At 65.8% G+C, this 55,420-nt stretch overlaps 2 protein-coding genes across 2 annotated transcripts; one reads left to right on the top strand and one right to left on the bottom strand.

Moving 5' to 3' along the window:
- Positions 1 to 7,093: 7,093 nt before the first annotated feature.
- On the top strand, positions 7,094 to 43,390 carry MUC5B (mucin 5B, oligomeric mucus/gel-forming). The gene is made up of 50 exons (XM_036295548.1): positions 7,094 to 7,163; positions 12,397 to 12,447; positions 12,764 to 13,025; positions 13,147 to 13,261; positions 13,384 to 13,474; positions 13,632 to 13,738; positions 14,418 to 14,619; positions 14,979 to 15,104; positions 15,218 to 15,335; positions 15,425 to 15,563; positions 16,839 to 16,949; positions 17,140 to 17,209; positions 17,551 to 17,688; positions 17,921 to 18,085; positions 18,404 to 18,498; positions 19,282 to 19,408; positions 19,559 to 19,814; positions 20,209 to 20,264; positions 20,378 to 20,478; positions 20,612 to 20,763; positions 21,116 to 21,254; positions 21,345 to 21,455; positions 22,306 to 22,485; positions 23,215 to 23,454; positions 24,313 to 24,469; positions 24,770 to 24,898; positions 25,105 to 25,249; positions 25,358 to 25,401; positions 25,490 to 25,687; positions 25,861 to 26,738; positions 27,102 to 34,161; positions 34,305 to 34,492; positions 34,684 to 34,855; positions 35,371 to 35,624; positions 35,738 to 35,924; positions 36,146 to 36,371; positions 36,483 to 36,661; positions 36,730 to 36,799; positions 37,005 to 37,105; positions 37,426 to 37,457; positions 37,662 to 37,842; positions 38,204 to 38,308; positions 38,430 to 38,467; positions 39,264 to 39,380; positions 39,771 to 39,857; positions 39,955 to 40,077; positions 40,255 to 40,300; positions 40,435 to 40,537; positions 41,147 to 41,284; positions 43,252 to 43,390. The coding sequence occupies exons 1-50, from the start codon at positions 7,094 to 7,096 to the stop codon at positions 43,388 to 43,390; spliced, it is 14,319 nt and encodes a 4,772-aa protein (XP_036151441.1).
- On the bottom strand, positions 42,624 to 54,135 carry LOC118649070 (toll interacting protein). The gene is made up of 6 exons (XM_036295845.1): positions 53,968 to 54,135; positions 49,518 to 49,667; positions 48,332 to 48,514; positions 47,568 to 47,720; positions 46,069 to 46,159; positions 42,624 to 44,845 (listed from the first exon to the last, which is right to left on the bottom strand). Exons 1-6 carry the CDS (start codon positions 53,998 to 54,000, stop codon positions 44,631 to 44,633), a joined length of 825 nt encoding a protein of 274 aa, XP_036151738.1. The 5' UTR covers positions 54,001 to 54,135; the 3' UTR covers positions 42,624 to 44,630.
- Positions 54,136 to 55,420: the final 1,285 nt, after the last annotated feature.

The following is a 55,420-nucleotide window of genomic DNA, read 5'->3' as shown; positions in this document are numbered from 1 at the left end:
AGACAGTCCATGGTGTGTGGCAACCAAGAGAAAACGCCGTCTCCAACATGATAGGACAGTTTGTGGCATTTTTCACTTCTGCTCATCCTTGCACTGCCCCCCCACCCCCCGCCCGGAAGTGGCAGTTTTGGTCTTGAATTGGCAGCCCAGTCCCCATCCCCCCCCCCCCCCCGCCCCACCGCACAGCCCTGAGGCGCAGAGAACACCGCACTTGCAAGCTTTGTGCGCGCCCGTTCTCATCCGTGTGCGGGTGTCTGAAGGGCTGGCGCCAGGGCCTCTGTTTTGCTGAACTAGGAACTCAGGTGCCAAAGCAGCAGGCCCTGCTCACAAAAGCTGCAGGTGACCACGGACCCACAGGCTCCTGGGGAAGCCATCACAGGTGGGGGCGTACAGGTGGCCATCTGACGCCTGGAGAAACTGAGGTCAGACTCTGAGGGCCATTAGGACATTCTAGAGCCGCCATGAAGGTGAGGGCATTTAGAGAGCCATCCCCATTGCCAGCCACCTGGGGCAGGCCCTCGGCTCGGGGCTGCCTCCGCACAGAGCCAGGCTGAAAGGACGGGGGAGCCTCTGATATTCATGTTCACTGTCAAAACCTTAGCGAAGCACGAACCAACGGGACAGAGACCTCAGTGATCACACACAGCAAGGAATAGTCTTCGTAAAAATTGTTGGGGAAAGTCTCAAAACAAAGGGAGCACTACGGCCTTCAGCAATAGCAACAACAACAGAAAAGAAGAGAAGAGAAGGGAAGGGAAGGGAAGGGAAGGGAAGGGAAGGGAAGGGAAGGGAAGGGAAGGGAAGGGAAGGGAAGGGAAGGGAAGGGAAGAAAAGAAAAAAAGAAAAGAAAAGAAAAGAAAAGAAAAGAAAAGAAAAGAAGAAAAGAGAAAGAAAAGAGAAAGAAAAAGGACAGTAGACACTGGAGGAGGGGAAGAATCTGATTTCCAGAGTGACCTTATTATAGTATTGAACTCCCCAGTTTTCAACAACAACAAAATCACAAGGCATATATATATATATATATATATATATATACCCCATTCAAAGGAGCAAAATAAATTTACAAAAATCATCCCTGCCGAACCAGTTTGGCTCAGTGGATAGAGCGGACTCAAGGGTCCCGGGTTCAATTCCAGTCAGGGGCATGTACCTTGGTTGCAGGCATGTCCCCACTGGGGGGCGTGCAGGAGGCAGCTGATCGATCTCTCTCATCAATGTTTCTGACTTTCTATCCCTCTCCCTTCTTCTCAGTAAAAAAATCAATAAATATATTTTTTAAAAAAATCATCCCTGAGGAAGTCCAGCTATCAGCCTTACTAGACAAAGACTTTAAAACAACTGTCTTAACTATGCTCAAAGAGGTAGGAGAAACATGGGCAAAGAACCAAGGGAAATCAGGAAAACTGTGCATGCACCAAATGAGATATTAACAAAGAGGTGGAAATTATTTTTGAAAAGACAAACAGGAGTTGAAAAATACAACTGAAATGGAAAATTCACTCACGGGGTTCAACGTAGACTTGAGCAGGCAGAAGAAAGATTTAATGAACTTGAAGACAGGACAATCAAAATTATCAAGTTTGAGGAGCAGGAAAAATGAGAGAGAGAGAGAGAGAGAGAGAGAGAGAGAGAGAGAGAGAGAGAGAAGTGAATAGAGCCTATGGAACTGGTGGGACATCATCAAGAAGGTCAACATACGTATAATGACAGTCCCAGCAGAAAAGAAAAAGGGACAGAAATATGATTTGAAGAAATAATGCTGAAAACTTCCAAAAAGCTCAACAAACTCCAACAGGACAAACTCAAAGAGACCCCTTCTTTTTTTTTTTTTCTTTTTTTTTTAAATATATTTTATTGATTTTCCACAGAGAGGAAGGGAGAGGGATAGAGAGCTAGAAACATCAATGAGAGAGAAACATCGATCAGCTGCCTCCTGCACATCCCCCACTGGGGACATGCCCGCAACCCAGGTACATGCCCTTGACCGGAATCGAACCCGGGACCCTTCAGTCCGCAGGCCGACGCTCCATCCACTGAGCCAAACCGGTTTCAGCAAGAGACCCCTTCTGACATACATTGTAACCAAACTGCTGAGAGCCAATGTGGAAATCGTAAAAACACCAAGAGAGAAGCTATGCGTCGCTGACAGGACATCCTCGGTATGATTATTAGCCAATTTATGGTTAGAATCCTTGGAATGCAGAAAGGCTGGGGACGGCCTTCACTATGTGAAGTATTGAAAGGAAAAAAAAACACCCAGTTAACAAAGAATTCTGTATCTGGCAAAACTTTCCTTCAAAAATGAGAGAGAAATGAAGGCATTTCCAGATAAACAAAATTTGAGGGAGTTTATTCTTGCTGGACCTACTCTAGGAGACATGCCTTAAAAAGTCCTTCAGGTTGAAATAAATGATCACTAGGCAGTAAATTAAGGCTACACGAAGAAACAAATTTCCGATAAAGCTGAATATGTGGGCAAATATAAAAGCCACTGTCATTGTAATTTCTGGTTGTAACTCCACTTTTTATTTGCTACCTGATTTAAAAACGAACGCATGCAAATAATTGTAAGTCTATGTCATTGGGAACACGGGTGTGAATCTGTCATTTTTTACAGCAACACGAGGGGATTGGAGTTTTTGTATGCCACCGAAGTTAAGTGGGTGTCCATCCAAACTAGACTGTTCTAACTTTAGGGCGTTATATGTCAGCTCATGATCACCACAGAGAAAACGTCTGTACGACACACACAAGGGAATGTGAAGAACATCAAGATCTGTTGCTACACGACGTCAACTAAACACAAAAGAAGGCAGTGACCGGGTAAACGAGGAACAGGGCCAGGCGACACACAGGAGCCGGTAGGGCGACGGCAGGGGCAGGCCCGTCCTCACCAGCAGCGACTTTAAACCTAAGTAAGAAACCTCCGTCCAAGGGCAGCGATGGGCAGGCTCGGTGAAGAAGAACGTAACCCGGCCCTGAGCTGTCTGCACAAGAGAACGAGAGACCTACAGGTTCAAAGTAGCAGGTCGGGAAAGGACGTTCCTAGAAATAGGAACCCAGCGACCGGCCGAAAGAAACTCTAAGTTTAAACAGGTAACAAGGGACGAAGAAGGATGTTATTTACTGATCGAGAGTCAATGCAACAGGAAAATACGACCATTTTAAACCTTATATGCGTCAAACAAGATAGCCCCCACATACATTAAGAAGACAGCGGCAGAATTACAGTGAAAGATGACTGTTCTGAAGCCATCGCTGGAGATTTGGACACCACACTTCTAGTAACGAATGGAACCACCAGACAGAAGACTAACAGAAATGGAGGATGTGAACAACATTATAAACCAGTTATACCTGGTACCTAACCTGTATCTACAGAGCACGCCACCTAACAGCACAGAACACACATGCTTCTCAGGGGCACAAGAGACATTCTTCATGAGAAACTGCAGCTTACGCTCCAAAAAAAAACAGTTTAATAAATTTAACCCCGGCTGGTACGGCTCTGGGGCTGAGCATCCACCTATGATCCAGGAGGTCAGGGTTCGAGTCCCGGTCAGGGCACATGCCCGGGTTGCGGGCTTGATTTCCAGTGTGGGGCGTGCAGGAGGCAGCCGATCCATGACTCTCTCTCATCACTGATGTTTCTCTCTCTCTCCCTCTCCCCTCCTCTCTGACATCAATAAAAATACTTTTTAAAAAAAAAAAAAAAAAGGACAGGGAATGCTGACACCCGCTACAACATGGCTGAATCTTGAGGACACTGTGCTGAGGGAAGAAGTTCAAACACGGTGTGACCCCCTCCCAGGAGGTCCCAGGGGCGGCAGCTCCATAGCCCAGGGGTCCTCAGACTTTTTAAACAGGGGGCCCGTTCACTGTCCCTCAGACCGGTGGAGGGCCGGACTATAGTTTAAAAAAAACTACGAACAAATTCCTATGCACACTGCACAGATCTTATTTTGAAGTAAAAAAACAAAACGGGAACAAACACAATATTTGTATTTGCACGTGGCCCGCGGGCCGGAGTTTGAGGACCCCTGCCATAGACGGTGGTGAGGACGGCGGGGGGCGGGGGGGGGCGGGGGGAGCTTGTGTGTCATGGATTCTCGGTTTGGAGGATAACAGCGTCCTACAGGTGGACGGGGGCGGAAGCCGTAAACACCACGAACGTATTGGCGCCGCTAACGTACACTTAAACGTGGGTGAAATGGCGAATTTTGTCACGTTCATTTTACTACAAAAAAATCATTTCCTATGGTTTCCCTGCTCTACTAGTAAGAGCTCCCATGCCCCCCAAATTCAGAGTAAGCCCAAGCCCCCCCACACCTGACCGAGCCCGCCCCATCTCGGCTCCGCCTCCTCCCCATGCGCCAGTCCCAGCCGCACCAGGGCCTTCAGACCCTCCAATGGGCCTGGTCGTCCCTGCCCAGCGCCCTGTGCCTGCTGTCCCCTCCCTGGGGGAGCTGCCCCCTAACTTGCAGGCGCTGCCTCCCCCCCCCCCCCGTGCCCTCCCCTCGGCGCAGCTGTCACCCCGCCCCCAGCCGCCATCCTCTCCGGGTCCCTCCCAGGTGCCTCCTGCCGCCCTCACGGTGGTGGCTGCGCATCGTGAGCTCCGTGGAGCAGGACCTGGCTCTCCTGTCCCGCGGACCCCAGTGCCCAGGGCAGCCCCCGCCCCCCCGCCTCTGGGCTCAGCACAATTTGCTGGAAGGAAGAAGGAAGAAGGGAGGGAGAGACGGAGGGGGAGGCAAGGGCCACCGGCCAGGGGAGGGATCTTTGTGGAAACCAGGAAGACTCGGAAGACGCTGGGGCTGGGTCACCCCCCCCCCCCCGCCCTGCTGGGACCCCCCAGCCCTGGCTCACGGCCCACGGGTCACACCACCGGGCCCCTCAGCTCACTGGGAATGTGGGCCCCTTGGGAGACAGACCAGGGCTGCCAGACCCCCATGGCCACCCGGTGTCCATGCAGCCCTCTGGGGAGCAGGAGGCAGCACCCCCAGAGCAGCGCAGGGGGGCTCCGAGCGGACCTGCAGCCAGGCCTGTGGCTCCCAGAGCTGTGCCCATCCTCCCGGCGCCTGCCTGGTGCCCAAGGACAGCCGGGCACCCAGCCAGCGCTCAGCAAATGCCCCAGACCCCCGCATCCAGGGACCGCGTCTGCAGTCTGCTCCCTGGTGGGGGGCAGCGGGCAGTTGGGGGGCTGAGGCCTGGGCTGGGGGGTCTTTATTCACGGCCTGGGGTCACTTCACCTCCGGGCTCTGCTGGCCAGTGAGACCGCGTCCCGCCGCCCCCGGACTCAGGAGCAGGGCGTGCCGGGCGGGCGGTTCCTGGCACGTCCGCGGAGCCTCGCGAGCCGCAGAGCCGCTGGCCCGGCCTCGTTCCCAGCGGCCGCGGTTCCTCTCGCCTCTGTTCTCGGCTCCCTCAACTGTGAAGGGGTAAACTCGCTGAGCAAACAGGCTGGGCCGGGCATCCGGGATGTCTCAATCGCTGGACCCTGAGCCCGCACTCTCCGGACGGTGCTCAGGGGGGACCCGCTGGGTCCCCGTGCCCCTGGGTGCCAGCGCCCGCCTGCTGGGCGGGGGTGGGGGCAGGGAGGGACGGAGATGGACACGAAACCTAACGAACACTCGGGCCTCAGACCCAGGTGCCGGGGCTGCTCATAGGAGGGCCCTGTGCTCCCCGAATCCCTTCCCAGGGACCAGGGATGTTGTCAAGTTTGGGGCGAGGACACTGGATGAGCCAGAGTGAGAGCTGGGGTGTTGGTGACCAGGTGGCCCCGAAGCCCGGCCCGCCAGTCGGTCCCACTTGGACAGGACAGGGGGTGCGCTGTCCCCCCCAGGCCCACCTCTCAGCCTCCCCCAGGCTCCCAGGGCTCGACGTGGAGCTGAACCCCCAACCCTATGGAGGGAGGCGGGGGCTGCAGCCAGGGGGGACCCCGAGGTGCCCTTCTGCGGGGGCTGCGCCATCTGAAGGGGCCGCCAGCACCCCTCTCCCTGCTGAGGTCACCCCGGTCCCTGCTGAGGTGACCCATCGGCCCCGAGGGCCCCCAATAGTCATGCCCCCCACGGAGGGATTCATGAGAAACTGCAGCTTATGCTCCAAAAAAACAGTTTAATAAATTTTAGCCCAGCTGGTACAGCTCTGGGGCTGAGCATCCACCTATGAACCAGGTGGAGTGCACCCCACCCTCCACCCACTTCCTTCTTCTCAGGGGCGAATCCCTCCGTGGGAGGCATGACTATTGGGGGCCTCCGGGCCTCCTGGGGCACATTGGTCCTGCATGGCCTGCCGTGGGCCGGCCCAGGCGGGTCCAGGACCCCCTGTTAACAAGCAGCCTCAGGAGGGAGGTGGGGTCCCCGGGCCCCCCCACTGGGAGCCTCTGCCGGGCCGTGACCAGGGGCGCCGGGCAGGGGCCACTGAGTCAGTGTCCATCCCCGAGGCCCCGTCTCCCCTGGACGTGGAACTTGATGACAAAGAGGAGCCCAGGGACTTGCAAGGGGCACAGAGCCGCCTCCTAGCACCCCCACGCCACAGGCCAGGTGCCGGCCTCCACCGCCGGCCAACCCACCTGCAGCTGCACAGGGACCCGGGCCGCCTGCCGGCCAGCAGCACTGCCCTCTGCCTCACAGCCCCTCCCCACTCCTCGGACAGGACGGGGGGTGCGCTGTCCCCCCAGGCCCACCTCTCGGCCTCCCCCAGGCTCCCAGGGCTCAACGTGGAGCTGAACCCCCAACCCTATGGAGGGAGGCGGGGGCTGCAGCCAGGGAGGACCCCGAGGTGCCCTCCTGCGGGGGCTGCGCCGTCTGGAGGGGCCGCCAGCACCCCTCTCCCTGCGGATTCCCAGAGGCGCTGGGGCGGGGGTCCTGCCTCTCGGGCCCCAGGGCCAAGGCTCCTTCCTCCTCGCACCACCTTCCTGCTCCGGCCCCTCCCCGAGAGCAAACACCGAGGCTGACGCGGGGGCGGGCGGGGGGGGGGGGGAGAGGGCAGTGCCCCCAGGCACAGCGCCAAGGCCTCCGGCTACATAAGGCCCGCGGCCCCCAGGGGAGCGAGCGCCTTGCCCACTCCCTCCTCGCCACCGCCTGCCCGCAGTCCCCAGATGGGTGACCCCAGCGGGTGTCGGGCGCTGGCCTGGGCCCTCCTGGCCCTGCTCTGGGTGCCGAAGGCAGGTGAGTGGATCCTCACCCACCCTCACGGCGGGGCCTCCACGCCCCTCGCCTGGGGCTTCCTGCGGAGAACGGACAGGTGGGACCCCACCGGGCGTGTCCAGGGGACACTGGGTCCCCGGGGAAACCCGTCCCTGCCCAGACAGACGGGTGCATCTCCTTCCCCCGCGAGGCCAGCCGGTGACAGCTCGGGCAGCCCAGCGGCTGTGAAATGCCCCCTCGAAGCAGGGCTGCAGGGGGCGGCGGGCCCAGCAGCAGGGGCCACGTCTGAACCCCACCCCGCCCGGCGGCTCGGCCTCTCTCAGCCTCCTCGCCCTGGGGCCTCCTCCGCCCGGGGCCCCGCCGTCCCTGGCAGCTCGGTAGCAGGGGCCTTAATACTTACTGTCAACAAAAAAGATGCAGCCGCAGGGCTGCCAGGTGACACCAGACGCCGGCCTCCTGCGCTCAGCACTGAGCCGTCCCCACCTGCCTCGCCCGGACCTCGGGGCAGGGGCAGGGTTTGGGTTCGGGTTCGGGTGGCGGCCTCTCCCTGAGCCCCTGGCCCAGCCCCTTCCTTGGGGAGGCCTGGGGCACACGCCTGGCCCCGGCTCCTTTCGGTTGCGGTTTGCACAGCCAGGTCCCCACTCAGCAGGTTCCTCGGGGCTCCCCGGGCCCTGCACCTGAGGGGGGCCTGCGGTGAGTGCACCCCACCCTCCACCCACTTCCTTCTTCTTAGGGCCGAATCCTTCTGTGGGCGGCATGACTATCGGGGGCCTCTGGGCTGAAGGCCCGTTAGGGGTGGGGGAGGGCGGGCCCCGAGTGAGGGGCATGTGCACCCAGATTGCTGGGAGGAGGGGTTGGCGGCGGGCATTTCCCTGGTGAGTGACGGAGACCCAGGCGCACCAGCCGGTTCCCCCGCCCAAGGAGGGCCCTGTCTGGAGCCCGTTCTCTGGAAGCCGGGCCGGGCCCCAGAGGAGGTGCCCTGTGACCTGCGTTCTCTCCACGGGGCCTGGGGCCTGGGGCCTGGGGCCTGGGGCCAGGGACAGGGAGGTGGGGCTGCAGGTCTGGGGTCAGGGGTGGACAGACGGACAGGCAGAGGGAGCAGCCACCTCCCGGGAAGCAGGCCCTGGAGAGGGAAGGTGACCACAGGGCCCGTCCCTCGTCCCAAGTGTCGGTGGTCTGGCCGGGCAGGTCCAGCAGGAAGCAGCCCAGGCGTGACGGCTGCCCCGGTGCCCCTCGCCGGGCTCAGGCCCCACGGGGGACATCAGGGGCCCCACACTGCACCCCCCACAAAGCACAGTCTGGGTCCCAGAGTGGGACCCCTGGCAGACGCGGGGAAGGAGTCCTGGGCCACGTGCAGGGCGCCCCACCTGAGCCCAGCAGAGAGGCCCTGGTCAGGCAGGCGGGGGGCTGCCCGGAGGAGGCGGACTCGGGCGACCTCGGCCACCCAGTGCCGGGGCTCCTGGTGCCCACCTGCCATGCCTGCCGCTTGGGTTCTGGTCTTGGGTTTTGGGTTTCTGCTAAGTCATGCCTGGGAACCTCCCGGGCTCTGGTGTCCTCCCCCAACAAAGCCCGTCTTTGTCCTTCTCTGAGGGACCTGGGGTGGCGAGCCCTCTCCTGGGGTGGCCGGGGCCAGCGGGGCCGCCGCCTTTTCCTGATTCCATTCTCCTGCCTTGTCACAGCTCCTAGGCCCGTAGCCGGAGGGCGGGGGCAGCACAGGCGCCAGAGGTGCAGCCCCTGCCGGGACCCCCCAGCGGAGGCTCCGCTTTCTGTCCCCGAGTGACCGGAGGCCAGAGCCTGCTCCTGTGGCCGCCACCCTGCACCCCTCGACACCCAAACAGGCCGCCAAGGGGGGGGTGGCGTGTCCGGTCCCCACTGACTCCATCCTGTCCCCACAGAGCCCCAGGGCAGCGCAGGGGCGAGCTGGGCAGACACAGAGGCAGCCAAGGGCAGTCGGAGGATGGACACTGGTACGCGGCCCAGCGGGCGGAAGGGCCGGGTGGGGGCCGGACCCCTGTCTCCATCCGCATGTGACGCACAGACCTTCCCGGAGTCCATCTGCCAGGGAGCAGGGTGTGCAGGGGCTGAGTTAGAAGCCAGGACACGAAGGCGCAAGCAAAGGAGACACGCAAATGCTCACACTCACACACACACAGTGTGCACACATGTCCACACACTCACACATGCGCGCACACATTCATACATGCCCATGCATGCACACAGATGCACAACTCACACATTCATGTACTCACATGCACTCACACAGTGTGCAACACATGTCCACACACAATAGGCACACACACGTCCACACACTCACACATGCACACACATATTCACCTAATGTGCGTACTCACACGTGCATAGACACATATACACACCCACACATGCACACACTCACACATGTCCGCACACTCACACATACGTGCACATATTCACCTAATGTGCGTACTCACACATGCAGACACATATACACACCCACACATGCACACACTCACACATGTCCGCACACTCACACATACGTGCACACATTCGTACATGCACGCACACACCGGCACACACCCTCACACATGCACACACACTCACACATGTCCGCACACTCACACATACGTGCACACATTCGTACATGCATGCACACACCGGCACACACACTCACACATGTCCGCACACTCACACATACGTGCACACATTCACCTAATGTGCGTACTCACACGTGCATAGACACATATACACACCCACACATGCACACACTCACATATGTCCACACACTCACACATACGTGCACACATTCATACATGCATGCACACACCGGCACACACCCTCACACATGCACACACACTCACACATGTCCGCACACTCACACATACGTGCACACATTCACCTAATGTGCGTACTCACACATGCAGACACATATACACACCCACACATGCACACACTCACATATGTCCACACACTCACACATACGTGCACACATTCGTACATGCATGCACACACCGGCACACACCCTCACACATGCACACACACTCACACATGTCCGCACACTCGCACATACGTGCACACATTCGTACATGCACGCACACACCGGCACACACCCTCACACATGCATGCGCTCACACATGTCCGCACACTCACACATACGTGCACACATTCGTACATGCACGCACACACCGGCACACACCCTCACACATGCACACACACTCACACATGTCCGCACACTCACACATACGTGCACACATTCGTACATGCATGCACACACCGGCACACACACTCACACATGTCCGCACACTCACACATACGTGCACACATTCACCTAATGTGCGTACTCACACATGCAGACACATATACACACCCACACATGCACACACTCACATATGTCCACACACTCACACATACGTGCACACATTCGTACATGCATGCACACACCGGCACACACCCTCACACATGCACACACTCACACATGTCCGCACACTCACACATACGTGCACACATTCGTACATGCACGCACACACCGGCACACACCCTCACACACGCACACACATGCACACACACTCACACATGTCCGCACACTCACACATACGTGCACACATTCGTACATGCACGCACACACCGGCACACACCCTCACACATGCACACACTCACACATGTCCACACACTCACACATACGTGCACACATTCGTACATGCACGCACACACCGGCACACACCCTCACACATGCACACACTCACACATGTCCGCACACTCACACATACGTGCACACATTCGTACATGCACGCACACACCGGCACACACCCTCACACACGCACACACATGCACACACACTCACACATGTCCGCACACTCACACATACGTGCACACATTCATACATGCACGCACACACCGGCACACACCCTCACACATGCACACACTCACACATGTCCGCACACTCACACATACGTGCACACATTCGTACATGCACGCACACACCGGCACACACCCTCACACATGCATGCGCTCACACATGTCCGCACACTCACACATACGTGCACACATTCGTACATGCACGCACACACCGGCACACACCCTCACACATGCACACACACTCACACATGTCCGCACACTCACACATACGTGCACACATTCGTACATGCATGCACACACCGGCACACACACTCACACATGTCCGCACACTCACACATACGTGCACACATTCACCTAATGTGCGTACTCACACATGCAGACACATATACACACCCACACATGCACACACTCACATATGTCCACACACTCACACATACGTGCACACATTCGTACATGCATGCACACACCGGCACACACCCTCACACATGCACACACTCACACATGTCCGCACACTCACACATACGTGCACACATTCGTACATGCACGCACACACCGGCACACACCCTCACACACGCACACACATGCACACACACTCACACATGTCCGCACACTCACACATACGTGCACACATTCGTACATGCACGCACACACCGGCACACACCCTCACACATGCACACACTCACACATGTCCGCACACTCACACATACGTGCACACATTCGTACATGCACGCACACACCGGCACACACCCTCACACATGCACACACTCACACATGTCCGCACACTCACACATACGTGCACACATTCGTACATGCACGCACACACCGGCACACACCCTCACACACGCACACACATGCACACACACTCACACATGTCCGCACACTCACACATACGTGCACACATTCATACATGCACGCACACACCGGCACACACCCTCACACATGCACACACTCACACATGTCCGCACACTCACACATACGTGCACACATTCGTACATGCACGCACACACCGGCACACACCCTCACACATGCACACACACTCACACATGTCCGCACACTCGCACATACGTGCACACATTCGTACATGCACGCACACACCGGCACACACCCTCACACATGCACACACACTCACACATGTCCGCACACTCACACATACGTGCACACATTCGTACATGCACGCACACACCGGCACACACCCTCACACATGCATGCGCTCACACAAAAGCCCCGAGTGGAAGCCTGTCTCAGCCTGTCTCGGGCGGCAGGGAGGGTCCAGCAGGGGCAGCCATCAGTCCGGGCTCCCTGGGGTGGGTCAGGGCTGGCCTGAGGCTCCCACTCCCCAGGGTGGCAGTGAGGAGGGTGGGGTCCCGGGAAGGGGCGTGGCTGCCTGGCCATGTCCCCTGAGTGCCCTGCCCTCACTCCGCAGCCCAGCGCACGATCTTCCTCCCGCCCATCACCGTCCTCCCTACCATGAGCCGTGAGTGGATGCGCCCACTGCTGGGGGCGGGTGTTTGCCGGTCCTGGGGTCACGAATCGGGGGTAGAGCTGGGGCTGAGGGGCAGCTGGGCGGCCGTGGGCACAGCGGGGAGCCTGTCCGCAGACAGCTCTCCCGGGCGGCCCCGGGTGCTGGGCAGGCGCCGGGGTCGGGAGTCACAGGTGCTGAGGGGAGGGAGGCAGTGCTGTGGTGAGAGGGGGGCCACCTCTCGGCTCCCCACTCCCGAACTGCGTGCCTCCCCCGGGGAGCCGGGCGCAGGCGTGGCGTCCAGCGGGGCCTCCACCACGCTCTCCCTCAGCCCTGAACCCGGCGCACAACGGGCGGGTCTGCAGCACGTGGGGCGACTTCCACTACAAGACCTTCGACGGCGACGTGTTCCGCTTCCCCGGCCGCTGCAACTACGTCTTCTCGGCGCACTGCGGGGCCGCCTACGAGGACTTCAACGTCCAGCTGCGCCGCGGCCTGGCCGGCTCCAGGCCCACCATCACCCACGTGGTCCTCAAGGCCCAGGGGCTGGTGCTGGAGGTGTCCAACGGCTCCGTCCTCATCGACGGGCGGCGGTGAGCCCCGCGTGGCGGGAGGGTTAGACCCCCGTGGGCTGGGGGGGGGGGGCGGCTACGGGGAGGGCCCTGGACCTTCCCCGAACCCAGGGCGGTGGGAGGACCAGAACTCTCGCCCCAGGGAGGAGCTGCCCTTCAGCCGGGCGGGGCTGCTGGTGGAGCAGAGCAGCGACTACGTCAAGGTCAGCGTCCGGCTGGTGCTCACCTTCATGTGGAACGGCGAGGACAGCGCCCTGGTGAGAGGCCCGCCCCTCCCGCCCCGGCTGTGGGAGTCCCCGGGGGATGGGGGGGCCGGGGGTCAGCAGGGGCCCTGCCGGGCTGCGGGCTGCAGAGCTAGAGCTGCCCCTCCCGCCCCCAGCTGGAGCTGGACCCCAAGTACGCCAACCAGACGTGTGGCCTCTGTGGGGACTTCAACGGGCTCCCGGCCGTGAACGAGTTCTACGCCCACAGTGCGTGCCGCCGGGTCAGGGCGTGCGGGTGGCCAGCGGGGGCTGGGCAGGCGGGTGGGGGGCTGTGGCCCTCGGGACCCCGGACAGGAAGCGGGGGGGGGGGCGGTTCTGGGCTGGGCAGCTGGCCCTGCGCAGCCCACACAGAGCCCTCCCCCAGACGCCAGGCTGACACCTCTGCAGTTCGGGAACCTGCAGAAGCTGGACGGGCCCACGGAGCAGTGCCAGGACCCCCAGCCCGGCCCGGCCGACAACTGCACGGACGCGGTGAGCCCTGCCCAGAGTGTGCAGAAGGCGGGGGGGCGGGGGGGTGGCGCAGGCTTCCTGGGTTGGGACCTTGGTGTCCAGGTGACGAGGGCCTCCTAGAGCCGGGGCAGCCGAGGACTCTGCCTCCACTTTGGAGGTGCACCCGCTGCACCCACACACTTCCCCCCCGCACACACCTGAGAGTGCATGTGGCCCTGTGTGAGTGTGTGCCCACCTGCGTGTAGAGATACACACACACCCCACAGTCCTGCCAAGGGTGGGGGCCCCCGGGAGCCCTGCTGATGAGCTGGGAGGACCCCGTCTGAAAGCTCTGGACCCCCCTCAACCAGCAGAACCCCCAGCCTTAAATCAGGGCTCGGAGTGGCAGCTCCCCCAGCTTGCTGGTCAGGCTGCGGCCGGGGGTGGGGGGGGAGGAGGAAGTTCCTCCATGGGCTGCTCCAGGGTGGACGGGCCCCACCCCCCTTGTTGGAGCCGCCTCCAGGGGCAGGGTCTGCCCCTTTCCTGGGTGGGGGCACAGGGTGGGTGTCCCTCCCAGAGCCCAGCAGAGCCCTCCCTGGGCGGGGGGGCAGGTTCAATGTCTGAGCAGGAGGCTGGGGGGCGGGGGAGGGAAGGAACCCCCGGGAAGAGGGAGCCCCACTCAGTCCCGCCCAGAGGCCATGAGCCGGTGCTGTGCTCCCAGGAGGACCTCTGCCGCCGCACCCTGCTGGGCCCGGCCTTCGCCCAGTGCAACGGGCTGGTGGCCGCCGACGAGTACGTGGCCGCCTGCGCCCAGGACCTGTGCCGCTGCCCCACCTGCCCGTGCGCCACCTTCGCGGAGTACTCCCGCCAGTGCGCCCACGCGGGGGGGCAGCCTCAGAACTGGAGGGGCCCCGACCTCTGCCGTGAGTGCCCGTCACCCTCGCGGAGTCCCTGGGGAGGGGGTGACCAGGGAGACCCCGGGGGCCACCTGGGGGGGCGGCCTCGGGAAGGTGGAGCCACTCGGGGGCCCACAGACAGGAGGGCAGGCGAGCAGAGGGGAACATGGCAGGCCCGGGGCGGGGGACCCAGAGCGAGGACCGGCCTCGGCACAGGAGGCAGCTGGCGGGGGGGTCAGACAAGCAGGCCCAAGGCTCCGAGACCAGGGGCTTCCGAGCCCAGGTGTGGTTTGGGGGACCCTTGGGGACACAGGGAAAGTGGGAGTGGAGACGGCCCGTCTGCCCATCGAGCCGCCGGGGTGCCAAGCACTGTGCCCTCCCCACAGCCCGGACGTGCCCCCTCAACATGCAGCACCAGGAGTGCGGCTCGCCCTGCGCGGACACCTGCTCCAACCCCGACCGCGCCCAGCTCTGCGAGGACCACTGCGTGGACGGCTGCTTCTGCCCCCCAGGCAGGTCCTCCTGGCCCTCGGGGACGGGCCCCCAGCCCGGACCCTCCGCCCATCCCGGGGCTGCCTCCTTCACGGTGCCCCCCGCCCCCGCTGACCCGCTCACCCCTCTGCAGGCACAGTGCTCGATGACGTCACCCACACCGGCTGCCTGCCCCTGCAGCGCTGCCCCTGCACCCACAGCGGCCGCACCTACGCCCCGGGGGCCTCCTTCACCACCAGCTGCAGCTCCTGGTAGGCCCCCACCCTATCCCGCCAGGGGGGCGGCGCGGGGGGTGGGTGCACCCCCCCTCACCCAGCCGCTCTGCTCCTCGCCTCCGCAGCACCTGCTTGGGGGGACTGTGGCAGTGCCAGGAGCTCCCGTGCCCGGGCACCTGCTCCGTCCAGGGCGGCTCCCACATCTCCACCTACGACGAGAAACTCTACGGCATGCACGGCGACTGCAGCTACGTCCTGTCCAAGGTGCGGCTGGCCCCGGCCCCCAGCCCTCCCCGCCCCCCGGCCCCTCCTGGGTCCCATCCACACACCCACAGGGGCAGAGGGGCGCCCAGACCCCGAGACACGCTCCCTGGAGGTGACTGCAGGTGCCAGAGGCCACTGAGAGCCACCGCCCACCTGCAGCCTGCATGGCAGCCTGGGCACAGGGCGTGACACACGCATACACAGAGACACACGCATACACAGAGACACACACATACACAGAGACACCCGCATACACAGAGACACACGCATACACAGAGACACACACATACACAGAGACACCCGCATACACAGAGACACACGCATACACAGAGACACACGCATACTCAGAGACACCCGCATACACAGAGACACATGCATACACAGAGACACACGCATACACAGAGACACACGCATACTCAGAGACACACACATACACAGAGACACATGCATACACAGAGACACCCGCATACACAGAGACACATGCATACTCAGAGACACACGCATACACAGAGACACACACATACACAGAGACACACACATACACAGAGACACACGCATACTCAGAGACACACACATACACAGAAACACACGCAACTCAGAGACACATGCATACACAGAGACACATGCATACACAGAGACACACTCAACTCAGAGACACATGCATACACAGAGACACACGCATACACAGAGACACACGCATACTCAGAGACACATGCATACACGGAGACACACGCATACTCAGAGACACATGCATACACAGAGACACACACATACACAGAGACACACGCATACTCAGAGACACACGCATACACAGAAACACACGCAACTCAGAGACACATGCATACACAGAGACACACGCATACTCAGAGACACATGCATACACGGAGACACACACATACTCAGAGACACGCATACACAGAGACACATGCATACACAGGGACACACGCATACACAGAGACACACGCATACTCAGAGACACGCATACACAGAGACACACGCATACACAGGGACACACGCATACACAGAGACACACGCATACTCAGAGACACACACATACTCAGAGACACATGCGCCACACAAGCCCACAACGCATACACAGGGACACACGCACACTCAGAGACACACGCACACTCAGAGATACACCCAAACTCAGAGACACACGCACACTCAGACACACGCGCCACACATGCCCACACACGCGTGCACATTGGTGCACGCATACACATGTGCATTGCACACACAGGCAGGCACACACATGCCCTGCTTTGCCCTTAGAAATGTGCAGACAGCGGCTTCACGGTGCTGGCCGAGCTGCGGAAGTGCGGCCTGACAGACAACGAGAACTGCCTCAAGACGGTGACCCTGAGCATGGACGGCGGGGACACGGTGAGGGTGCTGCCCCGTCACCTACGACCGGGATGAGTGGGGGGGCGGGGGGGCGGGGGGGAGCAGGCTCCAACGCCCTCCCTGAGCCCCGCGGTCCCGGGCAGCTACCCTGCTGGGCTGTCCTAGAGCGTCCAGGCTCCGGTGGCTCCGCCCCAGCCTGACCGGCCCCTCCTCTCCCCTCCCCCCACAGGTCATCCAGATCCAGGCCAGTGGCGGGGTGTTCATGAACTCCATCTACACCCAGCTGCCCGTGTCCGCAGGTACGGCCCGGACACGCCCGGCCCTGCTCGGGCTCTCTGGCTGCGGGCAGGTCCAGAACATGCCCGGGGTGGTTGTCACGGACAGAGTGAGGTCTCCGTGGTCCCGCCGGTGGCTGCTGCGGGGACCCCGGCCTCTCAGGGTGTCCGTGGTCCCGCCCCACGCGGGCATGTGAGCTCCGGCCCGGCTCCTGGACCGCAGGGGGTGTCGGTCCACCAGACGCCTGTCTGAGCCCGTGTCCGCCTCCCGGGCCGTCCCGGGAGCAGGAGGCTTGGGCACTGGGGGTGAGCGTGGCGGGGCCTGGCCCCCGGGCAGCCTCTGACCACACCGCCACCCCCCACAGCCAACATCACCATATTCCGGCCCTCGACCTTCTTCATCCTGGTGCAGACGGGCCTCGGGCTGCAGCTGGAGGTGCAGCTGGTGCCCCTCATGCAGCTGGTCCTCAGGCTGGACCCCGCCTACCGAGGCCAGATGTGCGGTGAGCGGGCCGAGCCGGGAGGGAGGGGGCAGGCGGTGGGGACCGGGAGGCAGCGAGCAGGGAGGGGCCTCGGAGGATGGCGGTGGGGCTGTGCACAGGCGCCGACCCCCACCACAGCCTATCGGCAGATGGTTCTGGAACCCAGCCATGGTGTGGGAGAAAGCACGGGCCGGGAGCAGGGGCCGGGCTGGACAGCCGGGTCGGATGCCGGCTGATACCCTCCCGGCCCCAGGCCTCTGCGGGAACTTCAACCAGAACCAGGCGGACGACTTCCTCAGCCTCAGCGGCGTGGTGGAGGGCACGGCCGCCGCCTTCGCCAACACCTGGAAGACCCAGGCCGCCTGCCCCAACGTCAGGAACAGCTTGGAGGACCCCTGCGCCCTGAGCGTGGAGAACGGTACCGCCGCCCTGGGGGCCCTCGGGCTGCTGCCCGGCTGCCCAGCAAGCCTCACGTCTCACCCGGCCTCGGGGGCCGTGGGGCTGGGGGACCCGGCTATCTAGGCATGCGTGCAGACAGCAGGGTCTGGGCAAGCAGGGTGGGGCGCCGGGACCCCATCTCTGGGAAGAGTATCTCGCTGCCCTGCCAGCAGTGCCCAGGCGGCGGGTGGGTGAGCCCCAAGCCCAGTTCAGGGCCCGTGCATGTGGAGCAGAGACTGGGGGGCAGGTGCAGGGAGGGGGTGGTCAGCCGCCTGGTGACCCCCATGTCTCTGCCCAGAGAACTACGCCCGGCACTGGTGCTCCCTGCTCACCGACCCGGCCGGTGCCTTCTCCCCCTGCCACTCCGTCATCAGCCCCACACCCTTCCACTCGGTGAGACCCTGCCAGGGGGGACCCCACTCTCGGGGAGGGCGGGGGCTGGAGCGGGACTGCCCTGCAGCTTCTCCCAGCCTCCCTTTCCGGGGTCCCTGTGCCAGGGGCCAAGCTCCCATGGACACTCCAGGGGAGTCTCCGTCCCCACTCCCCACTTCTGGGGCCCCAGCGTCCTGGGCTGTGGCTGCACCCCCATGTCTCTGCTCCGGCTGCATCTGGGGTCACGTGGCCGCCTGTCCCTGCTTGTGTGCAAGTTTCGTCTATGACACCCGCCACCCTGGCTCAGGCCCCCAATGACGCCCCTGTGCTCCTCACACCCACAGAGCCCCTATTTGCAGGAGGGTCACGGTCACAGGCCCCAGGGGCTACCTTTTGGGGGGACACAACTCAACCCACAGCCATTGCCTCCTAGGCCTCATTTCCGGAAGCTCAAAGCCCCCAAATGCACTGCACTCCTCTCCTGTGGGGGGTGGGGGAGTCTGCCCTCGGGGAGCTGTGGACTCCGCCCTGCCCCCCGCCCCCCGTCCCCTCCTCTGGCCCTCGGCCAACACAGCGCTGCTGTGTCAGGGTTCTCCCTCCACCCTGTCCGATCCCAGGTCCCGGCAGAGCCCTCGCTGACCCCACGCTTCGGCCCGCCCACCGCGGAGGGTGCAGCGCTGGGGCCCTGCTTGCGGGGCGGCCTCCAGGCTGGCCAGGGGAGGGAGCAGGGTCCCAGGCGATGGACCAGGGAGGAGGGGCTCGAGGTGCAGGCCGGGTCCCTGACGCCCCACGCTCCGCGCCCAGAACTGCCTGTTCGACACGTGCAACTGCGAGAAGAGCGAGGACTGCCTGTGCGCCGCGCTGTCCGCCTACGTCCGCGCCTGCGCCGCCCGGGGCGTGCTGCTCCGCGGCTGGAGGGCCGGCGTCTGCAGTGAGTGCGGGCCCCGGGCAGCACCCCCACCCATGTCCTCGGGCCTCCTCCTGGGCCCAGCCAGGGCCCGGTGCGCCCCCTGCCCCCGCTGCCGGAGGGGAAACTGAGTCCCGGCCACTGACCGTCATGCCGTCCCCACCCCGCCCCCAGCCAAGTACACGAGCACCTGCCCTAAGTCCCAGCGCTACGCCGACGTGGTGGACCGCTGCCAGCCCACCTGCCGCGCCCTGGGCCAGGCTGACGTCACCTGCGGCGTGGCCTTCGTGCCCGTGGACGGCTGCACCTGCCCCGACGGCACCTTCCTGGACGACGCGGGCAGCTGCGTGCCCGCCGAGGCCTGTCCCTGCTACTTCCGCGGCTCCGTGGTGGCCCCCGGGGAGGTGGTGCACGACCACGGCGTGGTGTGGTGAGGCGGGGCGGGCCTGGCCGGGTCGGGGCTCCCTGGGGGCGTGTTCCCCGCCCAGCCCTCAGCCCTTCGGTAAAGGGGGACCTCTCCCCGGGCCGGGAGGGGGTTCTGAGGGCCCAGGGTCCTCGGAGGGTGCTGGGTGGGTGGTGCCCCCTCAGGGGCCAGCCCGGGGACCCCACGCCCTCCCGGCCGGAGGCAGCTCCCTCGCCAGCTGGGCTACGGCCTCAGCACCTGGGCCCGTCCTTGGCTCGTGTCCTCACCCCTTTTCGGGCTGGAGGCCTTCACAGAGGCCCTGGTCCTCACCTCCGGCCGGGCCCGGGGACCCGCGCCCTGCCAGCCAGGGCCTGGGCGGGTCCGTGGGCAGCGGCCCAGACCCATCCTCCATCCCCCGTAGCTCCTGCGCGAGTGGGAAGCTGAGCTGCCTGGGCGCCGTGGAGCAGACCAGCACAGGTACCGCCCTCCTGCCCACGCGCGAGGGCACCTACCTGTGAGGAAGCGGAAGGGCTCCTGCGGGCCTGGGGCGGGTCCCGGCTGCACAGCCCCAGCGTGCCCTCCTCCTGCAGGCTGCGCGGCCCCCATGGTGTACCTGGACTGCAGCAACGCCTCGGCGGGCACGCCGGGCGCCGAGTGCCTCCGGAGCTGCCACACGCTGGACGTGGACTGTGTGAGTCAGCCGCCGTGAGGGCACAGCCACACCCCTGCCCTGCAGGGGTGCCCCCCGGGCCTGGAGGACCCCGGTGGGCATCCCTGGGTCACAGCAGGGGCCGCGCTGCTGACCCGCACCGCCCTGTCCACAGTTCAGCACTCACTGCGTGTCCGGCTGCGTCTGCCCCCCGGGGCTGGTGTCCGACGGGAGCGGGGGCTGCGTGGCCGAGGAGGACTGCCCCTGTCTGCACAACGACGCCGCCTACAGGCCTGGGGACTCCATCAGGGTCGACTGCAACACCTGGTGGGTCCATGCTCTCCGAGGTGGGGCTGGAGGGGGGTGCGGGGGAGGCCGAGAGCTGCAGCTGAAAGACCACACAGACCGCAGCCTGAGTGGGCCCTGGGCAGGGTCCTCGGCAGGAGGCAGAGAGGAGCTGAGGCCGGCCCTGCCCCTCCCCTGGGAAGGCCCCCCGTGTTCCCTCCCTCCCTGAGAGGTGCCCGGGCCGGCCTCTGCTCAGCAGATGCCAGGGCTGCAGGTGCCAGGGCTACAGAAGCTGCAGAAGCTGCTTCCTACGACCCCTGCTGGCAGGCAGGGCTGGGTCCCCGTCCTTGTCCCCGCCGTGGCCGTGAGCAGGACATACCTCTGCCCCCTGCAGCACCTGCCGGAACCGCAAGTGGGAGTGCAGCAGCCGGCCCTGCCTGGGCACCTGCGTGGCCTACGGGGACGGCCACTTCATCACCTTCGACGGCGAGCGGTACAATTTCGAGGGCAGCTGCGAGTACACGCTGGCCCAGGTATGCGGTCCCCCCACCCCGTCTGCCACGCCCCGCCCCGAAGGCCGCCAGGATCCGGGCCTGACCCGCCCGTCGTCTCTCCTGTCCCAGGACTACTGCGGAGGCAACGGCACCAACGGGACCTTCCGCATCGTCACCGAGAACATCCCCTGCGGGACCACGGGGGTCGCCTGCTCCAAGGCCATCAAGCTCTTCCTGGAGGTGAGGGGTGGCCAGGGATGCGCTCCCTCCCTCTGCAGCCAACGGCTCACCCTGTGGGGTCCCCAGCCCTGGGAGCCCCGGCCCGCCTGCTGCACTATCCTGGCATGGCCACACAAGTGGCCACGGCCACTTAAAACCAGAGGTTCATCTCCGCACGGCTCTGAGTGTGTCCGGGCCACGCCCTTCAGGAGGCTCAGGGGAGGGTCCCGCGCACCCTCCCCGCCTCTCACGACTTGTGGCCACACCCCTCCTGTCTCTGCCTCTGGCATCACGTGGCTTCTCTGTGGGTCCTACTCCTCTCTTACGGGGACACCCCCAATCCAGGACACCTCGAGATCCTTTAGCTAATCACATCTGCAAAGACCCCTTTTCCAAATAAGATCCTATGCCCAGGTCTCGGAGTTTAGGAAGGGACACGTCTCTGGGGGCCTCCGTTCAGCCCGCTGCCCCGGGGACGCCCCTTCCAGGAGAGGGAGGTCAGCGCTTCCCGGCAGAGAGCGGAGCTCTGGCTGGGTGTTCCCCCGAGGGCAGCGAAGAGAAGCACAGGAGGCAGCAGCACGGGAGGCGGGGGGAGTGGTGGGTAAAGTGCTGAAAGAGGACCAGGGCCTCGGGGGGAGCCCCAGGTGCAGCCCGCAGCCCCCCGCTGTGCCCTCGCCCACCCCCCCTCTGCTTGCCCCAGGCCCCAGCTTCCCACGCCCTGCCCAGCCTCTCGCCAGGAGTTCACGGACATGTCAGGAGCCCAGCTCAGCCTTCATGCCAGCCCCGTGCCGTGGGCCCCTGAGCGCCCGTGGGGCCTCTGCCCTGGCCATGGGGTGGGCGCTGGCCACTCAGCTCCCTGTGCCCCTCGCAGAACTATGAGCTGATCCTCCACGAGGGCACCTACAAGGTGGTGCAGAGGGGCCCGGGCGCAGACCTGCCCTACAGGATCCGGTACATGGGCACCCACCTGGCCATCGAGACCCGCAGCGGCCTGGTCGTGTCCTGGGACCGGAGGACCAGCGTGTTCATCCGGCTGCACCAGGATCACAAGGTGAGCGCGGGCGGGCTGCGGGACCCGCAGGCAGGGACAGAGCCCCCCTCCCAGCCTGGCCCTGGGGCCTGCTAGCAGCTGGGGGTCTGCTGAGGGCTGGGGTTCCGAAGAGGGGGGTGAGGCCAGACAGACCAGTGGTGTGCCCGATCCCGGTGGACAGTGGCTCCGCTCCCCGTCTCTCCGCTCAGCGATTCCATGGCCACTGGCTGAGGTCCTACGGGGAAGCAGGTGCCTGCCCCCTGCCCCTCTGCCCCTCTGTCCACCTGATCCTCTGTCCACCTGCCCCTCTGCCCCTCTGTCCACCTGCCCCTCTGTCCACCTGCCCCTCTGTCCACCTGCCCCTCTGCCCCTCTGTCCACCTGCCCCTCTGTCCACCTGCCCCTCTGTCCACCTGCCCCTCTGTCCCTCTGCCCCCTGCCCCTCTGTCCACCTGCCCCTCTGTCCCTCTGCCCCCTGCCCCTCTGTCCACCTGCCCACCTGTCCTCTGTGCTCTGTCCACCTGATCACCTCCCACCTGTCCACCTGTCTGCCTGTCCACCTGCCCACCGGCCCACCTGCCCGCCTGGCCTCTTACCCACTGCAGGACCCACTGTGCACACTGCCCTCCTGCTAGGTTGCTGGGTGCTGCCTGAGGGAACCGGGGGCCCTGCACTCCCCCTCCCAGGCCAGGCTGCCCCTGCAGCCCCAGCGCCACACGCCCCTCGTCTGCCTCTGCGTCTGCGTCTGCAGGGGCGGGTCTGCGGGCTGTGCGGGAACTTCGACGACAACGCCGTCAACGACTTCACCACACGCAGCCAGTCCGTGGTGGGCGACGCCCTGGAGTTCGGCAACAGCTGGAAACTCTCCCCCACCTGCCCCGACGCCCCGGCCCCCCGGGACCCCTGCACCGCCAACCCCTACCGCAAGTCCTGGGCGCAGCGGCAGTGCAGCCTCATCAACAGCGCCACCTTCCAGGCCTGCCGTGCTCAGGTGGGCTGAGGGCCGCGGCTCTGGGCTGGGGGCAGGGCCTGAGGGCTGGCGGGGGTGGGGCCACCCCCTTTGCTCCTGGTGGGAGTGGAATCGGGCTGGGCTGGGCCTTGGAGGACGGTCTTCTTTGCCCTGAACACGGAGCACTGCCTGGCCACGGGGTGGGCGCTGGCACCGAGGAGTGCCCAGTCCCAGCACAGGGCGTCCTCACTGCACCCCTTGACCACGAAGCCTCCTGCCCTGGAAGTGGAGCTGCCAGCCATACAGGACCTGCCTGCCTCGTCCTCCCACAGTCCCTGACCTGTCAGCCCCACGCCGGGCGCACGGCACAGAGGACGGGGAATCAGCTCCAGAGCTGCCCGAGGTCCTTCCTGGTGATAAGGACTCCAGTGCCCTCCCACCTCACAGTCTCCTGATCCGGGACCTGCCCGGTGATGAGGGTGCCTGGCCGGAATGGTCTGCGCTGGGCAGGCTGCCTGTGCCGACCGCCCACCCTGGCTCAGAAGCCCTCGGGGCCTGGCCTGCACCCCCGGCGAGTGGTGCTGTCCACCAGACTGGGGTCCACCGGGCTCTGCTGCCTGGGAGGGGAGTGTGTTTGGGAGGCAGCAGGACAGGGTCCCCACGTAGTCAGGAGGGCTGGTCTGCACCCAGGTGAGAGGCCCGTCAGAGGCAAGAGATGTGGGTGGGTGAGGCCAGAGCGGGGCCCAGGGGCACGAGTGGAGGCTGCCAGTGGGCGGGAGCCTCCGGAGGCAGCAGGCACGGTCTCAGATGGCAGGTGAGCTGCTGTCCCAACGGGTGGGACATCCTCTCATCCACTCCCCTCGCTGAGTGGCCCCTCCGCCCGCCCCCCCCCCCCATCAGGTCGACTCCACCAAGTACTACGAGGCCTGCGTGAGCGACGCGTGCGCCTGCGACTCCGGGGGCGACTGCGAGTGTTTCTGCACCGCCGTGGCCGCCTACGCCCAGGCCTGCCGGGACGCGGGCGTGTGCGTGGCCTGGCGCACCCCAGAAGTCTGCCGTGAGTCGGGCTCTGTCCGTGGTGCTGAAGGGCGGGCGGGCTGGCGGGAGGAGGCAGGCTGCACCACAGGCACTGCGTGTGTGTGCCCCAACGTGTCCATAAAAGCCAGGCAGACAGGTCCCCCCCAGACAGGATGACTCCATGCCACGTCCAGGGCTGAGAAGGGAAACCGCAATGAGTGCCAGGGCCGGGCCCCGGAGACCCTCCACTCCTGGGGCAAGCAGGGCCGGCCCCACGCTGCCCTGGCATCCAGGGCACAAGCGGCCGGCCTCGCCCTTAGCCTCGGTCCTCCACGCGCAGCCTTGTTCTGCGACTACTACAACCCCCACGGGGAGTGCGAGTGGCACTACCAGCCCTGCGGGGCGCCCTGCCTGCGGACCTGCCGCAACCCCAGTGGACGCTGCCTGATGGACCTGCCAGGCCAGGAAGGTGAGGGGCAGGCTGTCGGGGGGGCTGTATCTCATCACCCCAGGACATCGCACGGGTGTCAGGGGCTGGGTGGGTGCCAGGGGGGTGTGGGCCCCTTCCACCGGCACACCGCACCCCCCCCCAGCCCCAGGTCAGGGCAGCATGGACCCCCTGGCCCAAGAGGGTGAGCCGTCTCCCCACCCCCCCCACCCCCGTGCCTGCCCCAGGCTGCTACCCGAAGTGTCCGCCCAGCAAGCCGTTCTTCAGTGAGGACCAGATGAGGTGTGTGGCCCAGTGTGGCTGCTACGATGACGACGAGAACTACTACGATGTTGGTACCAAGGTCCCCACGGCAGAGAACTGCCAGAGCTGGTGAGGGGCGGGGCCTGGTGGGATGGGGGCGGAGCTGGGCGGGCGGGGCCGGGCGCCTCCCCCTTTCCCTCCCCCCTCGCAGGCTCTCAGCTCCTCTCTCTCCTCCAGTAACTGCACCCCGGGCGGCGTCCAATGCACATACAGCCTCGCGGGTAAGGAGGGGTCTGGTTGGTTAGGGGCTGGGGGCGGGGGCTGGGGCTCCCGCTGAGCGCTGAGCGCTGCACCTGCCGCGTCGTGCAGCCTGCACGTGCACGTACGAGGGCAGGACCTACAGCTACGAGGACGTCGTCTACAACACGACCGACGGGCTGGGTGCCTGCTTGGTGGCTGTCTGCGGGAGCAACGGGACCATCACGCGGACGACCGTGGAATGTCGCGTCACGCCGTCCACCACGCCTTTCACCTTCACCTCGACGGCGGCTCCGCCCTCCACGACAGGTGAGCTGACCTGGGAAGGAAGCCGCCGTCCGGGCCAGGAGGGAAGACCCAGCAGGCGCTCGGTGCCGAGTCCTGGGCGCGAGGGATGGCCCAGGATCCCGCCGAGACCCGAGGGCCCGGGACCCGCCACCCTCCTCCTGGGCGTGGCTAACAAGGACGCCCCCTCCCCACAGGTCCGGTCCCCACGCTCTCCACCGTGTGCGTGCAAGAGCTGTGCCACTGGTCTGCCTGGTACGACAGCGGCCGCCCGGAGCCGGGCATGGGAGGTGGGGACTTCGAGACATTTGCAAACCTGAGGCAGAGGGGTCACCAGGTCTGCCCGGCGCCAGCCGGAGTCGAGTGCCGTGCACAGCTGCTTCCAGACACGCCCCTGGAGCAGCTGGGCCAGAAGGTGGAGTGCAGCCCCCGGCTCGGGCTCAGGTGCCTCAACAGCGAGCAGGACCCTCCGCTCTGCCACAACTATGAGCTGCGGGTGCTCTGCTGCGACTACGTGCCCTGCGGCACCAGCCAGAAGCCGACCCTCCTGCCCCGGCCCACCTCCCCCGTCCAGGCGACCACAGCCCTGACCTCACCGACGACACAGACCCGGGTGACAAGCGGCTCCGAGGTCCCCGGCACCACCTGCCAGCCCCGCTGTCAGTGGACGGAGTGGTTCGATGAGGATTACCCCAAGTCCGAGGAGGCTGGGGGCGACATCGAGTCATACGACAGGATCAGGAGCGCGGGGGGCGACGTGTGCGAGCGGCCGCAGGACATAGAGTGCCGGGCGGTGAACTTCCCGGACAGGAGGCCCGAGGAGCTGGGGCAGCTCGTGCACTGCGACCCCAGCTTCGGCCTGGTCTGCAGGAATGACGAGCAGATGGGCCTATTCAAGATGTGCTACAACTACCGGATCCGTCTGCTGTGCTGCAGCCACAGCCACTGCGGGGAGCCCACCCCTGCCACCGCCAGTGCCGCCACAGCCACCTCCACCTCCATCGCCACCACCACCTCCACTGCTACCCCTGCCACCGCCAGCGCCACCATGGCCACAGCCACCACCACCTCCACTGCCACCCCTGCCACCGCCACCATAGCCACAGCCACCACCACCTCCACTGCCACCCCTGCCACCACCAGTGCCACCACCGTCATAGCCACTACCTCCTCCACTACCACCTCCACCACAGCCACCACCTCCACCTCCACTGCCACCCCTGCCACCACCAGTGCCACCACAGCCACAGCCACTACCTCCTCCACTGCCCCCACCACCACAGCCACCACCACCTCCACTGACACTGCCACCACTGAAGCCACCACCACCACCACCTCCACCTCCACTGCCACCCCTGCCCCCACCACCACAGCCATCTCCACTTCCACTGCCACCGCCCCCACCACCACAGCCACAGCCACCACCACCTCCACTGCCACTGCCACTGCCACCACTGAAGCCACCAGCAGCCAGGGCACGACTGGCTGCGAGCCCAAGTGCGAGTGGACAGAATGGTTTGACGTGGACTTCCCCACCTCGGGGGTCACGGGCGGAGACATGGAGACCTACGACAACATCAGGGCCGCTGGCGGCAAGATGTGCCGGGAGCCGCGGAAGATTGAGTGCCGGGCAGAGAACTACCCGGAGGTGAGCCTGGACCAGATCGGGCAGGTGGTGAGCTGCAGCCTGCAGGCCGGGCTGGTCTGCAGGAACCGGGACCAGAGGGGGCCGTTCACCATGTGCTTCAACTACAACGTCCGTGTGCTCTGCTGCGACGGCGCCGGCCGCTGCCCCACCTCCACCGCTCCCCCGCCCGTGCCGTCCACCTGGGGCCTGACCACGACGGCCGGGCCTGCCTCGTCCAGTGCCCCCCACACAGCCACCCTGGCCACCTCCCCCATACAGACCACACCTGAGTCCTTGGCCACCAGCCCCTCCTTGGGGACCACCCTGCCCTCCAGCTCCTGGAAGCCCAGCTCCGTCTCACCCACACCAATGTCCCCGACCTCGGGGCCCTGCACGCCACAGTGCACGTGGACAGACTGGTTCGACGTGGACTATCCCTCTCTGGGCCCCAATGGCGGCGACTTTGAGACCTACACCAACATCCGGGAGGCGGGCGGGCTCCTCTGCGAGCGGCCCCTGGACCTGGAGTGCCGGGCCTCGTCGCTACCCGACGTGCCCCTGCGGCAGCTGGGCCAGGTGGTGCGGTGCCGGCTGGAGGAGGGCCTGGTGTGCCGCAACCGCGACCAGGACAGCTGGTTCAAGGTGTGCCTCAACTACCAAGTCCGCGTGCTCTGCTGTGACGACTACCGCCACTGCCCCAGCACCCCGGCCACCACCACAGTGACTCTCCCGGGGCCCAGCCCGAGGCCGCTCTCCCCAACAGCCTCCAGTCCTACCATCCCCCACACAGCCCGAACCACAGCGACGACCAGCTGCCAGCCGACATGCCGCTGGACCGACTGGCTGGACACAGACCAGCCCCTGCCTGGCCGCTATGGGGGCGACATTGAGACCTACTACCACATCAGGCAGGCGGGCGGGCAGCTCTGCGAGGAGCCGGACGCCATCCAGTGCGAGGCCGTCCTGTCGCCAGGGGTGCCCCTGGAGGCGCTGGGCCAGGTGGTACAGTGCGCCCGTGAGTATGGCTTCATCTGCAGGAACAGTCGGCAGCGGGCGGGCGAGTCCTGCCTCAACTACCACATCCGCGTGCACTGCTGCGATGACTACAGCCACTGCCACTCCACACCCGGCACCACGGCGGTCGCCTCCCCGTCTTCAGGGGGCACCCTCACCCCAGTGAGGCCCACCACCAGGGCCACCACCCTTGTGAGGCCCTCCACGGCCTCCAGCGGCACCTCCCCGGCCAGTGAGCCCACCACCAGGCCCTGGGAGACCCTGTCTGGACGCACCAGCACTGTGACCAGCACCACCAGGGCCACCTCAAGCCCAGGGGCCAGCACCAGACCCTCCCCATCGACCCCCATTCCCGTGACCACCAGCTCCCTGCAGGGCACCACCCCGGGCCCTTCTACAGCCGTCCCCACGGCTACAGGCTCTGCGATTAAGGCTCCCACCTCGTCCATCACGACCTCCAGCACCACGACCTCCGTGGCCACGCCCACTGCCTGTCAGCCTCGCTGTGCCTGGACCGACTGGCTGGACCAGAGCTACCCCATGCCCGGCGCCTCCGGAGGGGACTTTGAGACCTACGCCAACATGCAGGCAGCCGGCAGGCCCGTCTGCGCGCGGCCCGAGGGCCTGGAGTGTCGGGCCCAGAGGCTGCCCGACGTGCCCCTGGAGCAGCTGGGCCAGGTGGTGCAGTGCCAGCTGGAGGAGGGCCTGGTGTGCCGCAACCGCGACCAGGGCGGCCGCTTCAAGATGTGCTTCAACTACCAGATCCGCGTGCTCTGTTGTGACGACTACAGCCACTGCCCCAGCACGGCCATGCCCACCAGCACAGCCATGCCCACCAGTACGGGCCAGCGGACTTCCGGGCCCACCGAGGTCAGCACCACGGCCACCACCCTGTCACCCCACTCGTCCCCCAGGATCACAGAGAGTGTCCCGGCCACCCAGACGGCTCGCACCTCCCTCAGGACCACCCAGTGGCGCTCTGTCCCAAGTCCCTCTGCCTCCACAGGGACCCTGACCACAACTGCCAAGCCAGCCTCGCCCAGTGCCCCCCACGTGGCCACCTCCCCCATTCAGACCACCCCTGGGACCCCATCCTCCAGTTCCATCTTTGGGACCTCCCTGCCCACCAGCTCCCTGAGGCCGACCCCGACATCCACGACCTCCATGACCTCCACGACCCGTGGGGCCTGCACGCCACGGTGCACGTGGACAGACTGGCTCGACGAGGACTACCCCACCCCGGTTCCCGACGGCGGGGACTTTGAGACCCTCTCTGTCCTCCGCGCTGCCGGCCACAGCTTCTGCGAGCAGCCTCAGGACATCGAGTGCCGAGCAGAGAAGTTGCCGGACGCGAGCCTGGAGGACGTGGGCCAGGTGGTGCAGTGCGACGTGCGCTTCGGGCTGGTGTGCCGCAACCGCGACCAGGGCGGCCGCTTCAGGATGTGCCTCAACTACCACGTGCATCTGCTCTGCTGTGACTACAGCCACTGCCCCTCCACGCCCGGCACCACGGTGGTCCCCTCCCCGTCTTCAGGAGGCACCCTCACCCCGGTGACGCCCACCACGAGGGCCACCACCCTTGTGGGGCCCTCCACTGCCTCCAGCGGCACCTCCCCGGCCAGTGAGCCCACCACCAGGCCCTGGAAGACCCTGTCTGGACGCACCAGCACTGTGACCAGCACCACCAGGGCCACCTCCAGCCCAGGGGCCAGCACCAGACCCTCCCCATCGACCCCCATTCCCGTGTCCACCAGCTCCCTGCCGGGCACCACCCCGGGCCCTTCTACAGCCGTCCCCACAGCTACAGGCTCTGCGATTAAGGCTCCCACCTCGTCCATCACGACCTCCAGCACCACGACCTCTGTGGCCACGCCCACTGCCTGTCAGCCTCGCTGTGCCTGGACCGACTGGCTGGACCAGAGCTACCCCATGCCCGGCGCCTCCGGAGGGGACTTTGAGACATACGCCAACATGCAGGCAGCCGGCAGGCCCGTCTGCGCGCGGCCCGAGGGCCTGGAGTGCCGGGCCGAGAGGCTGCCCGACGTGCCCCTGGAGCAGCTGGGCCAGGTGGTGCAGTGCCAGCTGGAGGAGGGCCTGGTGTGCCGCAACCGCGACCAGGGCGGCCGCTTCAAGATGTGTTTCAACTACCAGATCCGCGTGCTCTGCTGTGACGACTACAGCCACTGCCCCAGCACGGCCATGCCCACCAGCACGGCCACGCCCACCAGCACGGGCCAGCGGACTTCCGGGCCCACCGAGGTCAGCACCACGGCCACCACCCTGTCACCCCACTCGTCCCCCAGGATCACAGAGAGTGTCCCGGCCACCCAGACGGCTCGCACCTCCCTCAGGACCACCCAGTGGCGCTCTGTCCCAAGTCCCTCTGCCTCCACAGGGACCCTGACCACAACTGCCAAGCCAGCCTCGCCCAGTGCCCCCCACGTGGCCACCTCCCCCATTCAGACCACCCCTGGGACCCCATCCTCCAGTTCCATCTTTGGGACCTCCCTGCCCACCAGCTCCCTGAGGCCGACCCCGACATCCACGACCTCCATGACCTCCACGACCCGTGGGGCCTGCACGCCACGGTGCACGTGGACAGACTGGCTCGACGAGGACTACCCCACCCCGGTTCCCGACGGCGGGGACTTTGAGACCCTCTCTGTCCTCCGCGCTGCCGGCCACAGCTTCTGCGAGCAGCCTCAGGACATCGAGTGCCGAGCAGAGAAGTTGCCGGACGCGAGCCTGGAGGACGTGGGCCAGGTGGTGCAGTGCGACGTGCGCTTCGGGCTGGTGTGCCGCAACCGCGACCAGGGCGGCCGCTTCAGGATGTGCCTCAACTACCACGTGCGTCTGCTCTGCTGTGACTACAGCCACTGCCCCTCCACGCCCGGCACCACGGTGGTCCCCTCCCCGTCTTCAGGAGGCACCCTCACCCCGGTGACGCCCACCACCAGGGCCACCACCCTTGTGGGGCCCTCCACTGCCTCCAGCGGCACCTCCCCGGCCAGTGAGCCCACCACCAGGCCCTGGAAGACCCTGTCTGGACGCACCAGCACTGTGACCAGCACCACCAGGGCCACCTCAAGCCCAGGGGCCAGCACCAGACCCTCCCCATCGACCCCCATTCCCGTGACCACCAGCTCCCTGCCGGGCACCACCCCGGGCCCTTCTACAGCCGTCCCCACGGCTACAGGCTCTGCGATTAAGGCTCCCACCTCGTCCATCACGACCTCCAGCACCACGACCTCTGTGGCCACGCCCACTGCCTGTCAGCCTCGCTGTGCCTGGACCGACTGGCTGGACCAGAGCTACCCCATGCCCGGCGCCTCCGGAGGGGACTTTGAGACATACGCCAACATGCAGGCAGCCGGCAGGCCCGTCTGCGCGCGGCCCGAGGGCCTGGAGTGCCGGGCCGAGAGGCTGCCCGACGTGCCCCTGGAGCAGCTGGGCCAGGTGGTGCAGTGCCAGCTGGAGGAGGGCCTGGTGTGCCGCAACCGCGACCAGGGCGGCCGCTTCAAGATGTGTTTCAACTACCAGATCCGCGTGCTCTGTTGTGACGACTACAGCCACTGCCCCAGCACGGCCATGCCCACCAGCACGGCCACGCCCACCAGCACGGCCACGCCCACCAGCACGGCCATGCCCACCAGCACAGCCATGCCCACCAGCACGGGCCAGCGGACTTCCGGGCCCACCGAGGTCAGCACCACAGCCACCACCATGTCACCCCACTCGTCCCCCAGGATCACAGAGAGTGTCCCGGCCACCCAGACGGCTCGCACCTCCCTCAGGACCACCCAGTGGCGCTCTGTCCCAAGTCCCTCTGCCTCCACAGGGACCCTGACCACAACTGCCAAGCCAGCCTCGCCCAGTGCCCCCCACGTGGCCACCTCCCCCATTCAGACCACTCCTGGGACCCCGTCCTCCAGTTCCACCCCTGGGACCACCCTGCACACCAGCTCCCTGAAGCCGACCATGACCTCCATGACCTCCATGACCTCCACGACCTCCATGGCCTCCATGACCTCTGTGACCTGCACGCCACGGTGCCTGTGGACTGACTGGTATGACGCTGACTATCCCACGCCCGGACACGATGGCGGGGACTTTGAGACCCTCTCTGTCCTCCGCGCTGCCGGCCACAGCTTCTGCGAGCAACCTCAGGACATCGAGTGCCGAGCAGAGAAGTTGCCGGACGCGAGCCTGGAGGACGTGGGCCAGGTGGTGCAGTGCGACGTGCGCTTCGGGCTGGTGTGCCGCAACCGCGACCAGGGCGGCCGCTTCAGGATGTGCCTCAACTACCACGTGCGTCTGCTCTGCTGTGACTACAGCCACTGCCCCTCCACGCCCGGCACCACGGTGGTCCCCTCCCCGTCTTCAGGGGGCACCCTCACCCCGGTGACGCCCACCACCAGGGCCACCACCCTTGTGGGGCCCTCCACTGCCTCCAGCGGCACCTCCCCGGCCAGTGAGCCCACCACCAGGCCCTGGAAGACCCTGTCTGGACGCACCAGCACTGTGACCAGCACCACCAGGGCCACCTCAAGCCCAGGGGCCAGCACCAGACCCTCCCCATCGACCCCCATTCCCGTGACCACCAGCTCCCTGCAGGGCACCACCCCGGGCCCTTCTACAGCCGTCCCCACGGCTACAGGCTCTGCGATTAAGGCTCCCACCTCGTCCATCACGACCTCCAGCACCACGACCTCCGTGGCCACGCCCACTGCCTGTCAGCCTCGCTGTGCCTGGACCGACTGGCTGGACCAGAGCTACCCCATGCCCGGCGCCTCCGGAGGGGACTTTGAGACCTACGCCAACATGCAGGCAGCCGGCAGGCCCGTCTGCGCGCGGCCCGAGGGCCTGGAGTGCCGGGCCGAGAGGCTGCCCGACGTGCCCCTGGAGCAGCTGGGCCAGGTGGTGCAGTGCCAGCTGGAGGAGGGCCTGGTGTGCCGCAACCGCGACCAGGGCGGCCGCTTCAAGATGTGTTTCAACTACCAGATCCGCGTGCTCTGCTGTGACGACTACAGCCACTGCCCCAGCACGGCCATGCCCACCAGCACGGCCACGCCCACCAGCACGGGCCAGCGGACTTCCGGGCCCACCGAGGTCAGCACCACGGCCACCACCCTGTCACCCCACTCGTCCCCCAGGATCACAGAGAGTGTCCCGGCCACCCAGACGGCTCGCACCTCCCTCAGGACCACCCAGTGGCGCTCTGTCCCAAGTCCCTCTGCCTCCACAGGGACCCTGACCACAACTGCCAAGCCAGCCTCGCCCAGTGCCCCCCACGTGGCCACCTCCCCCATTCAGACCACCCCTGGGACCCCGTCCTCCAGTCCCATCTTTGGGACCTCCCTGCCCACCAGCTCCCTGAGGCCGACCCCGACATCCACGACCTCCATGACCTCCACGACCCGTGGGGCCTGCACGCCACGGTGCACGTGGACAGACTGGCTCGACGAGGACTACCCCACCCCGGTTCCCGACGGCGGGGACTTTGAGACCCTCTCTGTCCTCCGCGCTGCCGGCCACAGCTTCTGCGAGCAGCCTCAGGACATCGAGTGCCGAGCAGAGAAGTTGCCGGACGCGAGCCTGGAGGACGTGGGCCAGGTGGTGCAGTGCGACGTGCGCTTCGGGCTGGTGTGCCGCAACCGCGACCAGGGCGGCCGCTTCAGGATGTGCCTCAACTACCACGTGCGTCTGCTCTGCTGTGACAGCCACTGCCCGTCCTCAGCCCCGGAGACCACCATGTCCCCGTGGCTCCCCAGCACCCCTGAGCCCAGCGCCTCACCCAGCCCACCCGTCTCTACCACACCCTGCCGGTGCCGGGCGTTTGGACAGCTGTTCTCACCAGGTGTGTGGAGCACTGTCCCCGCCCGAGGATAGTCCACCCGGCACCCCATTCCGGGGTCTCTGCCCCGCCCATTGGCAGGTGCTGTGGAGGCCACGCTGGCTGACGGGCGTGTCCGATCTTCTCGATTCCCCCCTCCCCCCCAGGGGACGTCGTCTACAACAGGACCGACAAGGCTGGCTGCCACTTCTACGCCATCTGCAACCAGCACTGCGAGCTCGACCGCTTCCAGGGCGCCTGCCCCACCTCCTCGCCCCAGGAGCTCCTGACGGCGACCTGGGTGCCCCTGACCTTTCCATCTCCTGGCTGTGACCTTGTGGACCCTCCCCGCCAGGTGCGTGCCCTTCCTCCCCGCCTTGCCTGCTGTCCTGTGCACGCGGTCAGGGGCTGCCGCTGGCTCCCGTGGGGCGGGCCCCAGCCCCGGGGTGACCCCTCCAGGGGGCGCCCTGTTGGGAGGGAGGCGGGGGCCTGGGGCTGGGCTCCCGAGGCCGTGGCAGGTGGCCGAGCCGTGCCTGCTGCCCACAGGTGAATGAGACCTGGACGCTGGAGGACTGCACGGTGGCGCGGTGCGAGGGCGACAACCACATCGTCCTGCTGGAGCCACAGCCCGTGGCCCAGGTCTCCTGTGTGAACGGACACCTGCCGGTCAAGGTGCAGAGCCCGCAGGAGCCCTGCCAGTTCCACTACGAGTGCGAATGTGAGGCCCGGGCCGGGCGGGGCGGGGCGGGGCAGTGCTGACTGGCACACAAGGGGCCGCCGGGTGTGCTGGGGGCCGAAAAGGGGCTCGAGGGCCCGCCTCCCAGGGTCCTGAGCGCCTTTCGCGGGGCTGCCCCAGGAGGGACCACAGACAGAGGCTCCCCAGCAGCGGGAGGGATTGTCCCATCCCCAAGACCGCTCCTCCCTGCATCTCCAGGGAAGGTCCTTCCTGTCTCTTCCCCGTCCTGTCCGGGCCCTGGCCTCTCACCGTCGCTGCCCTGCCTTCAGGCGGCACCTCCCCTCCCCTCCCCTCCCTGGCCCCTGGGAGGGCACTCACCACTAGGCGGAGGGCCCCCGGGTGCCCCAGGAGGTCCCATCCGCAGCTGAGCGGCAGGTCCCTTCCTAGGGCCTCCAGGGCCCACTCGCCCGTTTCACCAGGGGCGCAGAGGCCGGGGTGAGGACACGCCGAGGCGGCCGTGCATGTGGCACTGGGTGAGGGACTGTGTGCGTCCGCAGGCTCCTGCAGCAGCTGGGGGGACTCCCACTACATCACCTTCGACGGCACCCCCTACTCCTTCCGGGACAACTGCACGCACGTGCTCATGAGAGAGATCTGGCCCCGGCACGGGAACCTCACCATCCTCCTGGACAACCACCACTGCGGGGCCGCGGCCTCCGCCAGCTGCCCGCGCGCCCTCAGCATCCGCTATGAGTCCTCAGAGGTCGTCCTCACCACCGAGACTGCAGCCAGCGGGCAGGAGGAGGGCCTGGTGCGTGCGGGCGGGCACGGTGGGCAGGACCCCGCCTGAGGGGAGCCCCTGCACCTGGTGGGCTGAGGGGATGGGCCCGGACCCCCGGTGACGGTCCGCACTGCGCCCCCCAGATCCTGTTCGACCACGTGCGGGTGAGCCAGGGCTTCAGCAAGGACGGCGTGAGCGTGTCCATGACGGCGAGCACCACGATGCGTGTGGACATCCCAGCCGTCGGGGCCAGCATCACCTTCGACGGGCAGGTCTTCCAAGTCCAGCTGTCCTACAGCCACTTCAGCCACAACACCGAGGGCCAGTGCGGTGAGCGGGACACGCGGGCCCTGCAGGGCGCCACCCGCCCCTCCCTCCGCGTCCTGCCCAGGGCCCCCAGGTGGCATCTCCACCCCCCAGATTTGCCACCCCCCCCCACCCCCCGCCGCCTGCCCCAGGCCAGAGCTGCCTCTCACTCAGCAACCAACCGAGTGGCCCCGGGAGGTGGGGGGGAAGGCCGCCCCGCGATGAACCTCCCGGCCCTGCCCCAGGCACCTGCACCAACAGCAAGACGGACGACTGCCGCCTGCCTGACGGCACCATCGCCCCCACCTGCCAGGACATGGCCAGCGCCTGGCTGGTCCCCGAGACCAACAAGGAAGGCTGCTGGGCACCCACAGGCCCGCCCGCGACCACCAGCCCCCCATCCCCGGCACCCACCAAGCCCACCTCCACCCCATGCCCCCCAGCGCCCCTCTGCGAGCTGATGCTGAGCCAGTGAGTCCCTCCTGAGGGCATGGTCACCCTGGGGCAGTGACCCCGTCGGGGCGGGACCCAGCTCTGCTCCGACCTCTGACCTCTGGCTACCCTGCCCTGCCCCTGCCGCAGCCTCTTCGCCGAGTGCCACAACCTCATCCCGCCCGGCCTGTTCTTCAGCGCCTGCGTCCAGGACGCCTGCCAGGCCGGCCACCCCGGGGTGCCCTGCCAGAGCCTGGAGGCCTACGCGGCGCTCTGCCGTGCCCGGGGCGCCTGCAGCGACTGGCGAAACGCCACCGGCGGGTTGTGCGGTGAGTTGGGGGCGGCCGCGGGGGGGCCCTGGCCTCCTCGGCCCACCTGACACTGTCTCTGCCCCCAGAGCTCCCCTGCCCACCCGAGAAGGTGTACAAGCCGTGCGGCCCAGTGCAGCCCGCGTCCTGCGACTTCAGGTGAGCGCCGGCCAGGCTGCCGAGGGTCTGGGCCCAGCCAGGAGGGCCAGGATCTCTGGGTGCCCTTCCCCCACCGGACCTCCCACTTTGGCCCCAGGGGACGTCCAGGGCAACTGACCAACCCCATCCAAGCCCGCGGCTCCCCCTCCCCGTGGATGCCCGTCCACAGGGGTGCAGGGCCCAGGACTGCCTCCTCCCCTCACAGGACCCAGAGCCCGGAGAGCACGGGGCTGGCGGAGGGCTGCTTCTGCCCCGACGGACAGACCCTCTTCAACTCCCACACGGATGTCTGTGTGCCCGAGTGCCGTAAGCACACCCCGGCCCCGGCCCCTGACCCCGTCCTGGTGAGGCGGTCGGGGGGAGGCACAGGCCAGACGTCCCTGTCCCAGGCCTGTGCTGGGCCCGTCCCGCCTCGATGTCAATGGCAGCCTCAGCCCAGCGCCAGCCCGTCTGCCGGCAGCCACGCGGCCTGGAGCCCTTGGTTCCCCGGGGCTTCCGTTCCCAGGGGGACGACAGAGGCTGGGGAGTGGCCAGGCCCGGGAGGACCTGTCCCTGTGGCCTGTGGCCTCTGCCACCGGCTGTGAACCCCAGGACCCCCCGTGACCCCCCTTCTCCTTCTCTTCCAGCCTGCGTGGGACCAGATGGGTTCCCCAAATTTGTGAGTGGTTCTGCCCCCAGCCGGCCCCACCTCACTCACCTCAGCTTGGGCGGGCGGGCGCTCTGCCAGGGCTGGTGTGGGCGCCTGGGTGTGCATGCGTCCCTGTTGCAGGGCTGCTCGGAGATGGGGCTGGGGGCGAGGGCCGCCCTGGCCGCGCTGAGGCTGGGCCTGAGTCCTCAGGGTCCCTGACCTGGTCTGTTGCAGCCTGGAGAGCGATGGGTCAGCAACTGCCAGGCCTGCGTGTGCGACGTGGGCTCCGTGTCGGTGCAGTGCGTGCCCGTGCAGTGTGATGCCCGGGAACTGCCCCGCGAGTGCGGCCAGACTGGCTTCGTGGCCGTGACCAGGCCCCTGGCGGACAACCCGTGCTGCCAGGAGACGCTGTGTGGTGAGCCCTGCCCTGTGGGACGGCGGGTGGGGGCCCGAGAGGAGGGCGCAGGGCACAGACACCAGCCGGCAGGGCCTGCAGCGCAGAGGCCACTGTGGCCACGGTGTCCTGGCTGGACCCCTGCGCTGGGGCGGCCTCTGGGGGCTTCATTTTCCCCTAAAAATGAAGCTGGTGACTGCGGTCTGCCCAGGCCCTGGGGCAGGATCAGGGAGGGGGAACCCAGAAGGGCCACATTGAATGGTCAGCCCCCTGGACAAGTACTTCCTTGGCTCCAACATGGGGAACCCCGTTACACTGGGAACTAGTTGGGTAGGGAGGGCGAGGTCCCCCCGACAGCACCCGCCTCTCCGCCTCTCCGCAGTCTGCAACACGACCAGCTGCCCCCAGAGCACCCCGGCATGTGGGCCAGGAGAGGAGCTCGCCCCCATCCAGGAGGAGGGCGGCTGCTGCACAACCTTCAGCTGCCGTGAGTGGGGGGCGGGGGGAGCGCTCTGGGTGTTGCTTGGGCCAGGAGTGTCCTCTCCCCGCCTCCCCCCACCCCCCACTCCCTCCGCCAGGCAGGCCCTCAGCCTTCCCTTTGCTTCCAGGGCCCAAGCTGTGCACCTACAACGGCACTGTCTATGGGGTAAGGCTCTGTGGCCGGGGCGGGGGAGGGGGGGGTGGCAGGGCTCTGTACATCCACTGTGGGGCGCCCAGGCCCCTCTGGACACCACGCTTCGTCTCCAATGCCCAGTCTGTCTGCCCTCCCGCTATGAGAGCAGATGAAGGGAGCAGCTCGGGGCCACTTAGAGCTGGGGGGGGGGGGGGGGCCTGGGAGAGGCGCCTGTGCCCGGGCCAGGCAGAGTTTAGCTTCAGGGTCTCCCAGCAGCTTCCTCCCAGGAAGGGGAAGGTCCTCGGGCAGCACACACCTCCCAGCGCCTGCTGCCCGCCCGGGATGCCTGCCCACGCCGGGCCCTGCCCTGCCCAGGGTCCTGCTTCTCTCCTGGTCGGTGCCGGAGGGGGGCACATCCATAATTCCATCTGAAGAAGAAAGAACCACCCCTCTGGGCCTCGTCTTTTCCGAGCCCACCTGGCCGCAGGCAGGGTCCTGTGATGGGGCCGGACAACCCCGGGGGGGGGGGGGTGCAGCCTGTGGGGCCCCGACAGCCCAGCCACAGGACAGCGGGGAGCGAGGCCAGGACCAGGACGTGTACGTGATGCTCAGCATTTATTTGAAAAGTTGGGGCTGGTGAGCAGAGCAGGGCTTCAGGGCACTGACCCTCCCCCCCCCTCCGGCCATCAGAGCCTCGGCCCCAGGTCCAGACACCGGCAGGCAGCACCCCCGATGTGGCTCCGGAGGCAGCGGGCTGGGGGGACCGCTGCCCGTGCAGGGTCTGCACAGGGGCCACCCAGTCACCCCCCCCTTCCTCCTACCCCTGCAGGTCGGTGCAACCTTCCCAGCGGCCACTCCCTGCCACACGTGCACCTGCCTGTCCGAGGACGCCCAGGGCCCCACTGTGCAGTGTGCAGAGGACATCTGCAACACCACCTGTCCCCTGGTGAGCCTGCCCCGGGCAGACAGAGCCCTGGCGCCCCCCTCCCCGCACCGCAGCACCTTCAAGTCAGTGGTACCTGACCCCAGGGGGGTCCTCCAGCTCAGCCTTTGCCGCTTCCCCAAAGGGAGGGTGCAGAGCAGGAAAATGGTGGCCGACAGGGTGGGCGGCGCTGGGACAGGTTCCAGGCAGGCAGAAGAGGGGAGGGGCCGGAAGCAGGGGTGAGGCTGAGGCAAGACAGGGGGCACCCTGACCCTCAGAGCCAGGCCTGGTCAAGCTTTTACCCTCGGGCCATGATTTCAGAGTGTGGGGGCAGCTGATGGGGCTGCCAGGCCCTTGGGGTGTGGAGGGGCAGGAGGCCTGGGGGTGCAGACGTGACCACCCTCTGGCCCCCAGGGTTTCGAGTATGTGACGGTGGCCGGGCAGTGCTGTGGGGAGTGCGTGCAGAAGGCCTGCCTCACGCCCGACGGCGGGCTGGTCCAGGTAAGCGGGATCTCAGCCCTCACCCAGCAGCCCCTCCCTCCAGGCCTTCTGGGCCGTGAGAAAATCCCGACCCGACTCTCCCCTCTGTGCGTTTCAGCCCAATGAGACCTGGATCAACAGCCTGGTGGACAACTGCACCGAGTACCACTGCCAGGCCGAGCACGGGGTCCCCGTGCTGATCCTCAGGCCGACGCCCTGCCCAGACGTGTCCAGCTGCATGGTGTGTGCCCCTGGGGATCTGGCCAGCCTGGTGGCCTCGGGCCTTGCCCTGGCGGCCCCGCCCACACTGTGCCCTGGAAATCCTGCCCAGGCCGCTTTCTGGAGGCCACGTCCTCCTACAGGCCCCGCCCCTACGTCCTGGCCTCGCCCCCAGCCCTCCCTCTGTCCCCCTTTGCAGGGCATCCTCAGGAAAACCGGCTGCTGCTACGTCTGCGAGGAAGTGGGTAAGTCGGGGCGCCTCTGCCCCTGTCCTCCAGCTCCCTCCGACCTCTGCCCATGGGCTCCTGCCCTGACCCCTGGGAGGGAGCGGCCGGTCTGGGTCCTCAGGGACCCCCACCTCTGCCTTTCCTCTGTGCAGACTCCTGCCAGGTCCGCCTCAACAGGACGGTGCTGGAGCACCAGGGCTGCCAGGCCCCCGTCAACCTCACCTTCTGCGAGGGCTCCTGCCCAGGAGTGTCCAAGTGAGTGGCCCCGCACCCCCAGCCGCCTCCGCCCACCGAGGGGAACTCCTACCTGCAAGCAGAGAGCCCGCCCCAGCACACATCACCTCCCAGGGCCCCCTGTGGCCCTGGCCTGGGCTTGCCGCCCTGAGCTGGGTCAGGAGGGCCCAGGAGGAAAGGGGGCCCCGAGGAGCCCCTCTCCACATCCGTTGGCACAAGCCTGGGGCCTCCGACCCGCAGAGCCAGGCCTGGACACGCTGGGCAGAGACGGGCGCCGTGTCCAGGCGCCTGGCGCCGTGTCCACCTGGGGGTGGGCAGACCCAGGGTCCTCCTCGGGCCAGGCTCGGGGCGGAGCTGCGGGTAGAGCCGAGCGGCGGGCTGCGGCCAGCTGTGAGCCTCGGCCAGAGAGGCGGGGAGCAGGGTCCAGGGCAGGTTCCTGGAGGGGCCTGTGGGGTCAGCAAGTTTGAGGAGCTGTTTCCGAGGGGAAAGGGTGCCTGGCAGGAAGGTAGGGGGTCAAAGTGACCCTGAATGCCCGCAGAGCTGTCCCCGGCGCGGCCAGCGAAGCCCGCGTCCTCAGACAGGCACAGGGCTGCTGGGCGAGGGCGCCGTCTCAGGGCCGTGTGCCCGCAGGTACTCCCCGGAGGCCCAGGCCATGCAGCGCCGCTGCTCCTGCTGCCAGGAGATCAGGGCCCACGAGGAGGCGGTGACCCTGCAGTGCCCTGACGGGACGGCCGTCCGGCACACCTACACCCACATCGACGAGTGCAGGTGCGACCTGGCCTGCGCACCCTCGTCGACCGCTCCTGAGCCTGGCCAAGGCTTTGCTGTCTGACCGCTGTCTGACCCCAGCCTGCCCCCCGCTCCCTCCCCCCACCTGCCCTGGCGAAGCCCACAGCCAGGACAGGGACAGAGCAGCAGAGGTCACCTCGAAGCGGGCACTAGGCAGGACGGCCCTCCGCCCACCTGCCGCCTGTCCTGCCATCGCGGCCGCTCTCATCTACAACGAGCACCCACTCGGCCCAGACCCCCCCCTTCCTCCTGTCAGAGGGACAGCCTGGGACCCCACCGCCCGCCAAGCCCCATGGAGCACGGACTCCTGCGGCCCCTCCACAGCAGACCCCGCACGGGCAGCGGTCCCCCCAGCCCGCTGCCTCCGGAGCCGCATCGGGGGTGCTGCCTGCCCGTGTCTGGACCTGGGGCCGAGGCTCTGATGGCCAGAGGGGGGGGGGGGGGTCAGTGCCCTGCAGCCCTGCTCTGCTCACCAGCCCCAACTTTTCAAATAAATGCTGAGCATCAAGTACACGTCCTGGTCCTGGCCTCGCTCCCCGCCGTCCTGTGGCTGGGCTGTCGGGGCCCCACAGGCTGCACACCCCCCCGGGGCTTGTGCTGGACCCTGGGAGGGACAGGGGCATGGAGGCCGGGTCAGTCTTGAGTGGCCTCTGGGGGCAGGAGCCAGGGGTGGGCCAAGGGCTCAGAAACACCCTCACATCATTCCCAACGCACGGGGTTAATGACGACAGGGGTCACAGAGGGGGACAAGTGGGACTAGCTGACAGGAGGCGGCACACGCAGGAAGCAGCTGCCACACAGGCTGGGGCTGCTGCCACCACTTCTCCTTCAGGCCACAGTCACGTGTTTCTTCCCCCTGCTCTTGCCCAGAGCTGTGAGCGCACTGCACGTGTGTGTGTGTGTGTGTGTGTGTGGGAAACGGGGGGTTGGCGGGGAGGCAACTGCCCATCTGTGCGCCCAGGATGCAGAGGGCGCCCTGGCTGTGGGCCTCTCGCAGGAAGGACACGAGATGATCTCCACGTGGGCAGGCCAGCCACCTGGGAGGCAAAGGGAAGGTGGCGGGAGGTTCTCCCTGGGCCCAGCCCCATCACACGACCTGCCAGCGAGGCAGGCGGTCACGGTCAGAGCCAGGAGTGCGCGCACACCGACCTGGTCAGCACCGAGCAGCCGTGCCTCCGGCAGCTCTTACCGAAGCAGAGCTCGGTGTGACGTCTGGGGTCACGTTGTGAGCCAGCCACCCGCCGACCGTCCACATGGTCCTGGACTAGTTCACGGCAGCGAGTCTGTTAGGCGTTAAAAAGACTAAGGAACACACGTGTAAACTTCCCTGCAGGACTTTAATGCTCTGCTCTCATATAGATCATTTATTAAATTAGGCTGAAAAGTAAAAATATATTTTACAATCAAAGGAAATCTGGGCGCTGGACCCAGGAGAATGACAAGCACAGGCTCCGAGACGCACTGGCACCCACAGCGGCGGGGGCGGGGGGGGGGGGCTGCGGAGGCGGCTGTGGAGGGGGCCTTCAGGAGACTCGGCTGCCCAGCCTCCTCACCCACAGCCAGACTGAGGCCGGAGGAAGCAGCAGTGCCTAAGGCCTGCCGTTTGCAGGCGGCCTGGCCGGGCCTCCTGAGGGACGGCACTTCCTGTGGGTGCGGGCGGCCCTGTGGGCAGACCTGGGGCAGCCGTGGAGGCCGGTCTGCTCTGACAAGGCAGGCCTTGTGAAACGGGGGCTCTGACCAACTAAAAATGCAGCGCGCCTGGGGAAGCAAAGCGGAGGTGCGGCAAGTGCAGGTCACCCGAAAAACTACGCGCTCCGCACACTGGGCCGCCGTGAGCAGGGTCTGCGCGTCTGCCCTGGGCCGGGGCCGAGTGCTCCCAGGGGTCCCACATGCCTCCCTGGAAGGGGGAGCTGCCAGGCCCGCTCAGGCCACCACTCAAACCCCAGGCCCGCAGGCCTGCCCAACGCTTTCGACGCTGAGGAGTCGGCCTCGAGGCACAAGGCCGCGCTCACCAAGCAAGTGGTGCGAGCCCCCCAGGCCCTGGCCACCCCGCGGCACACCCTCAGGCTCACAGGACAGGCGTGAGCAGTGCACCCGAGCACGCGCAGCCCTGAAGGAGGCCACCTCGGGTGCAGCCCGCACGTTGGAGGGAGGAGCCCTAACAGCCCTTCTTTCTCCTGCCGAGCCACCACCCTCCAGCTGCCAGGACGGTCCCGACCCTGAATCAGAAAGAGCTGAGGCCCCAGGCCAGGCAATGGCTAGAGAAAGGACAGTGACTGCAGCTTACTGCGAACCCACCCCCCCACCCGAGGACGCACGCGTTCAACCCATGGGTGTGACTTAGAGTGCGTCATTTCTGAGGAGCTCCTCGTTTCACTAGGCGTCACCCACCCGGTCCCCACGCTGTGGCCGCGGCCAACACCGGGCCAGGGTGCAGCTCGCACACGCGCACATGGGCTCCAGGGGACTTTGGCACTGTCTCCACCCTCCACACGCATCCTCGGACCCGGCACATGCTCACTGAAATGAGTGTCAGTGGGAGCCAGCAGGTCCCAGCGCCCTCCCTCCCATTAGCGAAGCACTAGGTCTATGACTTGTTACCCCAAGTTCAGGTTCTGGTACGAGAGTCCGTCAAGGAGAGGAGAAGCCGCCCCTCAGCATGGCACTCCCCAGAGCTGACGAACAGCAGGCGGAGACCAGGGATCCTCTGAGCTAGGACAGCCCCTCCGGCCACCGCGAGGGCTGTGACGGGGGCTGGCGGGCTGGTCAGTCAGGCTGACACCGTGGCTAAGGCCTGGCCAAGCCACACTGGCCCAGGCCACCGGGGAGCAGCCAGGCCACGAAGCCCACGGAGGGAGGGATGGGAGTTTTCAGTTGGCAAGTTCTAAACCCCAAGCAGCTGTCAGTGGACTGCGAACCTAAGGAAGGAGGTCTATCCCCGTAAGTGGCCGGACTACGCGCCAGGAACCAACCAGAAGGGCCCTCGGCCTCCCCGGCCCTGGTGAGGCAGGCTGCTCCCGCAAGGGCCCTCTCGGGAGGAGCAGCTCAGAGCACTGGCGCGTCCCCAGCAGAGGCGAGTGTGCACACGGACACGGCCACGTGCCGCTCACCCCCACAGAGGGAGGAGGGAGGCCCCCACGGCCACCCCGCTGGCAGTCCAGAGCAGCTGCCGGAACCCAAACCCACCTGCATCCCCAACAGGCGGACTGGTGACGGGACACTGAGGAGGGGACACAGGGATCTCGTTGGGACAGGGCTCGGGCGCCCCGGTGGCAGGTCCAAAGGGCTGGAGCGGCGTGGCGGCGAGGGCGCAGGTGGCGGGAGTCTAGGACTCCTCACCCATCTGCAGCAGGGAGTTGACGGCCGCATCCTTGTTCCCTCGCTGGGCCTCCAGCACAGAGCGGATCACCTCACGGTCCATGTTGGGGAACATGTCCTGGATGGCCCTCAGGTCCTCCTCGTTACAGCGGGGCGGGGCGCTCACAGCCGCCGGGGGCAAGGCCACGGGCACCATGCCAGGGCTGCACACGGCGGGCATTCCTACAAGCACAAGACGGGGATTAGGTAGGCGGGCAGTCGACCGTGCCGAGGCCACCTCTGGCTCAAGAGAGCAGCCTGCGCTCTGAGGGCCTCCCCCAGGGCTCATAGGCGCCGACTAGCAAGGGCACCCAAGCAATGTGATCCTGAACCCCCAGGCACACGGGAGAGGAGCGCAGCTTTTCTGTTCCCATGTGGTTGTTTCAAAACGTCCGAAGGATGTCAAAGGAGAGTCTCCATCTGTGAAGAAACCTACCCTTTCCTAAAGCCAGCATCTTAGGGCCTCGCAAAGAGCCCAGGATGGAGCCACACAGACACGACACATGCACCTCCTCAGAAAGCAGCTCGCCCCTCCGGGCACATGTGGTGCCGGCCACTGTGTGGGAGCCCTGGACGGGTGAGGCTCTCCCCCCCCGGACCGCGCTGGGTCTCACTGGGGGCCGCGCTGGGTCTCACTGGGGGCCGGGCTGGGTCTCACTGGGGGCCGGGCTGGGGCTCACTGGGAAACGGGCCTTTGCAGACGTGACCAGGGAAGCGGAACTCCCCCGGGGGTGGGGTGGGCTCTCACCCAACAACCCCCACCAGCACCCCGGCCTCCTCTCCAGTGCCCTCCCAGGTGCTGACCGCTGGCGTGCCTCCTCGGCGTAGTGGGGCGGCCACGCTCTGCTTGGACCCAGCTCCCGGCACCTCGGCAGACACTGGGGCTCGCCCACTGCCCTTCTCTGGGTCCATCCTCACTGCCTGCCGCTGCCTGAGCCCAGGTATGTCGCTGCCACAAGGGAGCTCACCAACAGCTCAAGTTGTGATTTTAAAATTCGAAGACAGGAAAGCTGCGACGCCACTTGATGGCACTGTGATGCCACAACTGCTCGCCAATAACGAGCGGTAAAGCCCCACGGACAGACAGGGCCAGTGCTGCCAGAGCACGGCTGACCTCACCCAACAGGGGCGTGGTCTGTGAGGCCACGCATGCGCTGCAATGTTCAGAAATTACATTTCTGCATCCCCGCAAATTGCAACTCACCCTGTTTGTGCCAATAGCTAAGGAAAAAGAAAGTTCCGTTTCCTATACACGCAGAGAAGATCCAAGTGTAACACCTGGCCCTCGCTTCTGGAACGATCCTCACGCCTCACTCCAAGACCGGGCTAAGGCTCTAGGCCGCACTCCCAGTCCCCGCCCCCCTATCCTAACACCTCCCCCAGGAGCCACCCAGAGAGGCGCTCACCTGTGATGGGCACATAGCCGACGCCCTGCTGGTACACGGTGGGCATCAGGACCACGGGCTGAGGCGGCATCATCATGGTGGCCGGCAGGGACTGCAACACACCAAGGCGATCGCAGGGTCACAGCAGACCCCAGCACACACAAACCCTTCACTTGCAGCCCCACCCACCGCGTCCTGGGAGTGACAGCTCAGGGCCGCCGCCCGCCCTCCCCAGCGCCCCAGTGCTCCTCTGCTCAAGATCGGGGAATGAATGGCTCGGGTAGAAATGCCGCCAGACCTACAGGACCGTGGCCAACTGAGATGTCACCGAAGAAGACCAGGTTCCAGAACAAATGTAAGTGTGAGCTGCGGGTCAGCACCAGGACAGTTCACGGGAGTCTCTAAGACAGTGGTTCTCAACCTTCTGGCCCTTTAAATACAGTTCTTCATGTTGTGACCCAACCATAACATTATTGTCGTTGCTACTTCATAACTGTCATGTTGCTACTGTTATGAATCGTCATGTAAATATCTGATATGCAGGATGGTCTTAGGCCACCCCTGTGAAAGGGTCGTTCGACCGCCAAAGGGGTTGCGACCCACAGGTTGAGAACCGCTGCTCTAAGATGTGAATCCCCTCAGTCAGTGTAAGAGAGGTTTGGTGTTTCTGTAAAGGCACCTGTTAAAGATGCATAAGGGTGCCTGGCCAGGGTGGCTCAGGGTTGAGCGTCTAGGAGGTCACAGTTCGATTCCCAATCAGGGCACATGCCCGGGTTGCAGGCTCGATTCCCAGTCGGGGAGTGTGCAGGAGAGGAGGCAGCCAATCGACATTTCTCTCTCCCTTCCTCTCTAAGCGTGCCTTGGGTGAGGATTAGAAATAAAAAAGGTGCAGGAGGAAACCCTTATGAGTGAAGGTGTACTGATGCGGGACTGGCTCTAAAGTCGTCCGGCACCAATGGAGGGGCTGGCACTCAGGTGAGGGCTGCTGAGCTGCAGGCACCCACTCGGGCCCCACACCTGCTCCCGCCTGCCCCGCCCGCTGGGGTTTCCACAGCAAAGGTTCCCATGAGCAGCTCCCGGGAGAGACGGAGACGTTAGGAACCCAGAGGCCCTGACCCTGCCTTGACCCATCACGGCCTCCGAGCCCCCAGGACACCAGTGGCGTCATCCCCGTGCGGCCCTGAGACACCCCACTACTGCACAGGGGGGCCCTGCAGGCCATAAGACTTACGGCGTAAGGGAAGCCACACCTCGAAAGATGGGCCACAAAATAGGAACAAAAAATAAAAATTAAAAAAGATGGGCCTCGATCCCGTGACTTGGCCATCACACAGCAGTTCCCAGGCAGAATGCGGGGCGGAGAGGGCGGCAGCTCCTGTGGCCGCCGGGACCTGCGCTCGGGCTGTGGCCAAGCTGCTCAGGGAGAAAGACTCGTTGCTGCAGGTCAGCTGCCATGGGCCACCGGGGGCGCGAGGAGCCAGCCCGGCCGACACCTGCCCGGCCCCGTCCCAGGCGCTTACCGAGTAGGACATGACCAGGTTGATCATGCCCTCCTTGTCGTCGCCCTGCCGTCCACTCAGGCAGTACCACTTGTCCTCCACCTCGCCCTGCCGCAGCGCCTCGGACAGCGTGATGTGCGTCCAGGCGATGCGATCGTCCATGGAGAAGGCTCGCTGAGGGACACAGGGAAACCAGCATGAGAGCCCTGAGACCTGCCAAGTACTGCCTTTGTCCCTCCCCCCGACACACACCTGAAGCCCTGCCCCACCCTCAGCTGCCTGGAGACTCAAGGCCACTCCTCCCCAGGCTGGAAGCCCAGGGCACAAATGCAGGAAAGGAGGTGCCCTTGAGCTCACCACACCCCCCCAAGGGAGTGGAGGGGAAGAGGGAGGGCAGGGGCAGAGGGGCCACCTCCCTCACCCTCTGAGCTCTCACCTGCGGGCACCCTGGCTGGCCTCAGGGGGGACAGACAGGGTGCTCCCAGGCAGTGACCATGGGACCAGGCACGGAAGAGCCCACTGCACCCTCTGCTACTCCCAGGAACACCCGGGTAGACGGCCTGCCACTCGCACCACCCAGAACCCCCTCCTGCCCGCCAGGGGACCACCCACTTCCCCCAGCCTGCTCGTCGGGGCAGGGCCTCGAGGGCGTGCGCCGGAGGGAACATGCGCCAACACTCGTGTGCGTCACTGGCGATGACGTCCTCCCACGGCTGCTGGGACCCCGGGGCAGGGTCGCCAGCACCACAATGCCCAGTCCCGGGCCTGCCTGCCCGACGCCGCACCTCGTCGAAGATCTCCAGGTAGAAGGAGTCCACGCCGGGCGGCACGGTGCAGTGGATGACCTTATTCCAGCGCGGGTTCTTGGCGCCGTTGTGGGCCGTGGGCGTCTCGTACACTGCGTAGCCCAGGCGCAGCCGGCAGTACGGGTCCATGCGGGTCATGCCGTAATTCTTTGCCAACTTGGCCTGAAACAAAGCCACGTCAGAAAGACGAGGAGCCGCTACAGTGAGAGCTCAGGCGCACCAGGTCACCTGCCCTTCAACGCGTCACCCCGTGTCCCCGGGTCTGAATCAGCCACGCGATCCGAGGAGCACATGCTCCTGGGCGCCAGGGCCAAGAAGCAAGTTCCCGCGGGAGCCGCTGTCTGCAAGGAGCGTGATGGAGAGAGGCTGGGGCTGGAGGAGGGAGCTCCCCTGGAGGCATGTCCCATCTGAAATGCCTGCCAGGCGTCCAGGGAGAGGCCCGAGGGCCTGGCCAGGAGTTGCTGCCCCCGGACCATGTGGGCAGAGAGGAGAGGGGCTGGCTGGGACTGAGCCTGCATCACAGCCCCAGCCCAGGACCAGGGCATGGCCTCTGTGAGCCCAGGGGACGAGGTCTGTCAAAAGGAAGCGGGAAGCCATGGGCGGCACGGCCAAAAGGCCAAGTATTGAACCGGAATGTTTCTAACCACAGGGCCCGCCCTCGGCGGCCTGGTGCTGGTGGAGGGTGCAGCCGGCTGCCAGCCCTGTAGTCCCTGGTGCCCGCAGGAGGCAGCGCTCCGCTCCAGCAGGGCATGGACCTGGTTACAGGAGGGCACCGGAGGGGAGGTGTGCGAGGTGCACCGCGGCTGCGGCCCCCTCAGCATGAGAGCTGAGTGTGTGTGCTGCGCCCCGACTCCTTCCTCCCCGAGCCCCACAGCTCCTGGTGCGGACGGCAGCGCCCTCCCTGGCCCTCTGCACCTGGCCCTCATCTGCACAGCAGGGGCCCCACCTCCCCGCCGCCTTGAGGCCAGGAGAGACCTGGGCCTACGCAGGAGCCGCTAAATGCTCATTAGTAAGTGTTGCTAGTACCTTGGGCAGAGCCCTGGGTGTCAGCAATATTTTGCACGCATGTCCTTTTTCATCAGATACATGTTTTAGGAAAAACTAGAATCAGAAAAAGTTCCATTTGTTGACACAGAACCCGCCCCCTCTGGGTCCAGGCACGCACCTGCACCACGGTGATGTTGAGGCGGTCCACCGTGCCCAGGGCCCCGCCGTACTGCAGCTGCTGGGCCGCCTGCGCGTCCAGCTGCACCTGCTGCTGCTGCTGCGTGGGCGCGATGCGGAGGAAGTCCTGCGGGAGCTCCCCGATGTACACCTGCGGGGAGAAGAGTCAGCGCGGCCGGGCCAGGACCGAACCCCCATTTCCAGGACCCAGACGTCCGGACTACCCTGGGCCTCAGTTCTTCACCTGTACAGGGAGAGGCCCTGGGCTCAGGCATCCAGCCTGGGGACCTGCCGCTGGACCCCCTGCCGCTCTGGGGAGGGAGCCCTGGCACTCGGCGGGCACTGGGCACACCAGCTCCATGAAGGGCAGGATGCTGCCCCCGAAGAGGTACAGGCTCGAACAGGCTGCTAGGCGTGTCATGGACCGCTTTGGGGGTCACAAGCTCTGTCTCTGTCCGTGACTCATTCTCACTGGGCCACTCCCACCACCAGGGAGGCCTGCTAATCACAAGGGACTGGCTCCCACGCCACCAGAGACAGGTCGGAGCCGACCCAGACCCCAGGTCATTGGGAAGACCTCCTGCACCGATGTCCTCAGCACTCCCTCTAACAGCGCGATTCAAGCTGCCGCTCCTTCCGCCGCCCAGGCTGCCCACGAGGCTGCCAGAACAGCCGCTCCCGCAGAAGCCGGCCCAGGTGCCGCCAGCGCACAGACCCGGCCCAGGGCGGACCGGCTGGCCGCCTCGCGTTCCCGTTCCCGTTCCTGTCCCCCCAAGGGGCCTCGGGAAAGTATTTCCCACCCCCCTTGGCACTTCAACATGGAGGCACGCTGTCTGCTCAGGACCCTTGTCTACCGGCGCTTTCTCCACGCAAAGAGCAGGTCACTCTCTAACGCAGCGTTAGGATAACGAACTTTATCTGTTCGGCACGTTTCGATGTAACTTCGTTACTGATATAATATGGCAAGTTACACACACGTCAGCAATTTATACAAATATCACAGCAATGTAATAAAAAACTTAAAAACTCGTTACTTCCCCAGAAAAGTAAAGCAGCTGAAGAAGTTTCTTAAATATTTTTAGTGAGCTCACCTTTAAACCCTTGTTTGCGGAGAGAAAGTCCTTTTTAAGTAACTGCCAGGTGTTTTTTTCAGCCCCTGACATAGCTAGTGATGGGCTGAGTAGCTTTTGTGGAATTAAAAAATGAAATGTAAACGGTTTCTATTCCATTGGGAGGCGGCCCCAGTGGGTCTGCACCTGACCTCCCGTGGCTGTGCCGTCCGTGAACTCTACGCGCTAAGGACAAAGTCCAGCGACCTGAGCTGGGGGCCAACAGCACCCCGTGCTGCGAGGGCACAGGCTAAGGGCCCTGGAGCCCCCACAACCTGGCCCCAGGAGGACCCTGCGCCCTCACTGAACCCAAAGCTACTCACGGCTCTAGGTCAACATGACCTTCAGGGCAGGGAAGGCTGGGCCAGGTCGAGGCCTGCAGGGACAGAGGGCACAGCCAAGCAAAGCCACAGCTCCCACCGCCGGCGCAGCTGCAGGCCTCTCGGGGGAGCCGGCTCCCGGGGGAGCCCCACTCTGCGGAGCACACCTGCAGCGCCTGGAGGCAGCTGTGCCCTGGAGCCCCTGTGCCTCTGAGGAGGCTGCCCCGCTCCCAGGCCACCAGAGTGACCCAGGGCCAGGGCTCAGCATGGCCCAGAGTCTGGCCAGGAGACATGGCCCTGTCCAGCCGACGACCACAGGAGGGGCTGGGAGTGGACGTGCTGAGACCAAACACAGTGGGTGGACCAGGACAGACGTGAGGCTCGGGGGCACCCAGGTGGCTGTGCGCGGCGTCGACTGCACCCTCTGCACAGCAGCCTGTGGTGAGCAGGTGCGGCCGGGCCCCAGCACACTGGGAAGGGAAGGCTGCCCGCAGCCCTGCTCACTCGGCCCCAGGGCTTCCTGGAGGAAGAGACTGATGGAGAGGCCCAGGACAGGTCACTGTGGCCCCAGGAAACACGTAACAGAAACCTGCTGGAGGTGAGACTCGCCCACGGCCCCCCACAGATCACTAACATTTTGCTGTAAGTTCAGCGTCTTCCCAAATCACGTTGGGAGGAAACTCCAATTCTTCACCAACACCCAGGGCCATGAACTCCACGTGGGCCAGCGCCCCGATTCCTGGTCAAGTCACCCCCTTCCCCCACACGTGGTCCTGCCCCCATCTCCCGTGCCTCCCCCACCTCTGCTGATGTCCTAGTGCGTCCTTGGCCCCTGCCTGTGTGGGTGCTGCCGCCATCCTCCGGCCGCCTGGACGCCACTGCGTCCCCTCCCACCCCACCCTTCCTAGCTCACTGCAGAGACCGGGTCTGTCCCATGCCCACCACCCACGCCTTCTTAAACCACTCATGACAGGACAGGCGCTTCCAGGCCAAAATGTTTGGCTGTGCCCGCTCTGCTAGAGTCCCCGGCACGGGAACCTGCATGGACCGCAGGGAGCTGGTGGAGACAGACGGGAGGGAGAGCAGGAGGCCAGGAGCGGTGGCCCTCAAGGGCCACTGATGCGGAGACAGGTGAGGAGCCAGGGGCGTGCTTGGCACCTGGCTGCAGGGTGTGACAGCAGGTGGACCAGCCGAGCGAGTGTGACGTGAGTGGGTGGTGCCGAGGCGGAAGGAATGGCGTCCAGACCTGCTCTGGAGGCAGAGCTGGCAGGACCTCCCAAGGGTGGAGGAGGCTCGGTCATCCCAAGCTTGGCCCTCCCTCCCTCTCCCCCGAACCCTGCGCCACTCCTTTATTGCGGGAGCAGGAGGCAGTGGTCGGACTTCAGGGTCAGTCCCGAGTGAGTCCCGGCTCTGGGCTCCCTGGGCCCCAGCTGAACCTCCGCCTGTGTGGGCAGGGCTGGGGTCACACTCAGGCCTGCTGCCCAGCCAGGGCCCAGCACAGGGAGCACTGCCCAAAGCCACCTTCACAGCACCAGCTGGTGTCTCGCTTCTCTGTGGCCAGGCCAAGCGTCTGGCTACGCCTGCACCTCCCGGCGCCCAGCCACTGCGCCCAGGGAGCGGGGCCTCCCACCCTCCTCTGCGAATGGCAAAGGGTCCAAGTGCTGCGTAGCCCCCGGGCCACGAGTCGGCTGGAGAGGGGAAACCACCGAGGGTGTGCGCCAGGCAAAACGTTTTGTAAAAAATTGACTCTGGTCCCTAGATAAAACTCAAGGGCCACATCCATCTGCCGCCCACAGCCCTCCCACCCGGAAGGCCACGCCTGTCGCTCTCCCCCGGGCACAGCAGGGCGCTCCGGGCCTTCCCATCAGACAACTTCTGCTCGTCCCTCAAGGGTCAGGTTCCTCCAAGAACTGACCCCCCCAGCCCCGGGCCCAGGACAGGCTGCCCCTGGCTGCCGCTCACACTGAGTGTAAGCCCACAGATGCCATGGCGCCCGCCCGCCCCTGCCTGGCTCATGTGTAGTCAGAGTCCGGCTGTGAGGTCCGTGGGCCCCGCCGGCTCCCTCACTGCGGCCTGAGTCGCACCTGCTCCAGCGGCACCCAGGCCGGGCCACCGAGGTCCCCCTGCAGGGCCAGCTACCGTTCCTGCCGGTGCACAGGCCAGGGAAGGCACCCGGGGCACGCGCACAGCAGCACGCGGACCGCAGGCCCCGCCGCCAGGAGAGCAGGGGAGGCAGAGGACGCGGCGTGGGCGCCTGGACAACGCATGTCTGCACACGGGCGCCCCGTTCCCCGCGGAAGGGTCAGCTGCTCCCGCTCTGTGCAGCCAGAGCTGACCGCCCCCCGGATGGCGGCTGCCACAGGTGAGGGTGGGGACCGGTGGGGCCAGGGACCCGGGGCCTCCGCCTGCCCATCGCGCCGCTGCTCTGGCGGCCTCGCCTCTAAGGGGCCCGGAGGCTGCGGGCGGTCACCCCGCCGCCAGGGAGAAGGGGGAGAGGGCGGGGGACCCTCCGCGCCCGCAGCGGGCTCCTCTCCAGCGGGGAAACGCACCCCGCGCAGAGGGCCCGTCACCGCTCAGGCGGGAGGGTCCGCACGCTGCTCGCCGGCCGGTGCCGGGGTCAGTCACGCGGCTGCGCACTCCGAGCCGCTGCGGGGGCCGCCTTCCCGCTCGTGACCGCCCGCCCGCCCGGGCCCAGCTCCCACCTCGCTCCCGCGCGGCCGCCCCAAGCCCCCCTCCGCCGGGGAAGCGGCGAGACGGCCCGCCACGGGGCTTCCCCATCCGGGCCCGCGAGGCCGGGGCCTCTCCATACGGGGTACGGACTACGGGTTCCGGATGCTGCCGTCGGGGAGCCCACCGGGGCGCAGGAGCCCCCTCGATCCGGAGACCACCAGGCGCGGGGGCTCCTCATCCCCGCGCGCCCCCGCCCCGGCCCCGCCCGCGGCCCACTCGCCTGCTGCGAGCTGGGAACCCGTGCCGCCGCCCGCGCCCGAGGGGAGAGCCCGCCGCCGCCCCGGAGGCTCACCGGCCCGCGTTGCGTGCTGACGGTGGTCGCCATGGTGCTCGGCCGCCGCGCCTCGCCCGCCGAGAACCGACACGCCGGCGATCTTCCCTCCGGAGCCTGCGTCGCCGCCAACGGTTGTCCCAGCGAAGCCGCCGCCGCCAGTCAGCTGACGGCCGCCCCGCCCCCGCGCCGCGCACTGCGCAGGCGCCGCGCAGCCCCGCCCCTTCCGGCGCCGCGCGCGCACCCCCGGGCGCTCCCAGCCGGCGCCTGCGCAGTCGCTCCCCCGCCGCCTCCCGCTGCGTGGCTCCGGAGCGGGCCACCAGGTCCTGGGCTCTGCCTGAGATGGTCGCTTGGCCGGGGAGCCCGGCCTCCTGGACCCCCGGGCGGGACAGTGTGGCCGCAGAACCAGCTCGCAATGGCCCTGCGCTGTTTGGACCGCGACACTGAATTGCTTTTCAGAGATAACCAAAACCCCAAGTGATGCGCCGGAAGCAGCGCCCAGGGAGACCTTTGACCTCTAGCTGCACTCGGGGCCAAAGTCCTTCCCGCGGGACCCAAAGGCCATACGTAAAGGGAGCTTGAGCTCGGAAACCCCACGGGAGAGCGAAAGCGGGTCCGCTGTGCGCGGGATCCGTGCCGCAGCCCCTCCGCGCCGAGGCCGAGGCCCTCCCGCTTCCCCTGCCCCAGCCCTGGGTCACTCAGCATCAAATGAACCGCTATTTTCAAAAACCCGGTGTCACGGTGTGGTGGGCAGTCAGGTCGCCGGGCAGGTACAGAAGGTCGCCAGGGGAGGAGCCCCAGGGGCCTAGCAAGGGACCATCAGCTGTGGGGTGGGACCTGGCCCCGGGTGACTTCTCCTCCCCTAGCAAATCGCTGGCCTGCCCTCCGGTTGGACCCCCTGACCTCTCCTCCCTGAGATCACATCCAGGCCTCAAGTTGTATGTGAGCTCCAGGCCCAGGTCAGCAGCAAAACCAGCCGCGCGGACCGCTGGCTCAGGGCCAGCTGCCTGGAGTAACGGCCCTGCCCTGGGTCCGCCAGCCAATCAGGAGACCGCCGCCCGGAGAGGGCACACCTGGAGCTGCCAAGCAGGACACTGAGGGCCTCCCCTGGGGCCGCCCCTTAAAACCCTTCGGAGAGGACCCCGTGCCTCTCCCTCCGGGAGCAGCCTGTGCCTGTCCCTTTCCTGCCCCCTGCCTGCCCCAGGCACCTTACCTTGGGCTTCCTCTACCAGCGGTTCTCAACCTGTGGGTCGCGACCCCTTTGGGAGTCGAATGACCCTTTCACAGGGGTCGCCTAAGACCATCTGCATAGCAGATATTTACATGACGATTCATCACAGTAGCAACATTACAGTTATGAAGTAGCAACGACAATAATTTTATGGTTGGGTCACCACATGAGGAACCGTATTTAAAGGGCCAGAAGGTTGAGAACCATTGCTTCTAACCCAAGCTGCAAGGGCCTTTTTCTTTA

This window comes from Myotis myotis, unplaced genomic scaffold (assembly GCF_014108235.1).
Source record: "Myotis myotis isolate mMyoMyo1 unplaced genomic scaffold, mMyoMyo1.p scaffold_m19_p_27, whole genome shotgun sequence".
Taxonomy (NCBI): Eukaryota; Metazoa; Chordata; class Mammalia; order Chiroptera; family Vespertilionidae; genus Myotis; species Myotis myotis.
This window is presented reverse-complemented; position numbering and strand designations above follow the sequence as displayed.

What these genes read in the sequence shown, in the direction of transcription:
- MUC5B (XM_036295548.1), top strand. Translation starts at nt 7,094, where the DNA reads ATGGGTGACCCCAGCGGGTGTCGGGCGCTGGCCTGGGCCCTCCTGGCC. An exon ending in CAGCCACCACCACCTCCACT is followed by an intron (nt 26,739 to 27,101) that starts GCCACCCCTGCC and finishes ACCTCCACTGCC; the next exon opens with ACTGCCACTGCCACCACTGA. An exon ending in ACCCACATCGACGAGTGCAG is followed by an intron (nt 41,285 to 43,251) that starts GTGCGACCTGGC and finishes CTCAAACCCCAG; the next exon opens with GCCCGCAGGCCTGCCCAACG.
- LOC118649070 (XM_036295845.1), bottom strand. Translation starts at nt 54,000, where the DNA reads ATGGCGACCACCGTCAGCACGCAACGCGGGCCG. An exon ending in TCAACATCACCGTGGTGCAG is followed by an intron (nt 48,515 to 49,517) that starts GTGCGTGCCTGG and finishes GCTTTGTTTCAG; the next exon opens with GCCAAGTTGGCAAAGAATTA. An exon ending in ACCTGGTCATGTCCTACTCG is followed by an intron (nt 46,160 to 47,567) that starts GTAAGCGCCTGG and finishes GGTGTGTTGCAG; the next exon opens with TCCCTGCCGGCCACCATGAT.